Source organism: Scyliorhinus canicula, chromosome 8, assembly GCF_902713615.1.
Source record: "Scyliorhinus canicula chromosome 8, sScyCan1.1, whole genome shotgun sequence".
Lineage (NCBI taxonomy): Eukaryota > Metazoa > Chordata > Chondrichthyes > Carcharhiniformes > Scyliorhinidae > Scyliorhinus > Scyliorhinus canicula.
In genome coordinates, this window is record NC_052153.1 from 84,397,530 (window position 1) to 84,466,572 (window position 69,043).

Below are 69,043 nucleotides of genomic sequence, written 5' to 3' on the forward strand. Positions count from 1 at the left end.
TGTGACACTATCCACTTCAATTTTCACCACCCACTCCACTGCCCTATCCCCATAACCCCACCTAACCTGCACATCTTTGGACTGTAAGGGACAAATTAGCATGGCCAATCCACCTAACCTAAATCTTTGGACTGTGGGAGAAAATTCGGAGCACCCGGAGGAAGGGGAGAAAGTGTAAACTCCACACAGACAGTCAGCCAAGCCCAGAATTGAACTCTGGGACTGTGAGGCAGCAGTGCTAACCACTATCCCACCGCACTGCCCTCAATATTTTAAAGCTTGATTTAACATTTAGGTACATAGTGAACTAAGGACTGCATTCTTCGGCCGCACCCGTTGCAAGATCACCACGGACGGGATGGGGACCACTGAGAGTTTTTTAGAGCAGTATGTAAATAGTCCAACTCGGGAAGGGGCCATACTGGACCTGGTATTGGGGAATGATCCCGGCCAGGTGGTTGATGTTTCAGTCGCTGATTACTTTGGGAATAGCGATCACAATTCCGTAAGTTTTAGAATACTCATGGACAAGGACAAGAGTGGGCCGAAAGGAAGAGTGCTAAATTGGGGAAAGGCAGAGTATAACAAAATTCGGCAGGAGCTAGGGAATGTGGATTGGGAGCAGCTGTTTAAGGGTAAATCCACATTTGAAATGTGGGAGTCTTTTAAGGAAAGGTTGATTAGAGTGCAGGACAGACATGTTCCTGTGAAAATGAGAGATAGAAATGGCAAGATTAGGGAACCATGGATGACGGGTGAAATCGTGAGACTAGCTAAGATGAAAAAGGAAGCATATGTAAGATCGAGGCGACTCAAAACTGATGAAGCTTTGGAGGAATATCGGGAAAGTAGGACGAATCTCAAACGCGCAATAAAAAGGGCTAAAAGGGGTCATGAAATATCTTTGGCTAACAGGGTTAAGGAAAATCCCAAAGCCTTTTATTCGTATGTAAGGAGCAAGAGGGTAACTACGGAAAGGATTGGCCCACTCAAAGACAAGAGAGGGAATTTATGCGTGGACTCAGAGGAAATGGGTGAGATTCTTAATGAGTACTTTGCATCGGTATTCACAAAGGAGAGGGACAAGACGGATGTTGAGGCTAGGGATGGATGTTTAAATACTTTAGGTCAAGTTGTCATACGGAAAGGTGGAAGTTTTGGGTATTCCAAAAGACATTAAGGTGGACAAGTCCCCAGGACCGGATGGGATCTATCCCAGGTTACTGAGGGAAGCGAGGGTCGAAATAGCTGGGGCCTTAACAGATATCTTTGCAGCATCCTTGAGCACGGGTGAGATCCCGGAGAACTGGAGAATTGCTAATGTTGTCCCTTTGTTTAAGAAGGGTAGCAGGGAAAATCCAGGGAATTACAGACCTGTGAGCTTGACGTCAGTGGTAGGCCAACTGTTGGAGAAGATACTGAGGGATAGGATCTATTCACATCTGGAAGAAAATAGACTTATCAGTGATAGGCAGCATGGTTTTGTGCAAGGAAGGTCATGTCTTACAACCCTAATAGAATTCTTTGAGGAAGTGACAAAGTTAATTGATGAGGGAAGGGCTGTAGATGTCATATACATGGACTTTAGTAAGGCGTTTGATAAGGTTTCCCATGGCAGGTTGATGGCAAAAGTGAAGTCGTATGGGGTTCAGGGTGTACTAGCTAGATGGATAAAGAACTGGCTGGGCAACAGGAGACAGAGAGTAGTGGTGGAAGGGAGTGTCTCAAAATGGAGAAGGGTGACTAGTGGTGTACCACAGGGATCCGTGCTCGCACCACTGTTGTTTGTGATCTACATAAATGACCTGGAGGAAGGTATAGGTGGTCTGATTAGCAAGTTTGCAGATGATACTAAGATTGGTGGAGTTGCAGATAGCGAGGAGGACTGTCAGAGAATACAACAAAATATAGATAGATTGGAGAGTTGGGCAGAGAAATGGCAGATGGAGTTCAATCCAGGCAAATGTGAGGTGATGCATTTTGGAAGATCAAATTCAAGAGCGGACTATATGGTCAATGGAAGGGTCCTGGGGAAAATTGATGTACAGAGAGATCTGGGAGTTCAGGTCCATTGTACCCTGAAGGTGGTAATGCAGGTCGATAGAGTGGTCAAGAAGGCATACAGCATGCTTGCCTTCATCGGACGGGGTATTGAGTACAAGAGTAGGCAGGTCATGTTACAGTTGTATAGGACTTTGGTTAGGCCACATTTGGAATACTGCGTGCAGTTCTGGTCGCCACATTACCAGAAGGATGTGGATGCTTTGGAGAGGGTGCAGAGGAGGTTCACCAGGATGTTGCCTGGTTTGGAGGGTGCTAGCTATGAAGAAAGGTTGAGTAGATTAGGATTGTTTTCGTTGGAAAGACGGAGGTTGAGGGGGGACCTGATTGAGGTATACAAAGTTATGAGAGGTATGGACAGGGTGGATAGCAACAAGCTTTTTCCAAGAGTGGGGGTGTCAGTTACAAGGGGTCACGATTTCAAGGTGAGAGGGGGAAAGTTTAAGGGAGATGTGCGTGGAAAGTTTTTTACGCAGAGGGTGGTGGGTGCCTGGAACGCTTTACCAGCGGAGGTGGTAGAGGCGGGCACGATAGCATCATTTAAGAGGCATCTAGACAGGTATATGAATGGGCGGCAACAGAGGGAAGTAGACCTTGGAAAATAGGAGACAGGTTTAGATAAAGGATCTGGATCGGCGCAGGCTGGGAGGGCCGAAGGGCCTGTTCCTGTGCAGTAATTTTCTTTGTTCACTGGGACCTCAGGTGGGAATTTTCGGTTGCCGGGTGGGCATGGCCGAAGAATCCCAATTTTTTGATCCATGCAATACAAAACACCTGGAGAAAGGTGTGCGGTCCTCTTTTTTTCAGTGAAGTTTGGGGCAAAACGTTGGTGCACATTTCCACTTTTCTCATCAACCACACGATGGCCATTCTTTTTTTGAAACATAGAATCATAAAATTTACAGTGCAGAAGGAGGCCATTCGACCCATCGAGTCTGCACCAGCCCTTGGAAAGAGCACCCCACTTACGCCCACACCTCCACCCTATCCCCGTAACCCAGTCATCCCACCTAACCTTTTTGGATACTAAGGGCAATTTAGCATGGCCAATCCAACGAACCTGCACATCTTTGGACTGTGGGATGAAACCAAAACACCCGGAGACACGGGGTAAAATGTGCAGACTCCGCACAGACAGTGACCCATGCCGGGAATTGAACCTGGGACCCTGGAGTGGTGAAGCAACTGTGCTAACCACTGTGCTACCATGCCACCCTTAGGCACTTCAAAAATTCATTATAATAATTAATTTTTGAAGGAAGATTCCCGGGGAAGGTCTAGAACATAGAACATAGAGTGCAAAAGGAGGCCATTCAGCCCATCGGGTCTGCACCGACCCACCCAAGCCCTCACTTCCACCCTATCCCCGCAACCCAATAACGCCTCCTAACCTTTTTGGACACTAAGGGCAATTTAGCATGGCCAATCCACCTAACCTGCACGTCTTAGGACTGTGGGAGAAAACCGGAGCACCCGGAGGAAACCTACACAAACATGGGGAGAACGTGCAGACTCCTCATAGACAGTAACTCAAGCCGGGAATGTAACCTGGGACCACAGTGAAGCCACAGTGCTAGCCACTTGTGCTACCATGCTGCCCTCTGTCTACTTGGGGTTTGGATTAGAAGATTCAATTGAAATGCTGGAGAAGTATTTTTCCGAGGGATATAGTTTTGTTCATTTCCAATGTTGTGAAAGCATTGATATATTCAGTACCACTCATTACTCAAAAGCTATTATTGAGCCAAGAATGAAGATTCATTGGACTTGAATAAAAAGATTTTAGAAGGAACATCAGGTGAATCAAAAGAACATATCAAGGTTGACTGTATAAGTGAAGAAGAATACAGTCCGTATTCTATCATCGACCTGAAATGTTGGGCGTGATTTTCCGTTTCAGAGACTAAGTGTTGACGCCGGAATGGAATTGGTGAACTTCTACGAAAACAAAATTGGTGCCGCTCCCGGAACAATTCATGAACTGTTTATTGAAAAAAATATTGTATTCAGGAATATTCATAAAAACAATTTGAAGCAGAAACAAAATTATACAACATTAGAAATAACCAGCACCCACTCTCCCCCCCCCCCACCCCCCGCACTCCCCACTCTCGTCCCCATCTCCCATCCTACCTTCCCCATTTTAAACCACTTCTCCCTTCCCCCCCTCTCTTTTCCCCTCAACAGTCATCTACCCCCTCAAAAAAATTGCTCATCCGCGCTATCGTCATATGTGCCTGTGAAGCAGTTTAAACTGAATAAAACGGAGCCTCCCACACAATGAGGTCACATTCACCCTCTGCAGGGCCTCAGCCCAGGTTCCAGCCTCCACCTCCGCTCCCAACGCCTCCTCCCACTTATGCTTTCTCATAGAATTTACAGTGCAAAAGAAGGCCATTTGGCCCATTGAGTTTGCACCGGCCCTCGGAAAGAGCACCCACCCAAGCCCATGGCCCCACCCTATCCCCGTAACACAGTAACCCCACCTAACCTTTTTTGACACTAAGGGCAATTTATCACGGCCAATCCACCTAACCTGCATATCTTTGGATGTGGGAGGAAACCGGAGCACCACGCAGTCATGGGGAGAACGTGCAGACTCCGCACAGACAGTGACCCAAGCCGGAATCGAACCTGGGACCCTGGAGCTGTGAAGCAACAGAGCTAACCATTGTGTTACCGGGGCCCCTCCCAATCTACCAGCTCCTTGTAGACCTCAGACACCTTCCCCTCCCCTATCTCCTCCTTCGACAGCACTTTGTCTTGCAACCACATGGTCAATAACCCAGGAAGTGCCATCACCTCTCTCGCCACAAAATCCCGAACCTGCAGGTACCTGAAACCGAACCACCTGTGCAGCTCATAGGGCCTCCAATTTAGCTAAACTGCCCACTACAAATAGTTCATTGAATCGCTCAATCCCATCCTACCGCCATCCCCAAAACCTCGCATCCAGACCACTGGTGCAAACCTATGATTGTCACAGATTGGTGTCCACACCAAGGCATCCTCCAGTCCCAAATGCTGCCTCCACTGTCCCCACACCCTCAAGGCCGACACCACCACTGGGCTCCCGGAGTGCCTGGCCAGCAAGAACGGCAGAGGCGCTATTAACAATGCCCTTAAGCTCGTTCCCCTACAAGAAGCCTCCATCTGCCCCCATGCCGACCCCTCCCCCACTACCCATTTCCTAACCATGGTGATATTTGCTGCTCGGTAGTAGTTAATTATATTCGGCAACACCAACCCCCACCTCCTCACCTCCGCTCCATAAAAGCCCTCTTGAACCACAAACAACCCAGAGATCAGCTCATTAAACTTTGAAAGAACGACTTCGGGACAAACTTCGGGAGGTTCGGATTTACGAACAGGAACCTTGGCAGCACCGGTATCTTCACCGTCTACACCAATCTTGCCAGTGACAGTGGCAGTACATCCCACCTCTTAAAATCCCCCTTCATCTGCTCCACCAGCCGAGTCAAATTTAACTTGTACAGCTGCGCCCAACCCGTGTCACTTGGATGCCCAGGTTTCTAAAACTCTCCCCCACTACCTTGAACGGCAGCTGCTTTAACCTCTCCTCCTGCCCTCTGGTCTCTAAGTCCTCCAAAATCCTCATAATGTCCCCAATGCCACCAAAATATGTAAAAACAGATTGTCCGCATTCAGCGAAACACTGTGCTCAACACCGCCATCCCCCCTGCACTATCCCTTTCCAATCCCTTGATGCTCTAAGCGTCATTGCCAATGGCTCTATAGCCAAGGAAAAGAACAATGGGGAGAGTGGACATCCCTGTCTCCTCCCCCCACTGCAGCCCAAAATATCCCGAACTCACCCGGTTCGTCTGCACACTTGCGGTCGGTGCCTTGTACAGCAACCAGACCCAGCCCACAAACCCCTGTCCGAACGCGAACCACCCCAGAACCTCCCACAGATATTGAAATGAAAATGAAATGAAATGAAAATAAAATGAAAATCGTTTATTGTCACGAATAGGCTTCAATGAAGTTACTGTGAAAAGCCCTTAGTCGCCACATTCCGGCGCCTGTCCGGGGAGGCTGGTACGGGAATCGAACCGTGCTGCTGGCCTGCTTGGTCTGCTTTAAAAGCCAGCGATTTAGCCCAGTGAGCTAAACCAGCCCCTTCTCACTCCACCCGATCGAAAACCTTCTCCGTGTCTATCACCACTGCCACCTCCACCTCCTGGGCCTCTGGAGGCATCATAATTACATTGAGCAGCCTCCTTATATTCGCCGACAACTGTCTCCCTTTCACAAACCCCGTTTGATCCTCGCCTATCACCCCTGGATGCAGCCCTCAATTCACAAAGCCAAAACCTTCGCTAGCAACTTGCCATCTACATTCAATAGCGATATTGGATGGACCCACACTGCTATGGATTCGTATCCTTTTTCAATATCAAAGAGATGGATGCCTGCGATAGTGTAAGGGGAGTTCTCCCCTCTCCCTAGCCTTACTGTGTGCCCTCACCAACAGTGGCCCCCAGTTCACCTCCAAACCTTTTATAAAATTCCACCAGGAACCCATCTGGGCCCGGGGCCTTCCCAGTCTGCATCGCCCCCATACTCTCCATCACCTCCTTCAAACCAATAGGGACCACAAAACCTTGCACCAACTCCTTGTCCACCCTGGGAAACTCCAGTCCATCCAGGAACCGCAGGGTTCGTCCCCCCTCCCCCTCCCAGCGGCTCCAATTCATACAATCTCCTGTAAAAAGCCTCAGACGCACTGTTCACCCCCACTGGGTCTAACACCACCCTTCCTATCTCGTTCTTTACTCTGTCAATCTCCCTTATCGCCTCTTGCTTCCTCAACTTGTGGGCCAGAATCCCACTCGCCTTCTCACCATACTCATATACTGCCCCTCTGGCCCTCTGCAGCTGCCCCTTCACCTTCCCCGGGGACACGAACCCTTAAGTGGCGGATGGTTGGAGGGCAGTCCGACGCCAGGGACTTGGTACCGTCCAGACCAGTTTTCGGCTTCTGGAAGTGGCTGTCCCATGGATAGTGGAGATGCAGTCGCAGAGCCAGGGGCTGCATGAGGGGCTGTCAGCAAACATCCAGCACCTGCAGATGCAGTTGGAGGATTCAACCGCCTGCAGAAGCAGGCCAACTATGTGTAACATCCAGGCCCAGATCACATGGGTGGTATCCACGGTGAAGGCCTTGGGGGTGAAAGTATCGGCCATGGGTCAAGATGTCCAAATCCTGTGGCACTCTATGCGGGCGGTAGACAAAGCCCTGGGCAGAGCTGCCCTCTCACACACAGCCATGTACCAGGGCCTCCTGGACATTTCAGCAGTGCTCCAGAGCGTGTCCCAGTCACAGCGGGTCATGGCTGAGGGCGTTGCTGGTATGGCCCAGGCGCTGGCTGACATGGTACAAACCCAGAGGTACATAGCCTCCAGGACTGGGAGCACCAGGTGATGAGGAGCCTCAGGGGTTAGCTCCACTCGGATCCCTGTGCCATGGAGTTGCTCATGGGCCAACAGGCAGCCCGAAGGAGGAGGAAATGTTGGGGCCCAAGCCAAGGACTGCTGCCAGAACACCACAGCGCATCGAACTCCCCTCCTCCTGTCTCTGGCGCCTCTGATGGGCAGTGGGCAGAACAGGGAAGCATCACGGCAACTGGGAAACCCGAGCAACAACTGGGCCCATCCAGGCCCAGTAGTCCCAGAAGATGGTCGTCAAAGGGGTCACAGTGCGGGAATCGCAGTAGGCTTTCTCCACTCCTGATATACCGCTTGGGGATCCACCTAGACGTAGCATTAGGGCCGGTAACGCCAAAAGGTAGTCACCAGTTAAATTGGCACGGATGTAAGGGCAGCAGCTGCCTCACGGCTCCGAGGTCCCAGGTTCGATCCCGGCTCTGGGTCACTGTCCATGTGGAGTTTGCACATTCTCCCAGTGTTTGCGTGGGTTCCACCCCCACAAACCAAAGATGTGCAGGGCAGATGATTGGCCACACTAAATTGCCCCTTAATTGGAAAAAATGAATGGGGTACTCTGAAAAACATTTTTTTAAAGTTGGCAAGGATGCAGCACACAGTGTGAGGGGCTGGGGCACAAACCTGTATATATGTGTTCACCATTGAACAATAAACATGTTCACAATGTTTCAACTTGCCTCGGGGCTCTGTCAGAAGGGTGTAAGGGATTGGCGGGACTGGGCTGGCTGCAGAAGGGGTGCTGGGGCGGGGAGATGGGCAGACGTTGGGTTCCCATCTCTTCACTCGCCCGGTGAAGGAGCTGCCCTCCAAAAGCTAGTGATTCAAAACAAGCCTGTTGGACTTTAACCTGGCGTTGTGAGACTTCTTACTAGATTCAAATAGATTAAAATGAGAGATAATGTTGCTGTGTCCCAGGCACAAGTGGTGCTACAACTTTGGGTGACTGGGCTGCAGATGACAGCACTGAGCATGAGTGGCAGAAACTGGAAATGTTGCCAATTGTGCCAGCAGTGGTGGTGGGGGAGATCTCACGAGACCTGACCTCAATGGCTGCCATGTTGTAATTTGGTTCCAGAGGGAGAGGTGCAGCAGAGGTAGAGTACACTCAGGTGGATAGGCAGTTGGGGGTGGCAACCTGGGAAGGATTGAGCTCCCCAGGGGATAGGGAGCCGGCGGCCAGCCCCTACCTGCCTGCCCGCTGAGAGAAATGAGAATCTCGGAGGAATTAAATGCAGGAAGTGGATGGGGAGAGTATTTGTCTCATCATCTCAGTTTGTGTTGAGAGAGAGTGGGGGGGGGTCAGTTCAGGAATACCTTCAATGCTTCCTCCCTCACCCCCTCCTCATCCACATTACCCCTCAAACCCCTTACAACATCTAACCTCCCCTTCATCCGTTACAGCATCCAACCTGCTGCTGCACAAGTTTAATAGCTGTGTTGTATGTTTTTAAAAACTGTTGCTACCATAGCAACCGTCAACCATAGCAGGTCTTCGTTGAAGGTTGCAATTCTACTTAAGCAGAAGGTTGCATTTATTCAGAGACATAACAGCAACTGTCACAATTAAAATAATCTGATTTACTTTACCCAACTATTCTTTTTTGTTTATTTTGCGATTAGGATATTAAAATGAGTGCTAAACCAAGTACCAATAAACCTAAAACCTATCACTTTCACAATAGTGTGCAGGAGTGTTCTGGGTGCATTTTTATTCTTTTTAACCACAGGCAGGCAGTATTTGGTCAATGTTTGCAACATGTTTGAATGTCCCTGTGGGGGAAGGGATATACCACGATGGTGGGTCATGTTAGGATAACTGTTGAAGTAGATCGCAAGTCGCTAAAGTCTCTGCAGCCCTTCTGTCGAGTGCCTAATTGAAAGCTGAGATGCTGTTACTCAAATTTATATTGGCCTTCATTTAGAATTATCGGAGGCCAAGGACAGAGAGATCAGCATGAGAACAGGATGGACAGAATTAAAATGGTACTCTCAATTACGACACAAAAGTTAGGTCAGTAATCAAAGGCTTTAATAAGCATTGAACAATGGCAGCATCCAAGAGAAGTGTGCTCGCAAAATGGAGTCTCATCTTAAATACTGTTTCCCAGGGGGCGTGGCCAGAGGCAGAGTCCCCCAGGGTTCCAAGCCTCTTAAAGGGGCAATGCCAAGCCTCTTAAAGGGGCAAGGTATTCCGATCATCACATTCACCCCCTGTTTAAAAAAAACACATAGTCCGTCGGGGATGAAGTGTTTTTAAATTATAAGTTCAGTCTTTGTGGTGGTCTGATAGTCCGTGTTGACTTTCGCCGCTCCGGTGGTGGCGCCGTGGATGCGGTCGGTTCCGATGCTGTTCTATCCGGGAGCACGGTTGACTGAAGCTTTGTCCGCCTTGGAGAGGGGGGGGGTATCAGGAGTGATTAGGGTGGTCGGTGTCGGCTGGGGGGCAGGGGGCGCTATGGAGGGGGCGCTGTCGAAGTCGGAGTTCGGTGTAGGGCCGGGAGCGTCGGTAGAAGGGGGGGGGGGTCGGTGGGAGGATCGGTGGGAGAGCCAGCGGGTGCCAGGTCTCGCAGGGAGACAGTATCCTGCCTGCCATCGGGGTGCTCGACGTAGGCGTATTGAGGGTTTGCGTGCAGCAGGTGGACCCTCTCGACTATTGGTTCCGTTTTATGGCTCCTCACATGCCTCCGGAGTAGGACTGGACCCGGAGTCGTCAGCCAGGGTGGAAGCGAGACTCCAGAGGTGGACTTCCTGGGGAAGACAAACAAACGATTGTGAGGGGTCTCGTTCGTGGCCATACAGAGGAGCGACCGAATGGAGTGCAGGGCATCGGGTAGGACCTTCTGCCAGCGGGCGATAGGGAGACTCCTTGACCGTAGGGCTAGGAGGACAGCCTTACAGACTGTCGCGTTCTCCCTCTCCACTTGCCCGTTTCCCCGCGGGTTATAGCTCGTCGTCCTGCTCGAGGCGATGCCCTTGCTGAGCAGGTACCGACGCAGCTCATCGCTCATGAACGATGTACCCCGGTCGCTGTGAATATAAGCGGGGAAACCAAACAGAGCGAAGATGCTGCGCAGTGCCTTGATCACGGAGGCCGAGGTAGTATCAGGGCAGGGGACAGCAAAAGGGAAGCGGGAGAATTCATCGATGACGGTGAGGAAATAGATGTTGTGGTTGGTGGATGGGAGGGGCCCTTTGAAGTCCACGCTTAGTCGCTCAAAGGGCCCAGAGGCTTTTATCAGGCGGGCCTTGTCTGGTCGATAGAACTGCGGCTTGCATTCCGCACAGATCTGGCATGCCTTAGTCATGGTCTTGACCTCCCCTGTGGAGTAGGGCAGGTTGCAGGACTTGATGAAGTGGGCAAGCCGGGTGACCCCCGGGTGGCACAGGTCATCGTGGATGGCTCTCAGGCGGTCCAATTGCGCGTTGGCGCACGTCCCGCGAGACAGGGCATCTGGGGACTCGTTGAGCTTCCCCGGGCGATATTTAATATCGTACGTATAGGTGGAGAGCTTTATTCTCCACCTCAGAATCTTGTCGTTCTTTATTTTGCCCCATTGTGCGTTATCGAACATAAAGGCAACCGACCGTTGGTCGGTGATGAGGGTGAACCTCCTACCGGCTAGGTAGTGCCTCCAGTGTCACACGGCCTCCACTATGGCTTGTGCCTCCTTCTCGACTGCAGAGTGTCGAATTTCCGAGGCGTTGAGGGTTCGGAAGAAGAACGCTACTGGTCTGCCCGCTTGGTTGAGGGTAGCAGCCAGGGCGACGTCTGATGCATTGCTTTCTATTTGAAAGGGGATGGCTTCGTCCACCGCGTGCATGGCGGCCTTGATGATGCCGGCCTTGATACGGTTGAAAGCCGACTGGGCCTCATCCGTCAGGGGAAAAACCGTGGTCTTAATGAGTGGCCGGGCTTTGTCCGCATATTTGGGGACCCACTGGGCGTAATAGGAGAAAAGCCCCAAGCACCGTTTGAGTGCCTTGAGGCTACGGGGGAGGGGGATTTCCTTAAGGGGATGCATGCGGTCGGGGTCCGGGCCTAGGACCCAGTTTTCCACGACGTAGCCGAGGATGGCTAGCCGGGTTGTGTGGAACACGCATTTCTCTTTGTTGTACGTGAGGTTGAGGGCCCGGGCAGTCTGGAGGAACTTCCTCAGGTTTGCATCGTGGTCCTGCTGGTCATGGCCGCAGATGGTGACGTTGTCCAAGTATGGGAAAGTCGCCCGTAAGCCGTACTGGTCCACCATTTGATCCATCGCCCTCTGGAAAACGGAGACTCCGTTTGTAACACCAAAGGGTACCCTGAGGAAGTGAAACAGCCGACCGGCTGCTTCAAAAGCCGGGTAGGGGCGGTCCTCTGAGCGAATAGGGAGTTGGTAGTAGGCCGATTTGAGGTCAACCGTGGAGAATACCCGATACTGGGCAATTTGGGTCACCATTTCAGCTATGCGGGAAAGTGGGTACGCATCGAGTTGTGTGAAGCGGTTTATTGTCTGGCTATAATCCACAACCATGCGTAGCTTTTCCCCGGAGCGGACTACTAATACTTGGGCCCTCCAAGGGCTGTTGCTGGCCTCTATGACCCCCTCTTTTAGTAGCCGCTGAACCTCCGACTTGATGGAAGTCAAGTCTTGGGTACTGTACCGGCGACTCTTGGTGGCGATGGGCTTACAGTCGGGAGTGAGGTTCGCGAAGAGGCGGGGTGGCGCAACTTTGAGTGTCGCCAGGCTGCAGACTGTGAGTGGGGGCAGGGGTCCGCCGAACTGCAGTGTCAGGCTCCGGTGGCTGCACTGAAAGTCGAGGCCGAGCAGCAGGGGGGCGCAGAGTTGAGGAAATATGTAAAGTTTAAAACGGGAGTATTTCGCGCCTTGAATTGCGAGGTCCGCGACACAATACCCCGTGATTTGAACCAAATGGTACCCTGAGGCGAGGGCGATAGTTTGGGAGGCGGGGTGGATGCGCAGGGAGCAGCGCCTTACCGTGTCTGGGTGGATAAAGCTCTCCGTGCTCCCGGAGTCGAACAGGCAGGGAGTGTCTTGGCCGTTGATTCGCACCCGCATCATCGAGTTTCGCAGGTGTTTCGGCCGTGATTGATCAAGCGTGATCGCTCCTAGGTGCGGGCCGTCAGAGTCGGACTCACAAAATGGCCGCCCGGAGTCACAAGATGGCCGCCGCCGGCGGTCGCACGTGTCGGGTTTCGAAGATGGCCGCCGCCAAGATGGCCGCTCCCATATCTCGCACGAGGTCAATGACGCGTCAGAAGTGGGCGTGTCTGGCCGCAGTGCAGCCGCGTTGCGGGGTCTGTGAGGCCGGGAGCTTGATTTCTGGGCCCGGTGAGACTTTTGTTTGTGGCCTTTGGGCCCAGCCAGGCAGACTTTCGCGAAGTGCCCTTTCTTACCGCAGTCGTTGCAGGTCGCGGATCGGGCCGGACAACGCTGGCGTGGGTGCTGGCCTTGCCCACAGAAATAGCATGGGGAGCCCCCGGAGTGAGTGGATCGCCACGTGGCACAGGCCTGTAGTGTGGCCGAGTCTGGAGGGGATCGAGAGGGGTTCGTAAGGTCCGCGGAGTACGTACGGAGGTTACGGTGGGCCATTTCGAGAGAAAAGCCGAGCGTTACCGTGCCTTGGAGATCCTTCGCCCCGTCTTCTAGGAGCCGCTGCCGGATGTACGATGACCTGATGCCAGACACAAGGGCGTCGCGGATGTGTAAGTCCCTGTGTTTTTCAGCCGTCACTGCTTTGTGGTCGCAGTTCCTCGCGAGCGCAGTGAGTCTTTCCACGAACTCGTCCAGCGTTTCCCCGGACGCTGCAGGTCGAGAGCAAATGCCTGGCATGTACCTCATTGGTAGTCTTTATGAAGCGTTTCTTCAATATTTCGATCGCCGCCTCATAGGTCGTAGCAGTTTCGATCATGGCTGAGATTCAGTGGCTCACCCGGCCATGTAGGAAGCGCAGCTTGCGAGCGCTGTCGACATCAGACGGTGAGGAGTCCAGAAAGTCCTCAAAACACCGGAGCCAATGTTTAAAAATTTCCGAGGCTTCATGTGTCCTGCCATCCAGGTTGAGTTTCTCTGGTTTCAGACCGCTGTCCATCTTGATGTGAAATGTTTATTAAATTGAGGCACTCTCAATTACGACGCGAAAGTTAGGTCAGTAATCAAAGGCTTTAATAAGCATTGAACAATGGCAGCATCCAAGAGAAGTGTGCTCGCAAAATGGAGTCTCATCTTAAATACTGTTTCCCAGGGGGCGTAGCCAGAGGCGGAGTCCCCCAGGGTTCCAAGCCTCTTAAAGGGGCAATGCCAAGCCTCTTAAAGGGGCAAGGTATTCCGATCATCACAGTAGGCAACTGGAAGCTCAGTCTGCATTTGATCTCCCAATGTCAAGAAAACCACATGGTGAGCAAGGAATACAATACACTAAGTTGAAGAAAGGACACAAATTGCAGCTTCACCTGGAAGGATTGTTTTGGGTCTCAGACAGTGAGAGAGGAGCTGAAAGGTTAGCTGTTGTATGTCCTGTGCTTGCTTGCACAAGTGCTGTGGGAAGCTGGGGTGGACCAGGGTGCTGCAGTGGGAATGGTCCCTCCGGAATGCTGGAAGGGGAAGAAGTGGTGATGCCACAGTGGTGGTGGAAATTATCCATTAAATACAAAGATTGATTGGGTGGTAGAATAGGGAAATTCTATCATGGTTCTCAGACAGAGGGGAAGGGATGAAAGCTGGAAATGGGATGGACAGGTCCCATAAAAGGCCCTGTCAACTACGGTGAGGGTGGGGAATCCTCGGTTAAGGAAAATGAAATATCTGCAGCGCTGTGGGAAGGATTGCATGAGACAGAGAAACTGGCAGAATGGAATGTCATCCTTCCAGGAAGCAGGGTGTGAGGAAGCAGGGTGTGAGTAAGTGTCTTCATTGCTTTTGTACTTTTGTTTTCAATTAATACAGCTAAGGATCCTGTATAACAGGCTTGTCAACTTTTCTTGTCAACTTCAAAGATATGTAAGAAGTCTTACAACACCAGGTTAAAGTCCAACAGGTTTGATTCAAACACGAGCTTTCGGAGCGCAGCTCCTTCCTCAGGTGAGGAAAGCCCACAGCCCACATCAAAGATATGTGTCTATGCAGCCCAGGTCTCTCTTCCTACGCCCTATTAAAATCGAAGTTGACGTGGCCTCTCCTAATAATTCATAAATGAAGCGCTTCACACCTCTCCAAGCTAATTTCAACTGTCTGCCTATTTAGCCTGTCTATATTCTCCTGTAGTCTGTTACCAGGAGGGGCTGGTTTAGCTCACTAGGGGCTGGTTTAGCTCACTGAGCTAAATCGCTGGCTTTTAAACCAGACCAAGCAGGCCAGCAGCACGGTTCGATTCCCGTACCAGCCTCCCTGGACAGGCGCCGGAATGTGGCGACTAGGGGCTTTTCACAGTAACTTCATTGAAGCCTACTCGTGACAATAAGCGATTTTCATTTCATTTCATTATTTCAGAATTTCCTAACAACTGCAAACTTTGAAATTATCCCCAAATCTAGGTTGTTTATATCAGTTGAACCAGGAACATTCCTCGTCACAATGGATGTCTCGGCACTCTACACCAGCATCCGCCATGACGATGGCATTGCACAGACTCAGTCCTCAACACCGACAACTGCCAATCTCCAGACGCAATTCTGCAACTCATCCGCTTCATTCTAGATCACAACGTCTTCACCTTTGACAACAAATTCTTCATCCAGACGCATGGAACAACCATGGGGACCAAATTCGCACCTCAATATGCCAACATCTTCATGCACAAGTTTGAACAAGACTTCCTCACTGCACAGGACCTTCAACCGACGTTATACACCAGATACATCGATTACATTTTTTTCCTTTGGACCCACAGCGAAGAATCACTGAAACGACTACACGATGAGATCAATAAATTCCATCCCACCATCAGACTCACCATGGACTATCCTCCAAATTCTGTTCCATTCTTGGACACACTCATCTCCATCAAGGACGGTCACCTCAGCACTTCGCTTTACCGCAAGCCCACAGACAACCTCACGATGCTCCACTTCTCCAGCTTTCACCCAAAACACATTAAAGAAGCCATCCCCTATGGACAAGCCCTCCGTATACACAGGATCTGCTCAGACGAGGAGGAGCGTAACAAACACCTACAGATGCTGAAAGATGCCCTCGTACGAACGGGATATGGCGCTCGACTCATCGATCGACAGTTCCAACGGGCCACAGCAAAAAACCGCACCGACCTCCTCAGAAGACTAACACGGGACACAACTGACAGAGTACCCTTCGTCGTCCAATACTTTCCTGGGGCGGAGAAACTACGACATCTTCTTCGCAGCCTTCAACACATCATCAATGAAGATGAACATCTAGCCAAGGTCATCCCCACACTACTTGCCTTCAAACAACCGCGCAACCTCAAACAAACCATTGTTTGCAGCAAATTACCCAGCCTTCAGAATTGCAACCACGACACCACATAACCCTGCCAGGGCAATCTCTGCAAGACATGCCAGATCATCGACATGGATACCACCATTACACGTGGAAACACCACCCACCAGGTACGCGGCACATACTCGTGTGACTCGACCAATGTAGTCTACCTCATACGCTGCAGGAAAGGATGTCCCGAAGTGTGGTACATTGGCGAGACCATGCAGACACTGCGACAACGAATGAACGGGCATCGTGCGACAATCACCAGGCAGGAATGTTCCCTTCCAGTCAGGGAACACTTCAGCAGTCAAGGGCATTCAGCCTCTGATCTCCGGTTAAGCGTTCTCCAAGGCGGTCTTCAGGACACGCGACAATGCAGATATGCCGAGCAAAAACTTATAGCTAAGTTCCGCACGCATGAGTACGGCCTCAAACGGGATCTTGGATTCATGTCGCATTACATTCACCCCCCCCCCACCATCTGGCCTGGGCTTGCAAAATCCTACCAACTGTCTTGGCTTGAGACAATTCACACCTCTTTAACCTGGGATCACCCCTTATCTCTGGATCTGTAATGATTTGATTACCCGCAAATGCTTGCATTCCAAGCATTGTCTGGCATCTCTGACTTTGTCTATATAAATGTTGCTGGAACATACCTCTTCAGTCACCTGAGGAAGGAGCAGTGCTCCGAAAGCTCGTGTTTGAAACAAACCTGTTGGATTTTAACCTGGTGTTGTAAGACTTCTTACTGTGCTCACCCCAGTCCAACGCCGGCATCTCCACATTATATCAAAATCAGCTGTGTTTCTCTGGGGAATACCCAGTGCTCTGTGTACTTCCCTCCAGTCTGAAACTATGGTTCATCGCTACTACAAAAGCAAAACACCGCAGATGCTGGAAATCTGTAAAACAGAACATGGTGGAAATATTCAGCCAGGCAAGCACCATGTATTTCTTTTTTTTAAAATAAATTTAGATTTGCCAATTAGAGAACCTAGTGGAATGGTGTAACGACAACAATCTCTCCCTCAATGCCAGCAAAACTAAAGAGCTGGTCATCGACTTCAGGAAGCAAAGTACTGTTCACACCCCTGTCAGCATCAACGGGGCCGAGGTGGAGATGGTGAGCAGTTTCAAATTCCTAGGGGTGCACATCACCAAAAATCTATCCTGGTCCACTCACGTCGACGCTATCACCAAGAAAGCACAACAGCGCCTATAATTCCTCAGGAAACTAAGGAAATTCAGCATGTCCACATTAACCCTTACCAACTTTTACGGATGCACTACAGAAAGCATCCTATCGGGCTGCATCACAGCCTGGTATGGCAACTGCTCGGCCCAGGACCGCAAGGAATTTCAGAGAGTCGTGAATACAGCCCAGTCCATCACACGAACCTGCCTCCCATCCATTGATTCCATCTACACCTCCCGCTGCCGGGGGAAAGCGGGCAGCATAATCAAGGATCTCTCCCACCTGGCTTACTCACTTTTCCAACATCTTCCATCGGGCAGGAGATTCAGAAGTCTGAGAACACGCACGAACAGACTCAAAAACAGCTTCTTCCCCACTGTTACCAGACTCCTAAATGATCCTCTTATTGACTGACCTCATTAACACTACACCCTGTATGCTCCAACCGATGCCAATGCTTATGTAGTTATATTGTATATCTTGTGTTGCCCTATTATGTATTCTCATGTATTTTCTTGAATTTTGTTTAATTCCCTTTTCTTCCATGTACTGAATGATCTGTTGAGCTGCTTGCACAAAAATACTTTTCACTGTACCTCGGTACACGTGACAATAAACAAATCCAATCCAACCCAATTCATTTTTTCCAATGAAGGGGCAATTTAGCATGGCCAATCCACCTAGCCTGCCCATCTTTGGGTTGTAGGGGCGAAACCCACACAAACACGGGAAGAATGTGCAAACTCCACACGAACAGTGACCCAGAGCCAGGGTCGAACCTGGGACCTCGGCGCTGTGAGACACGAGTGCTAACCACTGCGCCAACATGCTGCCAAGCCATCATGAATTTCTGGTTGATGATCTTTCATTAGTACTGGGCAAAGGTGGTGGTGAGTCACCTTCTTGAATTGCTTCTGTCCATGTTGTGTAGGTACACCCACAGTACTGTTATGAAGGAAGTGCCAGGATTTTGACCCAGCAACAGTGAAGGAATGGTAATATAGTTCTAATTCAAGGTGCTTGAATGGGAGTTTACAGGTGGGTATTCCCACATATCTATTGCCCTTGTCCGATGTGATAGAGATCACGTGTTTGAAAGGTGCTGTCAAAGGAGCCTTGGAGAGCTGATGAGTGCATCTTGCTGTCACTGTGCATTAATGATGGAGGGAGTGAATGTTGAAGGTGGTGGACAGGATGCCAATCAGGCGGGCTGCTTTGTCCTAGATGCTGTCAAGCTCCTCGGGTGTTGTTGGAGCCACATTCATCCAGGCAACTGGAGAATATTTAATCAGGTCCCGGACTTATTCCTTGCAGATTGTGGACAGGCTTGGGGGGGGTCAAGTGAGTTACCTGTAGCAGAATTCCACGCCTTAGACATGTTCTTGTAGCCAGTGTTTCTATGGCTAGTCCAGTTTAGTTTCTGGTCAATGGTAACCCCCAGGATTTTGATAGTGGGGGATTCAGTGATGTCAATGCCATTGGGGAGATGGTTAGATTCTCTCTTGTTGAAGATGGTCATTGTCTGGCACTTCTGTTGCACATGTTATTTGCCACTTACCAGATCAAGCCTGAATGTTTTGCTGCATATGGAAATGGCCAATCCACCTGACCTGTGCATCTTTGGACTGTGGGAGAGAACTGGAGCACGAGGAAGAAACCCAGACACAAGGCTAAAGTGCAACTCCACAGTCACCCAATGCTGGAGTTGAACTCAGGTCCCTGGCGCTGTGCTAACCACTGCTAAATACATCAATGCTAAATAGAGCAACAATTACTGCCAGTCATGCTCGAGTTTGGAAGAGAGGGCAGCACGGTGGCGCAGTGGTTAACACTGCACCGAGGTCCCAAGTTCGATGGCGGCTCTGGGTCACTGTCCGTGTGGAGTTTGCACATTCTCCCCGTGTTTGCGTGGGTTTCGCCCCCACAACCCAAAGATGTGCAGGGTAGGTGGATTGGCCACGCTAAATTGCGCCTTAATTGGAAATAAGTAATTGGGCACTGTAAATTTATTTTAAAAAGTTTAGGAGAGAATTTTGAATGCAACCTGTCTATTTTGTAATGTGGAACATAGAACATAGTGCAGAAGGAGACCATTCGGCCCATCGAGTCGGCACCGACCCATATAAGCCCTCACTTCCACCCTACCTCCATCCCTGCCCATCAAGCAGATTTGTAACTGCAGCAGTTGGGACCATTGTATCTAATTGTGGATACCGTTCTCTTTGGGAAGACTGGTTATTGAAAGGATACAAAACAAATATGGGAAGAAAATACCAGTGAAAAGAGGCTAGAAAAATCAGATGTTTCCCAGTAGAAAATATGTTAAAAGATTTATTGAGTGGACCAGGTAAACTGAGTAAAACTAATTCTCCTGGTTAGTGAATGGCTGAACTGAAAAGCATGAATTTAGGATCACCAAAAGAATTAAATACAAAAGAACGGGAGAATTTTGTTTTATAAAGGAAATACCCAATCAAAATAAAAGCTTTAAAGAGGTTAATAATAGGTAAGTTATTGATAAAGAAAAAAAAGAGGGCAGCACAGTTGCGTAGCATTGCTGCCTCACGGCACCGAGATCCCAGGTTCAATCTCGGCTCTGGGTCACTGTCCGTGCTGTGTTTGCACATTCTCCCCGTGTTTGCGTGGGTTCTGCCCCCACAACCGAAAGATGTGCATGGTAGGTGGATTGGCCATGCTAAATTGCCCCTTAATTGGAAAAAATGAATTGGGTACTCTAAATTTATAAAAAAAAGAAAATAAAAGATAAAGGAAAAAAGGAGATGTGGTAAGGGCAAGGAAATAAGTCAATAGAGTCTGCAGGTGTACAACAGGCAAAATGGCAAATTAAGTGGTTAAAAAGTGTCCTCATGTTTGCTAAAGCACTAAAGACTCTTAACAAACTACAGCATGAATTCTAGCGTTTGAAATTGAACAATGAAGAAATGAAAGTCATTAAAATATGTTTATTTTTCAGAAGTCAATTTCATAAGTTCAACACAAGAATGTATCTTTAATGTTTAAAATCTTGCAAATCTGTAAAGCCAGAGCACACGGCAAAAAATGCCTCAAATCCACCTGCCTAATTATTTAAACAGTTCTTTCTTCACATGCACGACGTTCTAAATGCTGCAGATCTTCTAGACTTACTTCACGAAGAGCCAGAACTCTAGAAGTAGGTACAGTTGGGTTAAATTCAATAGTCATTAGACAACAAAGGTCTACCAACTCCTGTTGGCATTTCTGCAACCCCGCTGTTACCTTTTGCTGTTGGTTGGGACATTTTATTGAGACTTTCATTTCAGCAACTGAGAAACCAATTAAGCTTCTCAAAATATCATCACCAAGTTCTACATCCATGTAGGCAGTACCATCTGATATTCTAGCTTTAATACTCCACAAACCACCATTACTTGTGAGTTTATTTAGCAAAGTAACAATGAAGCCTTTGATTTGTACCACAGTTATTACATCAGGTTTCTTATCTAAGAGAATATGTAGATATGTAAATGGTTCAGAGTTCAATTCTACAGATCCACTCTTGAACTTTCTTCCATTCATATTGTTTTTTCTCACACAGTCCTGATGAAAATTGCCTCCATTGCTGGACGAACCTGAAACTACTGCAGACATGGTGAACAGATTTCCAGGAATAGTATCATGCTTCGGTCCACTGTCAAAGGACTCACACAACTCTAAAGATTTTCGCTGCTCATATTCCACTTCCATTGTGAGAATATTTGTATTATTTCGTCTTTCCACAGGACTAATGCTTGTTTTTTTCAAAAAATGGTGAGACTCTTGAGCATTTGAGTTATTTAGCATGGAACCTGGCCCTGCATTTTTAGTATATATGCCACTTTCAAGATGTTTAACATGGCTTTGTAATTTATAGCCAGAGGTATTATTGTCAGCTTTTACATTTTGCTCTTGGCATGGACTTGATCTGCTGTTTGATTCTGCAACATGGTTTGCATTACCTCTGTGAGGTTCTTCTACTAAGGATTTGTGATATTTTGGGGACTGGATCATTGCTCCATCAGGCCCAATTTCTGCATTCATTTCATCCTGTAAGAACAAATCATCATCCAGTTCATCCAAGGGAAATTCGTCAAAGTCCTCATCATTATAATCTAAGAAATTTCTATTTTCACTTTGAAATGCTCCGGATATTTCTGGACTCTGGGGTTCCATACTTTGCCATCTGTTATCTGTAGCACTGGTTGGAGGCTGTGTATAATTTGAAATACTCAGAGAAGCACCAGTTTTACTGCAATACCCACTTTCAGAATCCATCCTGGGTTCTAAACCTAGATCATCTTCATCAAAACCAGCAAACAGCTCATCATCTGAAGGTCCCAAAAGCTGAGGCAACCCATCAATCCTGTCAGCTCTATTTTGATCATTACCATTCACTTTAGTTACAGCAATGTCATATGGTTCCCCAATTAACCTTGCAAGTATTCTTTCTTGGGAGTTTTCGTCAACAAGAGACTCCACTTCACCTCCTAGCACCCTCACATTTTCAGGTTTAAGAAGCAGAAGTCCTAATCGGCAGGTGATATTACCCATCAATAAGACTTTTGTGCCTGGTGAAAGGCTGCTATTGAGAGCAGGAATAGGCTGGTACTCCATACCTTGGAGCTCCTGAACTCCATCTGTTAATTGCAGCATCAACATTCGGGTTGGTTTTGCTTCCCAAGATCTCTGGGATATGTATGTTGATGTCACTTGTTCATTAGTGGTATCCTTTCCCCGGATTTTTTGCAGTTGGCTGTATGCAGCTTGGCTGACATCGACTAAGGAATCAATCTGCAAGCAGTAAAATCCACTGATCTCACATTTCTGCATTTCTGAGATTCCAACTGGCAAAATTGGGTTCTCCAGATCTCGGAGATCAGTAAGAAGCCATTGCTCAAAAACCTGTTTGTTGATTTGGGCCTGTGTTAAAGCAGCACCTTGATTCTCCTGTTGAATCCATTCTACGCATGCTCGAAGCCAATGTGAAGGAACTTTGAGGTGCCATGTTGCTTCCAGCCACGTTTCAATTCTTGCAGAAATCATTTTCATTTCCTAAATTTCATTCAATTGTCTTAAACTTTATAACGAAACCTAAAAGAAGTGACAAAACAAGACATTTGCATTGTTTTAACTATTAGTTACTGTATTTTAGTGTCCTATACGGTCTTCAATTTAGCATCTTCCAAACCCCTGACCTCCACCTCCCATAAGATCTGAATTTGATCTTTTCTCTACCCTCTAGCTATGACTGTAAAATTACGTTCTGCAGTCTCTCCTCCCTTCTCCATGTACAGCATGTATAGCATGCAAGACACAATACTTTTCATTGTATACTAATACATGTGACAATAATAAATCAAATCAAAGAAAGCAGACCGGCACGGTAGCACAGTGGTTAGCACTATTGCCTCACAGCACCAGGGTCCCAGGTTCGATTCCCAGCTTGGACACTGTCTTGCGGAGTCTGCACGTTCTCCCTGTGATTGCGAGGGTTTCCTCCGGGTGCTCCAGTTTCCTCCCACAAGTCCCAAAAGACATGCTGTTAGATAATTTGGACATTCTGAATTCTCCCTCCGTGTACCCAAACAGGTCCCAGAATGTGGCGACTAGGTGTTTTTCACTGTAATTCATTGCAGTGTTAATGTAAGCCTACTTGTGACAATAAAGATTATTATTAATGCAAGCCTACTTGTGACAATAAAGATTATTATTACATAATGTAAAGCACCTCTGGCAACTTAGGTGCAGCCTAATCCACAAAAACTGCAATTATTCAAGAGGCAGCTCGCCACCACCGGGATCTCATAGAAACCTATAACATTCTAACAGGACTAGGCAGGATAGATGCAAGAAGGATATTCCTGATGGTTGGAACGTCCAGAGCCAGGTGACAATCTGAGGTTACGGAGTAGACCATTTAGGATACAGATGAGTAGCCGTACAGCATGGTGGCAAGCATTGCTGTCTCACAACGCCTGGGACCTGGGTTCAATTCCGGCCTGGGATGACTGTCTATGTGGAGTTTGCATGTTCTCCCCGTGTCTGTATGGGTTTCCTCCGTGTATTCCAGTTTCCTCCCAGTCCAAACATGTGCAGGTTAGGTGGATTGAGGGCGGCACGGTGGTGTAGTGGTTAGCACTGTTGTCTACTGCGCTGAGGACCCGGGTTCGATTATAGCCCCGGGTCACTGTCTGTGTTGAGTTTGCACATTCTCCCAGTGTCTGCGTCAGTTTCACCCCTTCAACGCAAAGATGTGCAGGTTAGGTGGATTGGCTATGCTAAATTGCCCTTTAATTGGAAAAAATAATTGGGTACTCTAAATTTATAATTAAAAAAGTTAGGTGGATTGGTCATGATAATTGCCCCTTTGCGTCCAGAGATGTGCAGGTTAGGTTCTGGGTATGGGGCAGAGTGTATTGGTGCAGATTTGACGGGCCGACAGGCCTCCTTCTGCATAGTAGGAATTCTGTGAACTTCTTCACCCAGACAGTGGTAAGCCTGTAGAATTCACAGAAAATAGTTGAGGCCGGCCAAAAGATTGTATTTTTTCAAGAAGCAGTTAGGTATAGCACTTGGGGTGAAAAAGATCAAAGGATATGGGGGGGGGGGAGAAGAGGCGGGATTTGGGTATTGAATTGGATGATCAGCCATGATCATAATGAACGGCAGAGCAGGCTCAAAGGGTGAAATGGCCTCCTCCTGCTCCTATTTTCTTTGTTCCTGTGATAACATCTAATCGGCAGCAAGAAACAGAGACACACTCAAAATTTACAGTTCATATCCTGTATCCATGCTAAACATTACACCTCAAAAGTAATTATTTGGCTGTGAAGGCCTTTGGGACATCCAAGGACATTAGAAAGTGCTGTATAAATGCAAGTACTCCCCCCCCCCCCCCCCCCCCGGTTATATTTCATTTGCATCATCCTTGCTTACTATTATGGTTATAGTCCCACCACATTGAGCTTAAATTATTTGGTCTCACTCAAATCATTCCAATTTCACACCACTTCCTTCATAATTTCACAAAGTTTAAAATCTGAACGTTTTAAAATGTTTTCAGACACCGTTCTCTCCAAAGAACAGTGTCCTTTTTCTGTATTTTGTCATTTTATTTTCTGTTTTTCTTGTAAGGCACCGTCAGATATTTTCCATTCATTATGTGTTACATGTGCCAATTACAATAAACTTAAAACCAAATCAACATTTTACGACGCTCTATTCCCAACTTTAATGTGTCTCATGTTGTGATGGACCATTACAGAACAATTCTGCTGTACATATTCTGTCCCATTCTGCCCCAAGTAGCAGTCACCCACTACTGTTCCTCATACCAGCCTACTAGGATACATTTTCCCAACTCTTTAGGCATTAAACATTGTCTGGACGAATGGAAAATATCAAGGGTGATGGCAGGAATACACAACCCTTTCAGAACCTATCCAAATTTTAAATTAAGCAAAGCCAAATATTACTAAATTACAATTCCCCTGGCAAGAATTTCCCTTCAGATTTCTGCATTTACAATATTTGATGTAAGGCAGTAAAGATGAACTGTAACCCATAGCATCTCAAGAGTCTCTTGTCGCACTCAATTCAAAGTTCATACACTCCAGTCTAAGAACTCAAATCCATTAAAGGCCCACTGAGTATAACTTCGAGTTTGTAACCAAGAGCTCCGACATACGCCCTAAAGTGCTTGCTTTGCTAATTCCATCCCCCAACCAGGAACAAAGAGTCCACAAACCTTAAACCCTTAAGAATTCATTTAAGGAAAATCTGTTCGAACTTTTTTTAAAAATGAATGCGACCGTGGACTGCACTCACTGTGCCCATCCCGGAAAAATTCCCTGGCGGCAAACTAGAGGAAGGAATCCTTACCAACTGTTAGATCAAAACCACAAGATGCGCAGTATTACCCTATCCTGCTTTAACGGCATACTAAGGGTGTGCCCATTATTCTTACACCGACTTCTCCTCCCACCCCCAGATACACAGGCTGAGCAATTTGCCCGCCACCCGCGCGCGGGACAAATATCGCGACATCTCGCGCACTTCTTCACCGTTTGGTCTTCGTTTAATGGTTTGTTCGTAAAAAAAAGGTACAAAACAAAAAAGCACCAGGAAACGATATTTCTTAATGTGGCCATGTTAATAAGTAGTTTTAAAGAACAATTACTCAGAGTCCGAGTAGAAACCGTGCAGATTATGTAAATTATATAATTTTACAAAAAGCGAAGGGCGATGGGGCGGCCGGTGACGTGTTTGATTGACTGGCGCGTTGGCCATTTGGAAGGGGAGGTCTTTAAGTTACGTCACCGGATTGTGGGACGTAGCCGGCTGTGCACCAATCAGCGCTGCGGTTGTGGGAGTTGGGCGGGGCCGGCACGCGCTGGCGCTTGTGGGTAAAGCAGTCGCTGCCACACCAGAGCGATCCATTTTGCTTCGCTTCTCTTGAAAGCTGAGCTCGGATCCTCTTCGCAGCCGTTAGCTTCGGTAAGGAATCTGCCTTTGATCGGGTACGGCGCTCGAATTATTTCTGTTTTTTCAATAGAAACTGAATATTTGTGAAAGAGGGGTAAAAGGTTATTTAAAAAAAAGATAAATGTCAAGTTATTGAGATGCACGTTTTGTCGTTGGTGGGGGTGGATGAGGAAGACATTTTACTCGACCGTCCTCTCGTTTTCTCGGGTATTTAGAAGGTCGCCTGATATTTTAAAAAAACCAAATCAAGTTGATTCCTACTCTGGTGTGCTGCCAACATAAGAATCGCTAATCGTCAAACTAGGCCTAGTTGGTGTCGCATGGGTGATTGTGGCCTTGTTCTAAAATTCAGTTGTCGTTTGTCGGCTCTGATTCTTTGTCGAGTCACGGGATTAAATGGCGGCGGGTTTTATCCGCCCTCCCCTCCCCCTCCCTCTGGAAAGGAAGAGGCAATCGATCGCGAGTCTCCTTGCGTGCGAACCGCGTCGCCGCCATTTTAGAGACGGTTTGCTGTGCGAATGGCGGCCGAATTCTTGAAGCGTTTCAGCTCATTCCTCCTCACCATGAGGGAGGGAGAGAGTGGGGGAACCAGGGCGGCAGACGGGGGCCCGCGGCTGGGGCCGCAGCGGGTGTTAATCTTTCTCCTCGGCACACTTCGCTGTCTCATCGCATCGGCCATTTTAAGGTGCTCCAATGCAGTCGACGGCAGTGTGGTTATTTGGCGCATATCTGCAAACGCCATTCGCTCCCCGATGGAGGGCCCGAAATGGCGGAGGCAAAGCCTCTTCCCCCAGACATTTTCTAGTCAGCCTCGTGTTAGTTTAAGTACCTGTTTGGATGGGGCCATTAATTTGCCACTGTTCTGATTAATAATTGTAATTGTATGTTACAGGTTCTGAGGTATTCCCGCTCCATATCCTTCATGGTGGCGCTCGAGTGGCCGGATTTCATCCGACACGCGCTTTTTGTTTCACCCACGTGTTGCTTTGTATTTGGAGGGGTTAAAATTTACCCGATCTCCTATTCATTGCTTATGATCAATAAATCTGTTATGTTTTGGAGATGTTGAAATATCGCACTGTGACCCGTGCATATTATCCAGGGAGCTAATGTCGCACCAGTAACTGAGCTTTAGATTGTTATACCTTTTTTGAACTTTGATGTAAATGTAAGACAGTTTTTGGACTGGTGACAATACAGTCACCATTACACAAGTAATTCTGGAGTTGAGGTCTCGTTTGGTCATTCTCTCAATCGTGACCTTGTTCAAAATAATTCCAGATGTACCACTATTTATAATTAACTAGTTTTATCAAATCGTCACATGCATAAGGGCAAAAATACAAGGGGTGATAAATGAGTAGTAACCTATAATGTTTAAATAAATCCCCTCGATGGAAACAGAAAATGATATGGTAACATGAAGTGCTAGGCCACTCTCCAATTATAACTGCTCACTGGTCTTTAAAAGCAGCATTTTTCAACCCATGGTGGTTATGCTTCCATTGCTGCTTATGGTGGGCATGATATTTTGAGCACGATAAATTAGTTTCTGCCAGACAATTTTACCCATGAAATGATTATGACGTGTATAGTATATACCTCGCCTTTATCATACCGTTGTATGTGACAGTGCTAGAAAAATGCAAAACCGCCACAGTTACGATTGTTAGAACAGCAAAGTCCTTTGGAAGAGCTTTAGTGTATGTGGACAGCTCATTCTCAACATGTTTTTTACAGTTTAATGACTGATTTGAAAAATGCATGCTACACTATTCAGACTTCCATTATGTTATCCACACCATCTCCCATTTAGTCGTCTCTGTGCCCACCACTCAACAGTTCCCATCCCCTCCTTGCCTGAATTTGTGTTCTCATTGAATCATTTGTCAAGTTGTCTCATGTCTTCTGCTTTGGTTAACCACATGGAGTTTGGTTTTTTTGTGTGGAGCGCGTGGAACATTCCTCCTTCCAGTCCTGCACTGCCCCCAATCTTGCAACTCTTTCTGGTAACCAGCAATATTGTTCTGTCCCACAACTGGAAACTTATCTTGCTTTCTGGCCGTCCTATAGACTCCCATTTTCTCCATTGCTTCTGTATGGACCCCTCAACAATAATGCTTTTCCTTTCCCACCCCCTCAAATTATGTCCACCGACAGTGTGCGACTTCTCAATCCTCTACTCAAAGAAGCCATTTTGCCATGACACTCGTACCTCATCAACGCGTGTCCCCTTGCTGCAGCACATTGCAGTGCATTCAAGTGTGCAGCAGCTGCCTTTTCACATCTCCAATTTAGTAGAACATGTTTGCTTGCAAATGATTTCCCCAATACATCGGCTATATGGAACGCAGGCAGGGTGTCTGCTTGTGTGTCATGTCTGCCTAGTCCAGAACATGACCCTGAATAGAACATAGAACAGCACAGAACAGGCCCTTCGGCCCTCAATGTTGTGCCGAGCCATGATCACCCTACTCAAACCCACGTATCCACCCTATACCCGTAACCCAACAACCCCCCCCCCCCCCCCCCCCCCCCCCCCCCACGTACTTTTATTAGGACACTACGGGCAATTTAGCATGGCCAATCCACCTAACCCGCACATCTTTGGACTGTGGGAGGAAACCGGAGCACCCGGAGGAAACCCACGCACACAGGGGGAGGACGTGCAGACTCCACACAGACAGTGACCCAGCTGGGAATCGAACCTGGGACCCTGGAGCTGTGAAGCATTTATGCTAACCACCATGCTACCCCCGCTGCCCTATTGTGGTTCTAGTTTAGTCCTCATTTCTGTCCTTGGCCTGCTGTGTTCCAGTGAAGCTCAACCCTAGCTTGAGGAACATCTCCCACATGGGCATAGAATTCTTCCAGTGCAGATGTTTTACTGTGAATAGCAGAAATTAATTTTCGGGTTGCTGGATAGTTAGTGAAGATAGTTACTGCCGTCTAATTGTGCCCATGCCATTTCTCATTGAGATTAATTGAGACTCAGCTGCTTTTTTCCAAGTATCCTCTGAAATTGATACTAGAGGAGCATACATGTTTTCAACTGACTTGAGCTAATGTTGCCACCTAACATAATGTGGACTATCACTGAATTGGTTTTTAGGATTATTGAATACATATTTATATATTGCTGAAATCTAGAGTATATTAATGTTTTAGAGGATTGACTCACTGGGTTTATGTAGCAAATGAGTGTTTAATAATTTGGAAAATTTTGTCTTCCAGACTAGCTGCATAACAAGTTTTGCATATCGTTTGCCATTCTTGACATCTGCAATGGAGACTGATCAGCAAGACATCAAATATAACAGCCCAGAGACCAACGGTAGTAGTCTTAGCCCTGGTTCTTGTATGTTTTGCTTTTTTTTTGCATTTCTTGTATTGTGATACCTAACTGCCACAAGAATATTAATTTTCCAGCTGCCCATTTGTTTCCATGGATATTATGATGCCATGAACTGATTTCCACATTTCTTTTATAATTGTGTTCTTTTCCCTCCGAATCAGTATCTTGAATGAAAATGCTTAAATTCAACAAAGGCTGGGAATATTGCCTCCATGCTCCTGTGTGTAGGAAATAGATTTACTAGTGCAAACCTTAAAGAAGGGGTCAGAGACCAGAGCATGGGAACAAGGTGTTTTCCATTGCCTCTGTCCCCAAGGTATACAAATGTATATCTCCCAGATCCATAGTCTTCTACCCTACATCCTCCAATGATGTTTCTGCTGCTTTTCACAGTAGCAATTTCTTGACCGCTATTCAACAAGATTGATTTTCTCCTGGACCACTTTCAACCTGCTACTTCATGAATTTTCTTCACTTGATTTGACATTTTCTACACATGCACTAATCACTTTCCGAATTAGTCACCCTGTAAAGGCACGTGTTCTAAGATCTCCATTTGCCAGCGAAGTCTGTACGTGTCTTTAAATTCCAAGTAAACGCAAGTTACTGCGGATGCTGGAAATTCTCAGCAGGTCTGGCAGCACCTGTAAGGAAACAAAAGAGCTAACGTTTGACAAAGCAGCATCTTTCCTTACAGATGTTGCCAGACCTGAGATTTTCTAGCATTTTCTCTTGGTGCTAGCCTTGTATCCCAAGAAATGTCATCACATTCAAGTAGGCATCTCCCTGGCATTATCCCAGGATAGTAAGTTGTTAGCCAGACCTCCTTTGGCTAATGCCTTTTCAAGGTTAAAATGGGTCTAGCCACAGGTATGCAATTTTAAGTAAAGTGCCTATAATGAATCAGTGAGGACCAAAAGCCCATTTGATTGCTTGTAAGAATAAGAACTGTTCTCCACAGCCAGTGTTTTCATAGTTACACTAAAGTTGAATTGCCCAATAATTTGAATTGCATGTAAAATATGTGAAAATGTAGTATCTAGAGTACTTAAAGCAACTTTGCCCAGTTTCAAGGCATAGTTCAGTATCAATTGTAATCAAAATTGTATGTGGTGCTGGATATATTCAGGTTGGGTTTTTGCCTATTAATGATGTGCAGCAGGTAAGTGGGGATGAAAGATTTCCATGATGTATTGTAAATTTTATTTTGCAAGTTTCGACTTACTAGATTGTGCCAACCAAGGACTGAATTGCCAACTGTTGGTCTAGGGAGAATGCTAAAGCTAGATTTAGTGTGCCAACAATATTTATGAAGCTTGATATTTTTTTTAAAAACACGCACAACTTTCAGGCAAACGTCCTGCTGAGGACCATGATGGAGAACAAGCCTTTAAGAGGTCTCGGAATAACGATCAGTGTGTGGAACTACGTCTTCTGTTACAGAGCAAGGTGAGAATCATCTTCAGTTTCAATTAATGGGTAACTAGAATCAGACATGTGCAAGTTTTTTCTTGCTTGGAAGTACATTTTTAAAAATTTAATTTTACTGCAGAAAACGCTTAAACAATTAAAGAAGGTTGCTTAGAGTTTGACTTTGATTTGTTTTTAAGAATGCTGGTGCAGTAATTGGAAAAGGTGGCAAAAACATCAAGTCATTGCGTACAGACGTGAGTATACATCTATAGTGTAGGCTAAAATTCATTTAGAACTAGCACTTTGTTCAATAAGTTTATAATTGTCATGCTAACTAAGTTCAAATTTGAGCTATGTTGTAAATGTATTGCTAGATAGTCAGTGATGTGGACATATTTTAAAATTAGTTAATTATACTATTCTGGGAGGTCAGAGTCATTGTAATATTGTGTAATGTATTATTGGGTGAGATCTGAGGAGATGTCAATCGCTTTTTAAACTAGGATTCAGTTTTTTAAATTATCGTAGTTGAGTGTTTTAAGGTGTCCATAACTGTAACAATCCTTAATTGCAGCGTTTCCTATTTTGTGAACTACAATATTAAATGGAGAAACATTGCAGGTGGCTAGTGTAATCCAGAGTTTCCCAGAGTAGAACTCAAAAAAAATTTTTTTAAGATGTCCATCTGTTCTTACTTCAACAGCTATACAGATGTACGTGAAGGACAAAGACTGCTTTATGTAAAGAAGAATGCTTGATATGAAATTGGGTATAGAACAGTGTTAACTATGTTTCCATAGATGGGAGGCAATGTTTTGAGAAAAATTAAGCTGAGCAGAATTGTAATTTTTATATTAGCCAGCATAAATAGATGGCCTGTAGCAGTTCAGGTTAATGTTAATTTCATTTAGAAGTGATTATTTGTAGTTATTTCCCTTAAGGTGAAATACTGTTTAAATTAACTACTGTTGTTTGTTCTAAAAATGTAGTTATGAAGTGACTCCATTGTTGTATAGAGTCTTCAAAAGTCTTTACAGAGGAATATATAGAGTGATGAGAATAGATTTTATAATATCATTCAATTAAAATTTACTCCTTTTCCCCCCTCTTCCCTCTCCTTGTTTTTTTGGCCATTTATCTCCGTTGCCCTTGTACTGGATCGACATGTTCCCTGCGTTACCCATCATGACGTTGACCCATCTGCCCCTTGAACGCCCATCTGAATACCCTGGTTGGCTATGCCCATAATGTGCTCAAATGCCAATGGGCATCAATACCTGAACTTCACTGAATGCCCTTGCCCAATGCCAACAACCACGAACGCCTTTGTGACCAATGCAGTACAATGCCAGTGTATCAGTCCCAGACAGCAGTGGCCCCGAGCGGTATGTCCCAACAGTTTATGACTCACTGCCTGATTAGAACGAGGAATTGTATCTATATAACCTGAATTTGTTGTTATTAATTAGTAGTCCCTTATAGAAAGTGTACTGTTTTCAAGTATTTTCTGTCTATTTTCCCCATTAAGTCTTTTGTGGCTGGTCTTTATTACGTGAGTTGCCCACCCAGAGCAATCCACTAATTCATTTTAATGGAAGGAGCACAGCTTCAAGTGTTGCATATTTGCTGCATTTTAAATCATTTGTTAAAACCTGTCTTTTCTTGCACTATCCTTTCTCCCTACATTTGCCTATTCACCTATTCATAGTCTTACAAGCTAACCTTTCGTCACCCATCAATTTTCATTTGTTCTGTCTCGTTTTTTCATTTTTTTCTTTTGTATTGGTTTCCTGCAGGGGCATAGTAGTGCTGTTTCCACAACTAGTTTCTTAACCTTTCTCCAAATTTGTCAAACACCTTTTTTAATACTGTTCTCCATGATACTCACACTTCTTCTGCTTTTGCCTATGAGAAGGTGTGCCAAAATTGCTAATTTCCAGGGGTTTCTCAAATTGCTGGTGGTGGGGACAAATGATTTTTCCACTTTCTGCTCTCAGCTATACGTCGTTTTTCTTGCCCACTTAATCTGAGCCCTTCCAGTTACCCATTTTTCCAAAGCTGTCGTAATTTGAAATGTTAACTTGTTAAATTGCATGTTTATTAGTAACTATTTATAATGGGGGGTTTATTAAATATTTGCGTTAATGTGTTTATTTTAAAATATTATGTACTTGATGCTTTGTTTCAAAATGCTATGAATGGCTTACTCACTGATTTTTGTTTTCTTTCTCCTTAAATTGTCAATGGTTTAAAAATTTGGCAGCATATTGAGTATAAATGCGGATATTGAAACGATTGGTGATATATTATCGAAGATCATTCCAACTTTGGAAGAGGTGAGTTGTGCTCTTTTTTTAATTAGTTAAAAGCTGCATGAAATGTGGCCTTGCTAACAGTTGAGCTGTATAATCTGCCTACAACTTGACTTTAAATTAATTATATAGGAAATAAGTCATGCAGTTCAAGAATTTTATGCTTCTGTTGTTCAACTTTTGACCTTACAGTATCAACACTATAAAGGAAAGGATTTTGATTGTGAACTAAGAATGCTGGTCCACCAGAGCCAGGCTGGAAGCATCATTGGTGTCAAGGGAGTAAAGATAAAGGAGCTGCGAGAGGTAAGTTTAATTTGACCATTTTGCCAGATTATTGGATCCACGTTCACCTGAACCCATTGCTGTTTCCAGCATTAAATTCTTGTCTGGGGTGCATCCCCTGGATTCATTTGAAATGTGCATGATTGTAATGCTGACCTGGTTAGGCAGTGAAGATTCTCAGTGCATTTAAGTCTTTTTTTTTTGGAGTCATGAGCTGGCACAACATTCTGTAGGAACAGACAGAATTAATCATCAGGAGGGGGCGGCATGCTGGCAGTGGGCTAGCCCTGCTGCCGTACAGCAACAAGGTCCCAGGTTTGATCCTGGCTCCACAAGTGAAAGATGTGCAAGTTAGGTTGATTGGCCACACCAAATTTCCCCTTAATTTGAAAAAAATGAACTGGGTACTCTAATTCTTTTTTTTAAAGTAAGTTTTAATTAACAGGGCTGTATTTTGTGTTCCCATTTTCTGAAATTCTGCCATCTGTAGAGACTGTCAATATCAATTACTGTTGAAAAGTCATGATTGTTTCATCTTTGATTCCAGAGCACGCAGACAACTATTAAACTGTTCCAGGAATGTTGCCCACATTCAACTGATAGAGTTGTTCTGCTTGGTGGTAAACCTGACAGAGTGGTTGAGTGCATCAAGATTATCCTAGGATTATTGGCAGAGGTTGGTACTATTTATCCTCATAACTGGTCTTTTGTCACCTGAAGCTTGTAATTAGGGACGATTTCTCATTCTAACTGAGCTAATGTTGGTGGTTTTATTAACATTGTATTGGAAACTGCTCAATAAAAAAGGATATCTTTGAGCTATACCGTGTCATGAGAGTAATAACATCTTTTTTGTCTCCAGTCTCCTGTCAAGGGACGTGCACAGCCATATGATCCGAATTTCTATGATGAAACCTATGATTATGGTGGCTTTACGATGATGTTTGATGACAGAGGAAGACGTCCTGGGCCCTTTCAAATGCGAGGCAGAGGTGGGCCACACCCCCCTTCACCTGGATATGAGCGCAGGGGACCCATGGGAATTTCAGCCAGAGGGCGTCCCATGCCCCCACCAAGAAGAGATGCTTATGATGACATGAGCCCACCAACCCGTAGGGGTCCTCCACCTCTGCCTCGCCCTGGAAGAGGTGGCAGAGGCCGTGTCCTCCCTCCCCCACCTCCACCTAGAGGGTGAGTTTGTTCGAAGTGTTGCTTTCAAATGAAAAGCAACCCTTCAGGATTGAATGCCATGTATTGTGGTGTAAGGTATTCTATGGTTATAATAATTGCTTTTGTACTTTGAAACATTTCAATAAATTTAGGATGCTGTTTTTAAATTTACAATTTCAAGACCTATATATAAAAGTCTTCTGCACAAAGTAAAAATTGCAATCAACAATCGTTGTGGTGAATTGATGCACTGCATCAGTTGATATCGGGTTGTAAGCCCAACAAATATTCAGTAAGGATATTTGGCTGGAAATTTAAATGAGTCCATAACCGTTGCTATATTGGACAACAGGCTGTACCATCCTGACTTGCCAAAGTAGTCTGGATTTGGGGCAGTTGCTGTGTTTACAAATAGCTCCTATTTCATTGTAGTGACCGTACTCTCTATGGCAGGAACAGAATGAACGATCGCTACGATGGAATGGTAAGTCTGGCTACAGTTTTTTTCCAATTATTTTTGACTAACCTTGGCATGCACACCAGTTCATAGGGTAGAAACCTGTGGCAGGTTATTCCAATCTGCAGGTGGCTGTAGAATTCAGATCCATCACATTTGGAAAGAGGCAAACATACAATTTGAATGCTTCCACCACTACAAGCTTGTTTCTAGTTAAATGTGCTACCTTAAGTGCCCAATTTCTCCCTGAATAAGGAGCACTTCGCATGGCCAATCCACCTACCCTGCATGGCACCTGTGCAGACACTGGAAGAATGTGCAAACTCCACATGGGACAGCTACCCAGGGCCAGGATTGAACCGCTGTGCTAACCACCCCGCCACTGCTTGCACATGTACACTAACCACACAATGGGCTACTGCATCTTTCTTGTACCTAGTGATTGGGAGGGTTGATGACCCTGTTCAAAATTGTGCTACCTCCGCTAACCAAAAATGGGCTATTGCATGTGTCACATTATACTAACCGTACCGCAATGGGCTACTGCATGTTCATTGTTTCATTGACTTTCTGGGAGGGTTAATAACCCTGTTCATAATTACATGGTTAAATTTGGAGGTAATCATTTTCATGCCAGCATATAATATCTGCTTTCTCTTATTTCCTCATCCTTGTGAACAGGGTGCTTCTGGATATGGTAAGTTTGTCCTGTTAGTTCCTTGAAATAATTCAAAAATTCTGCTATATTTACACAATTCTCGAGTAACTCTTATTTTTGATTTTCAGGTAACCGTGGTGGATATGGAGATTTGGGAGGCCCCATCATTACTACACAAGTCACAATTCCCAAAGATGTACGGTTGCTTTGTTGCTACGCTTACTAAACTTCACCATCTTGGCAATTAAGATTGTCTATCTAGACTTAAAATAAATTCCCAGTATGTTAGAAAAATTTAACCTGTCAAACTATAATTTATTTTATAGGAGTACTAATTATTTGCATTTTTATGGTCTTTCATAAATCAGGATTTTGATTGTTTAATCCTATTTTGCGGAGTAGTTATTTCATCTCCTTGAGCACAGAGTTCTTAAAGGGCATTCTTCTACCATGTGAATGCACTTAGTTGGACACTGGGTTCTTCCCTGTATTTCCTTTTAAACCTGAGGAATTCCTGCTGTCATTTGGCTTAGTCTTTGCACACTAAGGTCAAGATCAGAGTTCCAGGTCCTGACTAGCACACATTTCAGTCATTTTTAGGTCACTGTTGAACCTAGTGCCACGTGTAGAACCTAGCCTAGTGAACCAGTGCTAATTGAGAAATCTTGCACATTGACTGCATCATTTGTGATTTATTCTTTTGGAACAGCTGGCTGGTTCTATAATCGGTAAGGGAGGCCAGAGAATTAAGCAAATTCGTCATGAATCTGGAGCGTCCATTAAGATCGATGAACCCCTTGAAGGCTCTGAGGATCGCATAATCACCATTACAGGCACACAGGACCAGATCCAGAATGCACAGTATCTGCTGCAGAACAGGCAAGTAGTAATAATGGATGTTTTGAACTGTTTAATATCACAGCTAAATTGACTTCCTCTTGTTGTTCTATCTGCTGGGCTATAAGTTTGTTGAGCACCCTTTTTTAAAACTTTCTGAAATTGATTTTTAAAAAAATGTACTTAAACCTAATTTGTTCCACTGGCAACTTAGACAAATGGTATCTGCTGTTTAAATGTTTGTTTTTAAAATTGCATTTTATGAACAGTAACTGATTTTGCTCGTACAAAACTTCATTAATTCTAATGTTAAGAAGTATAGAAGATCAGTCAACTTGGATTGTGGTCTGGTTCTGTGTGGAAGACTAGTGATTTTGTTGTTTTTGACAGTTGGATTGACAACAAATCACAGTCTGCCATATAGCGCAGATCATATCTCTCCTGAAAGTTCTGTTCAATCTTGTAAAATTTTAATATCAAGTTCTGCAACAGCAAACTACCATTTATGTTATCTTAAGTTAAATACAATTCTGTGCTGTCTGTTGTATACACAAGCTTTGGTTAATAGTGCTGGGTCGAATTGATCTGCACTCCTGAACATTCATTGAAAAAAATGTTTAGTCAAATTAGTTTATTTTTTTTTACCTGGTTTCTCCCCAGTGCAGCTACAGCAGCCGCTTTGCGCTCTTAAGCTGACCCGTGCGTTCAGATACCGCAGCTCCACACGAGAAAAGGTCAGTTTGGTAGTGGGAACGTTTTTATTTTGGTGGTGGAAAGGGTCATTTTTGGGGAATTGAATTTCTACACAATTGGGTGTGCAATATTGCTGATGACCTCTGAAGGCAAAGATTACCTTTAGAAGTTCAAAATTTCAAACTTTCGACCCAGCACTAGTGAATTGCTAAAATTGCATGTTTTGAAAGCACAGTTTTTTTAAACAAATGGTGTTGGGGGAAGCTAATTTTTCAAACCTGTTGCAGTAAAATTCTTTAGTCTAAAATGTAAACTTGTGGGTTGGAGGCTTGATCTTTTGGTATCCTTTTTAATAGTTTGCACATTCTCCCTGTGTTTGCGTGGGTTTTATCCCCACAACCTAAAGATGTGCAGTGTAGGTGGATTGGCCACACTAAATTGCCCCTTAATTGGAAAACATGAATTGGGTACACTAAATTTATGGGGGGGAGAAAAGCAAGAAAAAAAGATGAAGTAGTTTGGGTCAAAATAAGTAGAGGGATTTATTGTCTATGCTTTGCTTTTTTAACTTAAACATTTTGTAAATGTTATTTTGTGCTTTCCCTTCACAGTGTGAGGCAGTACTCTGGGCACTTCTTGTAAAACAAAAAAGCGGAGAAGATTGAAGGAATACATCAAATGCTTTTTTGTCACTGCTTTTGTTTGAAGAGCCAACATTCCTCTGCTTACATAGATCACACTGGGAGCATAGATCATATTCCGCTTTTCATCATTTGTCATGTTTTAATTAGTGAATCTTAGCACAGCTTAGACCGTTTAAAATTTTCCAACAGTGACAGTGGATTCTGGGTTTTTTGTTCTAAATGTTTCAGTGGTTTATTGTATTTTCCTGTAATATGGTAACAAGATGTACACTGTTTATGGACAATAGTACTGGTAGTTTAAATGTGCCAGATCCATTCAGTAAATGTGCAGAATGCAATCTTGTTTTGTAAGGAACATTTTATGGTTTTTAAAATAAACTAGGTAAACTAAACTTGTGTATTTGCTTGAGGATGACTTGTTCCTCATACTTTTGTCTTGCTGATAAGAACAGTGAGCAAAAGTTGACTAAGCAACACAACTGGATGGATCCCTACCCCTGTTTAGCCATTTTTATTTGGAATGATAGCTAGAATTGCTTCTGCTCACAAATTGTCTTCCACTGATTGCTCTAATATTAAATGTTATCCCAGTTTGCTCAGAACTATTAAAATGTCTCCACTGAGATCCTTTAAGCATTTCACTAACTTGTGCAAATTGTTACCACTACCTGATGGGAATAATTGCTGAGTCTTCAAGTGAGATTAAGCTTGCTTTGAGATCAGGGTTGCAGTTGTTTTCTTGCCATAGTTGGAATGTCAACTATTGCAAACAGTGGCTCCTGAGTTATTGTTGACTACCCTTAGAACAGCCTGCCAAAGTGTTTCGGGCCTGCTGGCACGACCTCCAGTTGTGCTAAAACATATGGTTGATGGTGAAATTATCTAGTTTACCATGTGCAGGTGTAGTGTGACAGTGAGGCATTTTGTGGTTAAGGGAAGAGGTATATGAATAGTGAAAGAAACTGTATTTGTGATCGATACCATGTCAAAAATTAGTCCAGTGAGCAGAATAAGCATACGGTTGGTGTACTCTTGTCTGCGGTTTACACATTCTGTCTGTGTGGGACTCGGAGCTCTTAAGGGTGTGGATACTCAAATTTATATTTGCGTTTATATTCTGCCAAGTTTCAAATTGAACTAAAAATCTACTCCACCTGAAAAATAAAACCTAGCGAGACACTTGGGTTATAATATGCTCGTACCACCCCATGGAAGGAACTAATCTCTCCATTTTCAACTCATTTATTTTTTAAAACTACGTGGTGATTTGTATACCCCCCCTCAGTTGACGCTCCACCCAAATCCCTACATTTTGGACACCTATCAAATATTCTCTTAACCTGGCAGTTTACCAGAAAATGTTGGTGATCCAGGGGTCAGGATGGGCTATTTAACTAGTTGGGCCGATAAACATTTTGGCATGTGCTTTTTAGGTGATTAGTGTTTTTTAAAAATTTGATGCAGAATACCCATGTCTGTTCTTGGAACATATCCATATGTTGCTGGGGAAATGCAAGGCATTTGAAATAGATCTGAACACATTGTCCACATCCGATTATAATGGATTGATGATTAATACAGCTGGCTCCGAATAACTGGAACCCTCTTTAGGGGCCCCAGTAGTGAAGCTGCTTGAGCTCAATTAAGGCAGGGTGGGAGGGGGTGCTGGGATTGTTGCGTTGTTTGGGGTCATCACTAGTAATGCTGCTGGTCTGGGAGGCAAAACATCTCCAGTCCCACCAGAGTGGCTTCTCCTTGCAGTGATGGGGTTTCTTTGGCCGAAATGCTCAGCCAGTTGGGCGACATCTGATTAGTCTTTCAGTGCGAGTTTCCTCATAAGATCTTCCCTTCGTACCAGGCAACATCCTGGTAAATCTCCAGTGCCCCTTTCCCATGCTTCCACATCCTTCCTATAATGCAGCAACCAGAACTGCATCCACCAGAGTTTTGTACAGCTGCAACATGGTCTCATGGCTCCAAAACTCAATCTCTCGACCAATAAAAGCTAACATGCCATATGCTGCTTTAACAACCCTATCAACCTGGGTGGCAACTTCGAGGGATCTATGTACATGGACACAGGTATCTGATCCTCCACACCACCTCCGAAAGCGTGTGTTTGAAACAAACCTGTTGGACTTTAGCCTGGTGTTGTAAGACTTCTTACAAAAATGGAGGAAATGGTTTTGGGTCCCTTTGGCCCTCGTACATGCTTGTCCAGTGGAACCTGGTGCATAAAGGTGAAGCCTTCTGGTGTCGGAAAGCATGGAGTCTCCATTTGTCCAAAGGTCTGAATTTTTTCCCTGCGAAATCTAATCAAATTACCCCCCAACCCTGAACTTGTAAAATAAATGAAAAAATTAATAAACCCCTCGAAGGTGTTTTTAAAAAATTTGAATAAACCCCCGTACTTGTAAATAAAATAATGAAAAAAAAAAAAATTAAAGGAATAAAAACCACTCCAGAACTTGTAAAACAGAAAGCTGCAATAGCAGCTGCACTGTGCTATGTGTCGGAAAAAATTTTTGTGACATGTTTCCGGCTGCTTGCCGGAAGCGCAGCGGACAATGGCTCCGTGACCCACCTGCGGGTCAGGCCCCCCACTTTGAAGAACGCTGGTCTATAGTTACCGGGGTTGTCTCTACTCCCTTTCTTGAACAAGGGGACAACATTTGCTATCCTCCAGTCTTCTGGCACTATTCCTGTAGACAATAACGACGTGAAGATCCAAGCCAAAGGCTCTGCAATCTCCTCCCCAGCTTCCGAGAGAATTCTAGGACAAATCCCATCCAGCCCAGGGGACTTATCTATTTTCGTACTTTCCAGAATTGCTAACACCGTTTCCTTATGAACCTCAATCCCGTCTAGTAGCCTGTATCTCAATATTCTCCTCGACAACATTGTCTTTTTCCTCTGTGAATACTGACAAAAAATATTCATTTAGCGCCTCCTTGGACTCCCAAGCACAACCTCCCACTACTGTCCTTGACTGGCCCTACTCTTACCCTAATCATTCTTTAATTCCTAATTAATTCATAATTCTATGAAAACTTTAGGGTTTTCCTTGATCCTACCTGCCAAATACTTCTCATGTCCCCTCCTGGCTTTTAGTTCTCTTTAGGTCCACCCTGGCTAACTTGTAACTCTCAAGTACCCTAACTGAACCATCACGTCTCATCTTTACATAAGCTTCCTCTTGACAAAGTGATTCAACTACTTTAGTAAACCATGGTTCCCTTGCTCAACCGCTTCCTCCCTGTCTGACATGGAGATGCCAGCGTTGGACTGGGGTGAGCACAGTAAGAAGTCTTACAACACCAGGTTAAAGTCCAATAGGTTTGTTTCCAACACGAGCTTTCGGAGCACTGCTCCTTCCTCGGGTGACTGCCTGACAGGTTCACACTTCATCAAGGACACGCAGTAGCTGTTCCTTGAACAAGCTCCACATTTCAATTGTGCTCATCCCCTGCAGTTTCCTTCCCCATCCTATGCATCCTAAGTCTTGCCTAATCGCATCATAATTGCCCGTCGCCCAGCTATAACTTGCCCTGCGGTATATACCTATCCCTTTCCATCGCTAAAGTAAACGTAACCGAATTGTGGTCACTCGCCAAAGTGCTCACCTACCTCCAAATCTTAACACCTGGCCTGGTTCATTACCCAGTACCAAATCCAATGTGGCCTCGCCTCTTGTTGGCAAACTGTCAAGAAACCCTACTGCACACATTGGACAAAACCTGGGCCATCTAAAGTACTCGAACTCTAGCGTTTCCAGTCAATATTTGGAAAGTTAAAGTTCCCCCATAACAACTATTACTTTCACTCCTATCCAGAATCATTTTTGCAATCCTTCCCTCTACTCTGGAGATTTTCGGAGGCCTATAGAAAACTCCCAACAGGGCGACCTCTCCTATTTCTAACCTCAACCCATACTACTTCAGTAGACAGGTCCTCATCAAACGTTCTTTCTGCCACTAATACTGTCCTTGACTAACAATGCCACACCTCCACCTCTTTAACCACCTTTCCTGAGCTTAGTGAAGCATCTAAACCCCGGAACCTGCAACAACCATTCTTGTCCCTGCTCTATTCATGTCTCCAAAATGGCCACATCGAAGTCCCAGGTACCAGTGCTCTACTCCTCTACCAACTTCTGGATCTAATCAATCAAATTTCGTTGGATCCCATGGGCTCTTACCTTCGCTATCAGTCTCACATTTGAGATCTTATCAAAAGCCGTGCTGAAGTCCAAGTGAACTACATCAAATGCATTTCCCTGATCTAAACACCAGATCACCTTCAAAGCATTAAATCAAGTTGGTCAGAAAAGACCTGCCCTTAACAAAACCATGCTGACTATTCTCGAATAATCCCTGCCTCTCCAAATGCAGCATAATTCTGGCTCTCCAACCCTGGTGTGTGCAAGGACTTCAGAACCACTTCTGCATATGTTAAATCAGTTAAATTTTATCACAGCCCTTCTCCCTGATTTCTAAACATACACTCCCTTTCACGAGTGAAGGTCTTTCCTTAGTTATCCTTTTACTCAATGTACATAGAATCACTGGTGCAGAAGGAGGCCATTCGGCCCATCAACTCTGCACCGGCCCTTTGAAAGAGCACCCTACCTCGGCCCCCCCGCCCTTGTAAAACAATTGAAGACTTTCCTTTATTTTACCTGCCAGTATCCTTGTCTCCTTTTTATCGAAATTTAGATTACGCAATTCATTTTTTTCAATTCCAATTGAAGAGGCAATTTAGCGTGGCCAATCCACATATCCAGCACATCTTTGGATTGTGCAAACTCCACATGGACAGTGGGTCGGGATCGAACCTGGGACCTCAGTGCCGTGAGGCAGCAGTGCTAGCCACTGTGCTGCTTACCCCTCTTTGCTCTCAATTTCCTTTTTAAATTGTAGTTTGCTCATTCTATACGTGTCTAGGGCTTCTGCTGTTTTGAGGCCTCGATATGTGCTACAGGCCTCCTTTTTTTCCTTATTCAATGCTGCATATCTCTCGATATCCAGGATGTGTTGGATTTGTTGGGCTTGCCCTTTTTTCTGATTGGAACATGTTGGCCATGTATTCTCCATGTTTCCTTCTTGAATGTGTCCCACGGTTCTGTCACTTTTAAGGTACTTTGTAGAATGTTATTTTATGTACTTATCACTCCATTACTTAATCTGAGCCACTCCGCCTCATGGACTTTGACCAAGAAGTGGTGACCTGTCTCCATTTCTGATAATAAAGTTAGTACAGGCTTACATTCACACTGCAATGAAGTTACTGTGAAAATCACCTAGTTGCAACACTACAGCACCTGTTCTGGTACACTGGGAGAATTTAGAATATCCAATTCACCCAATATGAGCACGTCTTTCGCGACTTGTGGGAGGAAACCAGAGCACCCGGAGGAAACTCGTGCAGACATGGGAGAACGTGCAGACTCCGCAGAGTGACCCAAGCCAGGAATTGAACCCGAGTCCCTGATGCCGTTACGCAACAGTGCTAACTACTGTGCTACCGTACCACCCAGTAATAAACTGACCACCAATATTCAATATAAATCCACTGCCTCCACAGCTACCTTGAATCTTGTTCCTCACACCCCGCTTCCTGTAAGTACTCTATCCCAGTTTCTCCGCCTCCATCGCAGCTGTTCTGATTATGCCACCTCCAAAAAACAGTGCTTCTAACACAGTGAGTGGCAACCTTTTTTCCCAATTAAGGAGCAATTTAGCATGGCCAATTTATCTACCCTGCACATGTTTGGGTGGTGGAAGCGCAAACATGGGAAGAATGTGTCAACTCCACATGGACAGTGACCCAAAGCCGGGATCGAACTTGGGACCTCGGTGCCGCATGTGCAGTCAATTCCAGCCCCACTTGACCCGGAGTCGCAACACAAATGAAATTAGATGTAATTTTAAAATCTCTGAGGACCTTGGCTGAGCTCAATAAATTGCATGCAGTCACTGAGTTTGTAAATATTAAACAAGCTTTTATTATTTATCAGTAATATAACTGAACTGGTGCAGTGGGTTAGCCCTGTTGCCTCACGGCGCCGAGGTCTCAGGTTCGATCCCGGCTATGGGTCACTGTCCGTGTGGAGTTTGCACATTCTCCCCGCATTTGCGTGGGTTTCGCCCCCACAACCTAAAGATATGCAGGCTAGGTGGATTGGCCATGCTAAATTGCCCCTTAATTGGAAAAAATGATTGGGTACTCTAAATTTATTTTAAAAAGAATAACATAACTGACAAAAATGTAACTGACTACTTAATATTTCCCCAAGCCCCCAATTTACAACTCACCCCACTCTACATGCACACAGACACTATAGAGGTGGAGAGAATAATAACAAAATAAAAAAAAGTATCTGATGCACTAAGATGACTTCCAGTTAAAGCCTTTCAGGATTCAAGCTTTTGTTTCAATACTTCTTCCTTTTAGGCCTGAGGTGGGTTTCCCCAGCAAGCTTGTCTACTTTCTTTGCAGATTCAAGAACATTTCAAATATATAATGAAGACGTGTCGCGCACTCACTGGTTTTAGAACAATAAAACAGTTCTTCCGTTCATCAATGAAAGAGTTTCTTTTCCTTTCAAGGTCTAATCACTTCTGCCCAGCTCTCAGAAGCATCATGCAGGAACCAATCACTGACTATTGTCTGGCAGAACACTGCCCCATGCCAGCCATCTAATCAAAGCTGGTTCTTAAGATTCCCTTGGCATCAACAAGTCTGTTTTCTCCTGTTCAAAAAAAATCCTTTGGGGTGGGCTTTCAAACGGTTCAGTCAGTAACCCGCTCTCTCTGTGTCTCTCCCCTCACCCTCTCACTCCCGGGATCATGCCATCTTCTGAAGCCTCTAGCCCCGCCGCGGCCCCGGCCAAGCGGCCCCAGGCTGAGGAGAAGCCGCTTCGCCCGGCTGAGCGACAACACGCGAACACTGACCCGGGGCTCGGAGTGGGCGGCCGGCTTCGACCTTTACAGCGCCTACAACTACGTGGTCCCCGCTCAGGATAAAGTTATTGTGAAGACCGACATTCAGATTGCAGTTCCCTCTGGATTCTACGGCAGAGTGGCTCAAAGGTCTGGATTGGTAGCAAAATACTTTATTGATGTCAGAGCTGGTGTTATTGATGAGGATTACAGAGGAAATGGTGTGATTCTCTTCAACTTTGGCAAGGAACCATTTGAAGTTAAAAAGGGTGATCGAAGTTTGCGCACCTGAAGGCGGATGTGGCCATGCTTCAGGAGACGCACCTGAAGGTGGCTGATCAGGTTAGACTGAGGAAGGGATGGGTAGGCCAAGTGTTTCATTCGGGGCTGGATGGCGATCCTGGTGGGGAAGAGGGTGTTGTTTGAGGCGTCGAATGTGGTGGCAGACAGTGGCGGGAGGTATGTGATGGTAAGCGGCAAGCTGCAGGGGGAGCGGGTGGTGCTGGTCAATGTATATGCCCCGAATTGGGACGATGCGGGTTTCATGTGGCGCATGTTGGGCCGGGTTCCAGATTTGGAGGTGGGGGCCTGATAATGGGGGGGGGATTTCAACACGGTGCTGGATCCGCCACTGGATTGATCCAGGTTCAGGACGGGTAGGAGGCCAGCTACACAACGTGTTGAGGGGGTTTATGGACCAGATGGGAGGGGTGGATCCATGGAGGTTTGCGAGGCCGAGGGCCAGGGAATTTCCATACTTCTCCCATGTGCATAAGGCCTATTCCCGGATTGATTTTTTCATTATGAGTTGGGCGCTGATCGCGAGGGTGGAGGATGCTGAGTATTCGGCGATAGCCATTTCTGACCACGCCCCACACTGGGTGGACCTCGAGCTGGGGGAGGAGAAAGACCAGCGCCCAACTGATTTTTTCATTATGAGTAAGGAGCTGATTGCGAGGGTGGAGGATGCTGAGTATTCGGCGATAGCCATTTCTGACCACGCCCCACACTGGGTGGACCTCGAGCTGGGGAGGAGAAAGACCAGCGCCCAACTGTATCTCTTTGGCGCTTGGAGGTGGGGCTGCTGGCGGACGTGGAGGTGGGCGAGTGGGTTCGAGGATGTATCGAGAGGTACCTGGAGGCCAATGACAATGGGGAGGTCCGAGTGGGGACGGTCTTGGATGCGCTGAAGGCGGTGGTTAGTGGGGAGCTGATCTCCATTTGAGCCCACAGGGAGAGGAGAGAGCAGGGAAAGACTGGTGGTGGAGATGGTGAGGGTGGACAGGAGATACGCGGAGGCTCCGGAGAAGGGATTGCTGAGGGAGCGGCGTAGTCTCCAGGCTGAGTTCGACTTGCTAACCACCAGAAAGGCGGAAGCTCAGTGGAGGAAGGCACAGCGAGCGGTGTATGAATATGGGGGGAAGGCGAGCAGGATGCTGGCGCACCAGCTCCGTAAGCGGGATGCGGCCAGGGTGATTGGTGGAGTTAAGGATAGGGGAGGAAATGAGGTGCGCAGGGGGGTAGACATTAATGGGGTCTTCAGGGACTTTTATGAGGAACTGTATCGGTCCGAACCCCCAGCGGAGGAGGGGGGGATGGGGCGCTTTTTGGACCGGCTGAGATTCCCGAGGGTGGAGGAGGGACAGGTGGAGGGACTGGGGGCGCCGGTTGAGCTGGAGGAGCTGGTCAAAGGAATAGGGAGCATGCAGTCGGGGAAGGCGCCGGGGCCGGATGGGTTCCCAGTCGAATTCTTTTTTTTTTTAAAATTTAGATTAGCCAATTATTTTTTCCAATTAAGGGGCAATTTAGCGTGGCCAATCCACCTACTCTGCACATTTTTGGGTTGTGGGGGCGAAACCCACGCAGACACGGGGAGAACGTGCAAACTCCACACGGACAGTGACCCAGAGCCGGGATCGAACCTGGGACCTCAGCGCCGTGAGGCGGTTGTGCTAACCACTATCCCAGTCGAATTCTATAAGATGTATGCAGACCTGTTGGGCCCCCTGTTGGTTAGGACCTTCAACGAGGCAAGGGAACGGGGGGGCTCTGCCTCCGCTGATGTCTCGGGCGCTGATTTCCTTGATCCTTAAACAGGACAAGGATCCCCTGCAGTGTGGGTCATACAGGCCGATCTCACTCTTAAAAGTAGACGGCAAGCTGTTGGCAAAGATTTTAGCCACGAGGATAGAGGACTGTGTGCCGCAGGTTATCCATGAGGATCGAACGGGGTTCGTGAAGGGGAGGCAGCTGAACACTAACATACGGAGTCTCTTGAATGTTATAATGATGCCGGCGGTAGAAGAGGAGGCGGAGATAGTGGTGGCGTTGGACGCGGAGAAGACGTTTGATAGGGTTGAGTGGGGGTACTTATGGGAGGTGCTGGTAAGGTTCGGGTTTGGGGAGGGGTTTGTCAAATGGGTGAGGCTGTTATATGAGGCCCCGATGGCGAGCGTGGCCACGAATAGGAGGAGGTCGGAGTATTTTCGGTTATACCGAGGGACAAGGCAGGGGTGTCCCTTGTCCCCCCTGCTTTTTGCACTGGCAATTGAACCCCTGGCCATGGCATTGAGGGAGTCGAGGAACTGGAGGGAGCTGGTGCGGGGTGGGGAGGAGCACCGAATGTCGCTCTATGCGGACGACCTATTGCTGTATGTGGCGGACCCGGTGGGGGGAATGCCGGAGGTGATGAGGATTCTCCGGGAATTTGGGGATTTCTCGGGGTTCAAGCTCAACTTGGGGAAGAACGAGCTGTTCGTTGTACACCCTGGGGACCAGGAAGGGGGGGATTGGTAGGCTCTCACTAAAATGGGCGGAGAGGAGCTTCAGATATTGGGGATCCAGGTGGCCAGGAGCTGGGCGGCCTTGCATAAGCTTAACCTCACAAGGCTGGTGGAGCAGATGGAGGAGGAGTTCAAGAAATGGGACATGTTGCCGCTGTCTCTGGCGGGTAGGGTGCAATCAGTCAAGATGACGGTGCTCCCGAGATTTCTGTTCCTGTTCCAGTGCCTCCCCATCCTTATCCCGAAGGCCTTTTTCAGGCGGGTTAACAGGAGCAGTACAGGGTTTGTGTGGGCGCACGAGACCCCGAGGGTGAGAAGGGTGTTCTTGGAGCGGGGCAGAGATGGGGGGGACTGGCGCTGCCCAACCTCTGTGGGTATTATTGGGCCTCCAATGCAGCGATGGTGCGTAAGTGGGTAATGGACGGGGAAGAGGCAGCATGGAAGAGGATGGAGATGGCGTCCTGTGTGGTGTTGCTCGTTTTACTGGAGTGTGATTAACACGCCTCCGTTTAAAGGCCGTGTGCTTAACACTACTATGGCTCTGTATGAGTAATTATGCTCGGAGTCGCCAGGTGCCGTATTGAGACACCGTCACAAGTATATCAAGGTCAGGTTCAAAGTAATAAATCTGTATACCGATTAGTAAGTCCAAACAATTGATATTTATTATAACAAATATAATAAATACACATGCATACGCTAAAGAGACTAACTTACTTCTAATACTAAACAACTAAAATACTTATCTAGACAGGAACAGGCAAGGTCAGGGGACAAGGCCTTTGTCCCGTTCTTGGGCTGCAACTCTCAGATTCTTAAAGGTGTCAGGATCTAGCAAGGTCTGGATCACGTAGCGTACGTTGTATTGGCACTTACAGTTCGATGGCTGATGGCTCAACGCCTGGTGATGGAACTGGAGTCAGGATGCGATGTAACAAGTCTGGGCCGGAGTCTGGAAGCAACAGACCTGAGCCGGAGCAAAGCAGACCGAACCATGTGCGGGGTCAATTCTTATAGGTCCTAGAAGTCCGTGCCCCCTTGGGGCGGTTCTTTTACCTGCCATGTATCGATTGGGCCTTTCCCAATCGATATCTTCCAAACCCCCCAATCTGAGGGTCGTTCCTCGATGGGTGGGGCGGTCCCTACAGTTCTTTGTGTTGGTTACTGTGGCGCCATTCTGTCTGGGCGTCTACGCAAAAGTATCCATTGATACTTAAATGTTTCTATTGTGCGGGATCTGGATCACCTCATTACTATGCAGATCTGTTCCCATTTGCACCTTTGGCTGAAACTCTGCACCTGGCCAAAAACTGGTTTCTGTACGTGCAGAATGCAAATTAGTCTTCTGCAAACTGCTTGTCCTCACTAAGACTGTTTTTCTCTGCAGCCTTAGCAGTTCTCCATTTTGTAGCCCAGTGTCCATCTTAGATGGCTACAGTGGGCATGGGCCTGGAGGCGCTGGTAACGGCGCCGCTGCCGCTCCCTCCAACGATGTATACCACGAGCCCGGTGATGGCGGCTACCCTCAAAATTTGGGGGCAATGGAGACGGAACAGGGGGGAGGTGGGGGCCTCGTCGGGGTCCCCGATACGGGGGAACCACCGGTTTGTCCCGGGGAGAATTGATGGTGGGTTCCTGAGTTGGCACAGAGCAGGTGTTAGGAGGCGTGAGGTCCAGGACAGGGTGCTCTCGGGGGTGTGGGTTGGAGAGGGCAGGATCTCGGCAACGTACCAAGTGATGCAGGAGATAGAAGAGGCCTCGGTGGAGGAGCTGAAGGGTAAATGGGAGGAGGAGCTGGGTGAGGAGATTGAGGAGGGGACGTGGGCGGACGCCCTAGGAAGGGTGAACTCCACCTCTTCTTGTGCGAGGCTTAGCCTCATACAGTTTAAGGTGCTGCATAGGGCTCACATGACCGGGACAAGGATGAGCCGGTTCTTTGGGAGCGAGGACATTTGTATTAGGTGCTCAGGGAGCCCAGCAAACCATGCCCATATGTTCTGGGCATGCCCAGCGCTGGGGGAGTTTTGGAAGGGCGTAGCAAGGACGGTGTCGAGGGTGGTAGGATCCGGGGTCAAACCGGGCTGGGGGCTCGCAATATTTGGGGTTGCAGAGGAGCCGGGAGTGCAGGAGGCGAAAGAGGCCGGCATTCTGGCTTTTGCGTCCCTAGTAGCCCGGCGGAGGATTCTTCTTCAGTGGAGCGTGGAGGCCTGGATAAACGATATGGCGGGGTTTATTAAATTGGAGAGGGTGAAATTTGTCCGAAGGGGATCAGTGCTGGGGTTCTTCAGGAGGTGGCAGCCATTCCTGGATTTCCTGGCAGAACGGTAGAAATAAGGCCGGCAGCAGCAGTAACCCGGGGGGGGGGGGGGGGGGGGGGGCGTCCCTTTGTTTTGGGCTGAAGGGACGTGTATATTTGTTTTTTGCTAATGTCGGGCGTTAATTTATTTCTTCTTTTTTTGTATACGGGGGGGGGGGGGGGGGGGGGGGTTGTTCTTTCTGTTCTTAGTATTTTCTGTTATTGATATTTTGTGAAAATTTGAATAACATTTTTTTTAAAAAAGGGTGATCGAATAGCGCAACTGATCTGTGAATGTATCTGCTACCGAGAACTTGAGGAGTTGAAGACCCTGGATGAAACTGAACGAGGTGCAGGTGGTTTTGGCTCCACTGGTACAAACTGAACAGGTTGTTCTGCCAAACCATGTCAAACATTGCTTAATTCTCGTGAGATGTTACAAACTGTGGATTCTTCATGAAACAGCAACTTGCCTCGTCTATGATGCGTTTGTTTATACTTAGTGGAGAAAACACAATCTATCCACATATAAAACTGCTTCCTTGGGTTGCTTATGAAGTAGTGATCTCAATAATGACTTAAGTCGGTTATTCCCTTGTTCCAGTTAAGAATCCTAGCAATAGGTCAACCGCTAGAATCATCAGGTGTATTTCATTGTTTTATTTTCTAATAAAAATAAAGCTTTTTATACCTGAAAAAAAAAATCCTTTGCACACACTGTCCTGACTAGCAGGCTGCTTCAGCTTGAGTCCACTGCTTAAAGGCACATTCCAATTATTGATTCACAGACCAAAATCAATAAAATATAATAACAAAGGGAAATCAAAAGGAAGCAGCCTAACAAAAAGACACAAGCTTGAAGATTAGGTGTAGAAACAGCAGACAAGGTTAAAAAAAACTCCAGAAATTCCCACTGTAAAGGAAACAGGCACCAAAAAGAGACGAAACAAGGTTCACTTGCTTCACAAACTGATTAGCTTTGGGCTGAGCAAGTCTGGGTAAGCAACCAGCTGCCTCAAGATCGCCATACTTAAAGTATAGTCCAGTTGGAATAGGGTTGAGGGTTAACAGAGTTAAATACAAAATGAAAAATAGAAAAAGCGCACCAAGTACAGTGCTGAAGGAATGAGAGGAGTATATAAAGTAAATTATAAAGCAAGAGAAAAAGCAGGAATACTTCTGGAGGCATATAGAATACTTCTGCATATCAACAGTGTTTGAAAACGCTAAAGAAGTGGTGACGGATGGGTACCAAAGCCCTCAACATGAACTGGAAGGCCACCGACGTCCTATCCAAGTTTTTAAACAAAGAATGCAGCTATGTTTTGAGTCGGAAACATTAGGGACCTTCAAGCGGCAATTGGATATGTACATGGATTACGGTAGAATGCTGGGGTGTATATTGATTTTTTTCTTAATCTAGGACAAAAGTTTGGCACAACATCGTGGGCCGAAGGGCCTGTCCTGTGCTGTATTTTCTATGTTCTATGTTTCATCGACTGAGCAGTTGCAAATCCAGATAAGCAAGCCACAAAAATAATAACAATTGGTAATGAGAGGTTACTCAGTCAATATATCTGGTTTATCTGAAGAGAACCAGAAAGATCCCGCAAAGACATGGAAAGTGCGAGAGGATCAACTTTGGCTAAGAGTGAGTTTTAGAATTCATGCCTAGAATTGATGTCCTAGGAATCAATAGACCAATTCATTAGCAGATGCTGTAGCAAGGACGATGAATGCAACTTTTCAGAGACCAAATTGTCAGAGCAAATAAAAGAAGTTGGTGATTGCTTCACTACCTATTGAAGCATACCAAAAAGACCTTGTGGGAAAAAGAAAGATCACAGCATTGATGCACTGCTAGAAGATGTCAGTACCTATGAAGCTGTTGTAGCTAGGCAACAACATCTGCAAGTGCGAAGTACAGCTAACAGTATTGGCACAATAAACAGGCCACAAAACGCAACAACCCCTGTGGTAGGTGTGGTTTGTCGCACCCACAGCAAAGTTGCCTGCAATCCAAGATCTGTGCAAAACGTGAGGTACAAAAAGACACTGAGGTACAAAGAAATCTGGCTCAAGAGATGCAGCCACAGGGCACAATAGGATACAAACCAACAGCAACAGGGGCAGTAGCAAGGCAACAGCAGCAAGGAGAGCACCAGAGACCTCCGCAAATACAAGCCAATACACAAAGTTCACAAGATAGACATGAGTTGAGACCCAGAGTGGAAAAGCTTTCGACTAGAGGATGAACAGATTTTCCAAATTGTGAATGTAACTCATCGGGTGGAATTTTCCAATTTTTTAAGCTAAGTGTCAACTTGGGCAGGAAAATGAAGTGTAGATGGTTGGCGACGGTGTATTTTAGCCACTCTGAAAAAAAAGGTTTCATGCCGCCTCCGTTGGAGAGAGAACGACAACCTGGCCGGTGCTCCTGTGCCCAGGGGGAGTTGGGCGCAAGAAAAAAGTGAGGGCCCAGAACACAATCATCCAACTTGCCAACCTCACATGAGTTAGAACTCGTCTATCTTTATACCCCTGACATGCACTAATGCCATCTCCCTTCAGGAATCTCAGGGGATCAACCCATGCCTCCACCAGTCAGGCACTAGAGACCAACACAGAGAGCAGCTCTGATGAATTCTCCAACGTCGAGATACAAGAGATGTTACAGCTTTCACCTGAACCCGAATATTTTTATTTGGTTTTTAATATTATATACATAAAACAAAACAATGCGAAAACAACCAGAACAACAAACCCGTTTCACCAACCAACACCCCAATAACGCTAAGAACCGTCCCCCTCACCTTAGCAAATGATGGTAATCAACTCTTTAAAATGTAGAATAAACAGATCCCATCTCGTGGAAACTCCATCAGGTCCCAAAGCCATACATAGGCACAGAGCGGAGAAGCTGACCGCCACCTCAAAAGGGCCTGCCTGCTAGCAATCAGAAAGGCAAAGGTTAAAACATCTGCCGCTGCTCCCGTCTGCAACTCCCCCAGGTCAGACACCCCGACTGTAGTCCCTCAGGGGACTGGGCTCCAAGTCTACATGCAGGATTGCCGACATGGTGCTGAAAAACGTCCTGCAAAATTTCTCCAACTTCAGGCAGGAGCAGAACATATATAAGTGACTGGCTAGACTTTTTCCACATCACTCGCAAATGTCCTCCACCCCCTCAAACAACCGACTTATCCTCGGCATCGTCCTATAACCCTATGACCTTCAACTGTATCAACCCAGCCTTGCACGCAAGGTTGAGGCATTCACCCCCCCCCCCCCCCCCCCCACAATGCCTCACACTACAATCCCTCCTCCAATGCCACCCCTAGCTCCTCTTCCCACTTGGCATTAACCCCCTCCAGCGGCACCATATCCCCCTCCAAAATGTTCCCATAAATCACCAGAGATGATCCCTCTCTCCAACCCCATCACCGACAACAGCCTCTCCAACAACGAATAGGGTGGTGTCACCGGAAACGTTGGGGTTGGGAGAACCTTCCTGGCAAAGTCCTGCACCTGCATATATCTAAAGGCCTCTTCCCGTGGAATCCCAAACCTCTCCAACAACTCCGCCAAACTCACAAACCGCTCTTACAAAAATAAGTCTCACATTTCCGTCACCAACTCCCCCCCCCCACCTCCCCCGCGTTACTCCCAATGCCAAAACCTGGCATCCAGCCTTGCTGGCTCAAACACATGATTCTCTCAGATCAGCATGAGCTTTGACCCCACTCCACCTTATAATGCTGCCAAAATGCTCCCGTACCAGCCTCCCCGGACAGGCGCCGGAATGTGGCGACTAGGGGCTTTTCACAGTAACTTCATTGAAGCCTACTCGTGACAATAAGCGATTTTCATTCATTTCAAATTGCCTCTATATCTTCACCACCACTGGACTATCCGAGTATTTCCCTGGGGCAAATGGGAGTGGCACCGTTGCCAGCACCCGCAAACCCTTTTTAAAAGTTATTTATTTATATAAATTTAGAGTACCCAATTCTATTTTTCCAATTTAGCATGGCCAATTCACCTATAAGACCATGAGACATAGGAGCAGAATTAGGCCATTCCGCCATTCAATCATGGCTGATATTTTCTCATCCCCATTCTCCTGCCGTCTTGCAATAACCCCTGATCCTGTTATTAATCAAGAACCTACCTATCTCTGTCTTAAAGGCATTCAGTGAATTGACCTCCACAGCCTTCTGCGGCAAAGATTTCCACAGATTCCCCGAACCATAACAAATCTGCTGCCCCCGTCCGCAACTGTACCCTCCGCCTCAAATTGAACCCTTTTATTAATCAGGATCGCAACCCCCCTAGTCTTAGTGTTGAACCCCGAATGAAAGACCTGACTACCCCAGCCCTTTCTTAACCTAACCTGGTCTGCCACTTTCAGGTGCATCTCCTGCAGCATGACTACGTCCGCCTTCAGAACCTGCAAATGAGCAAACACACGCATTTCACTGGCCCGTTTAGTCCTCTAACATTCCAGATGATCAGCCTGGTTGGGGGGCACTTCGCCTCACACACCCCCCGCAACTTTGCCGATCAGCCTTTCCTTAGCCAGCCCTTCAGGCATGTGTCGCACTTCCTCTGGCCCGCCTCCTGGCCGGCTCCACCCATGACCTCCCCACTGTTGCCATGTCCAATTTCCATCCTCGTCAGCAGATCAACTTTCCCCCCCTCCCCCCCCTAATAACACCATCTGACCACCTAACCCCTGCTGTAGTCTAACTATATGAACCCCCCCCCCCCACCTGCTTCCGTTGACTAGTCCACCCAGCTAGCCTGGTGGCTTCCAGTTTCGGCGCCAACGCGTCTCTCACCCATTGTTCCCTGGCACCCCCCCCCCCCCCCCCCCGGCCCATCCATACCACTTCCCCAAACCAGCCCTGCTTAAACGCATACTCTACAAGTCAAAGACATCCCCAACAATAGTGCAATTTAAATCAAACAGATAAGAGATCTGGGGCGGGATTCTCCGACCACCCCTGTGCCGTGAGGGCACTCTTTTTCTTCCACCTTCGCCATGGTCTTCACCATGGCGTAGGCGGAAGAGACCCCCTCCCCTGCGCATGCGCCGGGATGGCGTTAGCAGCCGTTGATGCTCCGGCGCATGCACGGACTTACGCCAGCCGGCGAAGTCCTTTCGGCCCTGGCTGGCGTGGCGACAAAGGCCGTTCACGCCAGCCGGCGGAGCGGCAACCACTCCGGCGCGGGCCTAGCCCCTCAATGTGAGGGCTTGGCCCCTAAAGGTGCGGAGACCACTCCAACACGCCGGGATCCCCCGCCGGGTCGGGGAGAATCCCGGCCAAGAAATACCAGGCACTCTCAGCCCTTCCCCTCCACACACAGAAAAAGATTGCAAAATAATTCCCCCAAAACCCCCATCATAACCGCACCTTTTAAACTATTTTCTGTTTTATTCTCCCCCTACCAAACCTCCAACCAAACAAGAGACCCCAAAAAGGAAACATTCAGGGAAACCACGATAAAGAACAAGAAAAACACATCGCAACCAAAATACATCAACCTAAAAAGGTCGAAAAAACAAAAAGAACAGATCCAAGCATGCAGGCATCTCTCAAAGCGAGAGAAAGGCAAAATAGTCTACCATGAGTCCAAGAGTCTTCAGCTCAGAGCCAGCCTTTGCTTCTTAACAAAGTCCATCGCCTCCTCGGGTTCCTCGCAATAGTGGTGCTGGCTCTCATATGTAAGCCACAGTCGCGCCGGAAAAAGCAGCCCAAATTTCACCTTGTTCTTGTACAAAATCTCCTTCACCTGCCTGTAGCCTCCCCTCCTCCTGGCCACCTCAGTACTCAGGTCTTCGTAAACACACAGGGTGCTATTGTACCAGGTACAGCTTCATGTGCTCTTGGCCCATTGCAGAACCCGCTCCTTATCCAGGTACCTGTGGAACCAAACCACCATCGCTTGTGCAGGACCCGCTCGTCGCGGCTGCCTCACCTGCACTGTGTGTGCCCTGTCCACCTCCGGCGGGCGAGGGAACATCTCGTTCCCCAGCAGCTTCTGGAACATATCTGCCACATACGCGGCAGCATCCAGCCCCTCAGCCCCCTCCGGGAGGCCAACAATTCTTACATTCTGTCATCGAGATCTGTTTCTCCAGATCCTCCAGCCTTTCCAGGAGCATTTTTTGCTGATCCCTCAACCTCCGAATCTCCACGTCCGCCACTGTTTGAAATTCTGCCTGCTCCTCCACAGTCTTCTCCAGCTTCTCAGCCTGATCATCCAGCCTTTTTGCCAATCGCTGGGCAGGTCCTAGGTGACCGTTGGCCTGCCTTTGTTTTAGTCTCCACTGGCGCCACTGTCTTGGCGCCGGGGAGTCTGCTCTGGTACCGATTGCTTAAATGTTTCTTTTTTGGCCCCAGAGATAGCTCATTATTATGCTAATGACTTGTAGTATCGGTTTTGTCTGGGAGCTGCAAACTCCAATCCACAGACAAACCTTGCACCTGCTTGTTTTCTTAGCATTGTCCAATTTTCCCTTTACTCTCTGCAAGTGTCCATTTTGAAATCGGGACGTGGCCACTCCAGGTGGCTACAATGGTCCTGTCGAATAGCTGGGAACGGAGTGATGGGGGCAGTCGGGGGAGGGGTTCAAATATTAGCCAATGATCACTGAACCCTAAATGTCCCCCACAGACATCTGTTTTCTTTTGTAAATTTAGAGTATCCAAATATTTTTCTCCATTTAAGGGGCAATTTAGTGTGACCAATCCACTCAACCCCCCCCCCCCCCCCCCACCCCCATGTCCTTAACACAATTACTATCCCACACTATCTTCGGATCATTAAAGTCCCCCATTTTCACTTTGCGCCTTTCAGTAATATCCCGAGAAATTTGCTTTTTTATATGTTGATTGAAAAAGATGCACAAGGTTGGGGCGGGTTGGGGGGGAACTTTTGTTGCAGTGTTGTTTATGTCAGCCATGTTGGCTGGTTTTGGGGTTTTGGGGTGTGTGGTTGTCCATTGTGTGAAAATTGTGTTAAAATTTTTATATAAATGCCTCAATAAAATATTTTTTAAAAACTCCTTTATTTCTTCCTCTACATTTCCTGAAAACCTTGTATCCAGGAATTATTTAGTACAGAGTCCTGCCCTTTTTGATCCAGGTACCTGTTATTGCTACAATATCATGTGGTTGTCTGTGTCTGCGACTCTTCAACCTTATTTACCATGTTTCTTATGTTTGCACATTCTCCCCGTGTCTGCGTGGTTTTCACCCCCACAACCCAAAGATGTGCAGGGTAGGTGAATTGGCCACACTAAAATGGCCCCTTAATTGGAAAAAATAATTGGGTACTCTAAATTTTTTAAAAAATGTTTCTTATGTTTACATACATGCACTGTAAACCTAATATAACCTTTATACATTCCCTTCCAACTTACTAATTTTTAAACTAGTGCTATCTGTCTCTCCCAATCCTTTGTGCACCATGTTTTTCCTCTCCAATTTATTATGATCCTTGGCCAGATCCTGAAAGAGATCTGGTTAGGGGCCAATAACGGTTTGATTAAAATAGATAAAATGTGAGAATTAAGATGCTTGCGAAGGAAATAAAGTCACAAGACTCCACTGGTTTGGACAAACAAGGGGCGGCACGGTAACACGGTGGTTAGCTCTGTTGCTTCACCGCGCCAGGGTCCCAGGTACGATTCCTGGCTTAGGTCACTGTCTGTGTGGAGTCTGCACGTTCTCCCCGTGTCTGCGTGGGTTTCCTCCGGGTTCCTGCTTTCCTCCCACAGTCCAAAGATGTGCAGGTTAGGTGGTTTGGCCATGCGAACTTGCCCTTAATGTCCAAAATGGTTAGATGGGGTTACTGGGTCACAGTGATAGAGTGGAGGTGTGGGCTTAAGTAGGGTGCCTTTTCCAAGGACCGGTGCAGACTCGATGGGCCAAATGGCCTCCTTCTGCACTGTAAATTCTATGTAATTCTATGCAGACAAGTACAGAAAGATAAAACAACTTACCTATGTTATACTCCAACATTCAGGGTAAGAATAGGGTGCGTGTAAAATAACTCAAATTGTGGCCGAACATACCCCACTACAGAATAAATGGCAAATGCGATCAAACTTGATTTTTCAGTGACCAACAAGTTTTCTCACTTGTGAGGCAACTAATCTCGCTTTATCTTTCTTGTAAAGGTTTCCAATCTCCACATTTGAAGACATCACTTGGAATTCTCTCAAAAATCATTTCCACACGGACGGCTTGAACTATGGCCCATCTCACAGGGTTTCAATTTCACCTTCTGAAATTCTGTTCCCCTGGATTTCTGAGTACTCTCACACATCAACTTACAAGCACAAACTCAACTCCTCGGCCATGCCAAGCACCACTATTCCAAAAGGGTACCCTTGCCATAACAGCCTCTTCACTTAAAGTCTGCTCCCCACAGTTTTCTATAACTTGGAGTATGTTTTGCTGCTCATGTCGTTTTACTTAACTGGGACCTCTCCCCATCCCTGTTCTTTGGCCCTTACCTAGGAAACTTTCTGACTGACTGCTGACTGACTGACTAATGAAAGTTGACTGTTCAAGACATGCTTTTCACTCACCCTTGAACTGATCTGGTGACCTGTCACAACACTCCAAGAGCCCTTGTTTCTAGGTAGGAACAAGTGTATCAAGCAATGGAGCATCCTGTACCTCAAATGTTACGATCGTCACAGATCACAAGGTTACATAGCACACAGAGTCACAAAAATCAATTGATTTTATAACACATTCTACATCCTTATTCTTTTTCTAAATTACCAATTAAGGGGCAATTTAGCCTGGCCAATCCACCTTATCTGCACATTAGACTCAGACAAGCACGGGGAGAACGTGCAAACTCCATACGCACAGTGACCCTCGGCCGGGATCGAACCTGGGTCCTCGGCGGCGTGAGGCAGTCTTGATAACCACTGCGCCACCGTGCCGTCCTACATCCTTATTCTTATCCCCTGCAAGTTAGTCTAAATCATTTGCAACAGCACTAGCAAAGCACCCAGTGAGGGGATTGGTCTGAGTTCCGTTAAGGTGCAACCCTCTCCAAGCCCTATCTCCAGCAGAATCAGCCCATGTCCTAGAAATGTTCAAACATGTCCTGGAAATCTAAAACTAATTCTCTCCTGCACCATCTCTCCAGTCATATTTTCATCTGTTTTAGCCTATATGCTCATGTGGTAGTCACCACTAGCTGTATTATATGTATTACGGTAAGACACATATACTGGAGGTACATAGGTAAATCCCTGTCTGCTGGCTCCGCCCAGTAGGCGACGTATAAATGTTTGCGTTCGCCGATGCTGCAGCCATTCTGGTAGCAGTTACAGGAGGCACAACATCTTTGCTCAATAAAGCCTCGATTATTCCACTACTCTCGTCTTTGTGGTAATTGATAGTGCATCAGCTCACCAGTGCATGTTGCGCCGGGTGTAATCTGCAGATTGCTTTTGAGGTCTTGCTTGCTAATCTCATTCCTAACTCCATAACATTAGCCCTGCAAGCTTCATCCCTGTTTCCACTCATGTTGTTGGTACCAACATGGACCATGACCTCTGGTTGTTCACCTTCTCCCCTCACAAAACTTGGTACCTGCTCATTGGTGCATCAAAGCCTCTCTGTTCCCCTAACTGTAGAAACTTCTATCACCATTGCTCTCCTAATCTTCCTCTTACGTCCCAGTACAGCTGAGCCACATGTGATGATGTGGTTTTGACTCTTGATGCACTCTACAGAAGAATAATCACCCTCACCACTATTCAGAATGGAATATCTGTTGGAGAGTCAGATGCACTGGCCTGGTCCTCCTTCACCGTCTGACTATAACTCATTCCCTCTCTGCCTGCTTATCCTTAAGCTACGGGAAACTTGTTATCTATGTAGCTATCAAGGGCAGCACGGTGGCACAGTGATCAGCATTGCTGTCTCACGGCACCAAGGTCCCAGGTTCGCTCCCGGCTCTGGGTCACTGTTCGTGTGAAGTTTGCACATTCTCTCCGTGTTTGCGTGGGTTTCGCTCCCACAACCCAAAGATGTGCAGTGTAGGTGCCACGCTAAATTGCCCCTTAATTGGAAAAAATGAATTGGGTACACTAAATTTATTTTTAAAAAATCAATGTAGCTCTCAGAATGCACCACAGTGACACCAACTGCTGCTCAATGTTTGAAATCTGGAGCTTGAGTTCTTCCAGCTAACAAGACCTTCTGTACATGTACTTGTCCAGGACATAACAAAGGTTCTGGAGTCCCTACATGGAACAGGTCTGAGGCACTCTCAATTACGACGCGAGAGCGAGGTCGGTAATCAAAGGCTTTAATATACAGATGTGGAGATGCCGGCGTTGGACTGGGGTGAGCACAGTAAGAAGTCTTACAACACCAGGTTAAAGTCCAACAGGTTTGTTTCCAACACGAGCTTTCGGAGCGCAGCTCCTTCCTCAGGTGAATGGCGAGGTATGTTCCAGAAATATTTATATAGACAAAGTCAGAGATGCTGGACAATGCTTGGAATGCAGGCATTTGCAGGTAATCAAATCATTATAGATCCAGGGAGAGGGATAATCACAGGTTAAAGAGGTGTGAATTGTCTCAAGCCAGAACAGTTGGTAGGATTTTGCAAGTCCAGGCCAGATGGTGGGGGGTGGATGTAATGCGACATAAATCCAAGATCCCGGTTGAAGCCGCACTCATGCGTGCGGAACTTAGCTACAGTATAAGTTTTTGCTCGGCGATTCTGCGTTGTCGCGTGTCCTGAAGACCGCCTTGGAGAACGCTTACCCGGAGATCAGAGGCTGATTGCCCTTGACAATCACCAGGCAGGAATGTTCCCTTCCAGTCGGGGAACACTTCAGCAGTCAAGGGCATTCAGCCTCTGATCTCCGGGTAAGCGTTCTCCAAGACGGTCTTCAGGAGACCCGACAACGCAGAATTGCCGAGCAAAAACTTATAGCTAAGTTCCGCACGCATGAGTGCGGCTTCAACCGGGATCTTAGATTCATGTCGCATTACATCCACCCCCCACCATCTGGCCTGGACTTGCAAAATCCTACCAACTGTTCTGGCTTGAGACAATTCACACCTCTTTAACCTGTGATTATCCCTCTCCCTGGATCTGTAATGATTTGATTACCTGCAAATGCCTGCATTCCAAGCATTGTCCAGCATCTCTGACTTTGTCGATATAAATGTTTCTGGAACATACCTCGCCATTCACCAGAGGAAGGAGCTGCGCTCCGAAAGCTCGTGTTGGAAACAAATTTGTTGGACTTTAACCTGGTGCTGTAAGACTTCTTAATATACAGAGAACAGGACAGCATTCGAAAGAAGTGTGCTCGCCGCATGGAGCCTTATCGTATATACTGTTTCCTGGGGGCGTAGCTAGAGGCGGAGTCTCCCATGGTCCCAAGCCTCTTAAAGGGGCAAGGTATTAAAGGTCAGGTACCGTTTACGGCAGTTATTAATACCATTCATCACATTCACCCCGTTTAAAAAAAACACATAGTCCGTCGGGGGTGAAGTGTTTTAAATTATAAGTTCAGTCTTTGTGGTGGTCTGATCGTCCGTGCTGACTTTAGCTGCTCCGGTGGTGGCGCCGTGGATGCGGTCGGTTCCGATGGTGGTCTATCCGGGAGCACGGTTGACTGAGCCTTAGCCCGCCTTGGAGGGGGGGGTATCAAGGGTGATTAGGGTGGTCGGTGCCGGCGCCGGCTGGGGGGCAGGGGGCGCTACGGGGGGGGGGGGGGGGGGGGGGCGTTGTCGGAGTCGGCGGTCGGTGCGGGGCAGGGAGCATCGGTAGAAGGGGGGGATCTGTGGGAAAAACGTCGGGGTCGGTGGGAGAGTCGATGGGGTCGGTGGGAGAGCCAGCGGGTGCCAGGTCTCGCAGGGATACTGAATCCTGCCTGCCGTCGGGGTGCTCGACGTAGGCATATTGAGGGTTTGCGTGCAGCAGGTGGACCCTCTCGACTACTGGATCCGTTTTATGGCTCCTCACGTGCCTCCGGTGTAAGACTGGACCCGGAGTCATCAGCCAGAGTGGAAGCGAGACCCCAGAGGTGGACTTCCTGGGGAAGACAAACAAATGATTGTGAGGGGTCTCGTTCGTGGGCGTACAGAGGAGCGACCTAATGGAGTGCAGGGCATTGGGTAGGACCTCCTACCAGCGGGCGATAGGGAGACTCCTTGACCGTAGGGCGAGGAGGACAGCCTTCCAAACTGTCGCGTTCTCCCTCTCCAGTTGCCCGTTTCCCCGCGGGTTATAGCTCGTCGTCCTGCTCGAGGCGATGCCCTTGCTGAGCAGGTACCGACGCAGCTCATCGCTCATGAACGATGTACCCCGGTCGCTGTGGATATAAGCGGGGAAACCAAACAGTGTGAAGATGCTGCACAGTGCCTTGATCATGGAGGCCGAGGTCGTATCGGGGCAGGGGACAGCAAAAGGGAAGCGGGAGAATTCGTCGATGACGGTGAGGAAATAGATGCTGCGGTTGGTGGATGGGAGGGGCCCTTTGAAGTCCACGCTTAGTCGCTCAAAATCCCAGAGGCCTTTATCAGGCAGGCCTTGTCTGGTCGATAGAATTGCGGTTTGCATTCCGCACAGATCTGGCATGCCTTAGTCATGGCCTTGACCTCCCCTGTGGAGTAGGGTAGGTTGCGGGACTTGATGAAGTGGGCAAGCCGGGTGACCCCCGGGTGGCAGAGGTCATCGTGGATGGATCTCAGGCGGTCCAATTGCGCGTTGGCGCACGTGCCGCGAGACAGGGCATCTGGGGACTCGTTGAGCTTCCCCGGGCGATCGTTAATATCGTACGCATAGGTGGAGAGCTCTATTCTCCACCTCAGAATTTTGTTGTTCTTTATTTTGCCCCGTTGTGCGTTATTGAACATAAAGGCGACCGACCTTTGGTCGGTGATGAGGGTGAACCTCCTACCAGCTAGGTTGTGCCTCCAGTGTCGCACGGCCTCCACAATGGCTTGTGCCTCCTTCTCGACTGCAGAGTGTCGAATTTCCGAGGCGTTGAGGGTTCGGGAGAAGAACGCTACTGGTCTGCCCGCCTGGTTGAGGGTAGCAGCCAGGGCGACGTCTGATGCGTTGCTTTCTACTTGGAAGGGAATAGCTTCGTCCACCGCGTGCATGATGATGCCGGTCTTGATACGGTCGAAAGCCGACTGGGCCTCATCCGTCAGGGGAAAAACCGTAGTCTTAATGAGTGGCCGGGCTTTGTCCGCATATCTGGGGACCCACTGGGCGTAATAGGAGAAAAGCCCCAAGCGCCGTTTGGCTTGAGGCTATGGGGAAGGGGGAGTTCCTTAAGGGGACGCATGCGGTTGGGGTCTGGGCCTAGGACCCCGTTTTCCACGACGTAGCCGAGGATGGCTAGCCGGGTTGTGTGGAACACGCATTTCTCTTTGTTGTACGTGAGGTTGAGGGCCCGGGCAGTCTGGAGGAACTTCCTCAGGTTTGCGTCGTGGTCCTGCTGGTCATGGCCGCAGATGGTGACGTTGTCCAAGTATGGGAAGGTAGCCCGTAAGCCATACTGGTCCACCATTTGATCCATCGCCCTCTGGAAAATGGAGACTCCGTTTGTAACACCAAAGGGGACCCTGAGGAAGTGAAACAGCCAACCGGCTGCTTCAAAAGCCGTGTAGTGGCGGTCCTCTGAGCGGATAGGGAGTTGATGATAGACCGATTTTAGGTCAACCGTGGAGAATACCCGATACTGGGCAATTTGGGTCACCATTTCTGCTATGCGGGGAAGTGGGTAAGCATCGAGTTGTGTAAAGCGGTTTATGGTCTGGCTATAATCAACTACCATTCGTTGCTTTTCCCCGGAGCGGACTACCAATACTTGAGCCCTCCAAGGGCTGTTGCTGGCCTCTATGACCCCCTCTTTTAGTAGCCGCTGAACCTCTGACTTGATAAAAGTCATGTCTTGGGTACTGTACCGGCGACTCGTGCTGGCGACGGGCTTACAGTCGGGAGTGAGGTTCGGGAAGAGGCGGGGTGGCGCAACTTTGAGTGTTGCCAGGCTGCATACCGTGTCTGGATGTATAAAGCTCTCCGTGCTCCCGGAGTCGAATAGGCAGAGAGTGTTGTGGCCATTGATTCGCACCCGCATCATTGTGTTTCGCAGGTGTTTCGGCCGCGATTGATCGGGTGTGATCGCTCCTAGTTGCGGGCCGTCAGAGTTGAACTCACAAAATGGCCGCCCGGAGTCACAAGATGGCCGCCGCCGGCGGTCAAACGGGTCAGGTTTTGAAGATGGCCACCGTCAAGATGGCCGCTCCCATGACTCGCACGAGGTCGATGACGCGTCGGAAGTGGGCGTGCCCGGCCGCAGCACAGTGCGGCCGCGTGCGGGGTCTGTGAGATTGGGAGCTTGATTTCTGGGCCTGGTGAGGGTTTTGTTTGTGGCCTTTGGGCCCAGCCAAGCAGACTTTCGTGAAGTGCCCTTTCTTCCCGCAGTCGTTGCAGATCATGGATCGGGCCGGGCAACGCTGACGTGGGTGCTAGCCTTGCCCACAGAAATAGCATGGGGAACTCCCGGAGTGAGTGGATCGCCGCGTGGCACAGGCCTGTAGCGTGGCCGAGTCTGGAGGGGATCGAGAGGGGTTCGTAAGGTCCGCGGAGTACGTACGGAGGTTACGGTGGGCCGTTTCGAGAGAAGAGGCGAGCGTTACCGATCTCTGGAGATCCTTTGCCCCGTCTTCTAGGAGCCGCTGCCGGATGTGCGAGGACCTGATACCAGACACAAGGGCGTCGCGAATATGTAAGTTCCTGTGGTCTTCTGCCGTCACTGCTTTGTGGTCGCAGTTCCTCGCGAGCGCATTGAGTCTTTCCACGAACTCGTCCAGCGTTTCCCCGGACCGCTGGCTGCAGGTTGAGAGCAAATGTCTGGCGTGTACCTCGTTAGTAGGTTTTATGAAGCGTTTCTTCAATATTTCGACCGCCGCCTCATAGGTCGTAGCGGTTTCGATCACGGCGGAGAGTCGGTGGCTCACCCAGCCATGTAGTAAGCGCAGCTTGCGAGTGCTGTCGACATCAGTCGTTGAGGAGTCCAGATAGTCCTCGAAACACCGGAGCCAATATTTAAACATTTCCGGGGTTTCCGGCGACCTGGCGTCCAGGTTGAGCTTCTCCGGTTTTAGAGCGCTGTCCATCTTGATGTGTCTGTAGATTAAATTGAGGCACCCTCAATTACGACGCGAGAGCGAGGTCAGTAATCAAAGGCTTTAATATACAGAGAACAGGACAGCATTCAAGAGAAGTGTGCTCGCCACATGGAGCCTTATCCTATATACTGTTTCCTGGGGGCGTAGCCAGAGGCGGAGTCCCCCAGGGTTCCAAGCCTCTTAAAGGGGCAAGGTATTAAAGGTCAGGTACCATTTACGGCAGTTATTAATACCGTTCATCACAAGGTCCCTGTTAGGTAATTTGGACATCCTGAATTCTCCCTCGGTGTACCAGGACAGGCGCCGGAATGTGGCAACTAGGGGCTTTTCACAGTAACTTCATTGCAGTGTTAATGTAAGCCTACTTGTGACAATAAAGATTATTATTACAAAAAAAAGATGACATTTCACAGGACTAAAGTGCCTTCGCATATCTCTATTCATTTCACTATTCATCTCCTGGTGGAGTTGCAGATAGCGAGGGGGACTGTCAGAGAATACAGCAAAATATAGATAGATTGGAGAGTTGGGCAGAGAAATGGCAGATGGAGTTCAATCCAGGCAAATGCGAGGTGATGCATTTTGGAAGATCTAATTCAAGAGCGGACTATACGTTCAATGGAAGAGTCCTGGGGAAAATTGATGTACAGAGAGATCTGGGAGTTCAGGTCCATTGTACCCTGAAGGTGGCAATGCAGGTCGATAGAGTGGTCAAGAAGGCATACAGCATGCTTGCCTTCATTGGGCGGGGTATTGAGTACAAGAGTTGGCAGGTCATGTTACAGTTGTATATGACTTTGGTTAGGCGACATTTGGAATACTATGAGTAGTTCTGGTCGCCACATTACCAGAAGGATGTGGATGCCTTGGAGACGGTGCAGTGGAGGTTCGCCAGGATGTTGCCTGGTATGGAGGGTGCTATCTATGAAGAAAGGTTGAGTAGATTAGGATTGTTTTCATTGGAAAGACGGAGGCTGAGGGGGGACCTGATTGAGGTCTACAAAATTATGAGAGGTCACTTCCGGTTGCGGCTATGCGGAGCTAAGCCGCACGTTCGGCAGCTCCCCCTAGAAACGGACTTTTGGGCTCTTTTGGGGCCCCCAGCGGTGCTTGATCGACGATTCCCGACGTGGGAAGGGGTCTGCAGTAGATCCCCAGGGTTCTATGGTCCGGACCAGGAGTGGGGCGAGCAGAAAAGCGGTGGCAGCGCCCCTGGAAAAGTGGGGGAAGGAAAACAAGATGGTGGCCGGCGGAGCCCTCGAGGAGTGGAGGCAGTGGGCGCAGGAGCAGCAGGAGACTCTTCAGCGCTCCTTTCAGGAGCTTAAGGTGGAGCTTAAGGGGGGGGGGGGGAGTTGCCGCCGTGGGGAACAGGCCGAGCGGGGGGCACTGGCTAGTGGCGGGCAGGGGATGGGTTATGGCTAGTCGGCAGGGGAGGGGGGCAGGGAGCCCTCTGATCCGGCTGATAACTTGGAATGTGAGGGGGCTGAACGGGCCGGTTAAGCGGGCCTGGGTGTTTACGCATTTGAAGGGGCTGAAGGCGGACGTGACCACGCTCCAAGAGACGCACCTGAAGGTGGCGGACCAGGTTCGACTGAGGAAGGGATGGGTGGGCCAAGTATTTCATTCAGGGCTGGATGCGAAGAATCGGGGGGTGGCGATCCTGGTGGGAAAGAGGGTGTCATTTGAGGCGTCAAATGTGGTGGCTGACCGTGGTGGGAGGTATGTGATGAGTGATAAGCTGCAGGGGGAGCGAGAGGTGCTGGTGAATGTCTACGCCCCGAACTGGGACGATGCGGGGTTTATGCGGCGTATGTTGGGCCGCATTCCGAATCTGGAGGCGGCTGGGCCTGATCATGGGGGGGGGACTTTAACACTGTGCTGGATCCCCCATTGGATCGATCCAGGTCCTGGACGGGTAGGAGGCCGGCGGCGGCTAAGGTGTTGAGGGGGTTTATGGATCAGATGGGAGGGGTGGATCCCTGGAGGTTTGCGAGGCCAAGGGCCAGGGAGTACTCGCTTTTCTCCCACGTGCATAAAGCCTATTCCAGGATCGATTTTTTTTGTCCTGAGCAAGGGGCTGGTTTCGAGGGTGGAGGATGCTGAATACTCTGCCATAGCCATTTAGGATCATGACCCGCACTGGGTGGACCTCGGGCTGGGGGAGAAGAGAGACCAGCGCCCGCTCTGGCGCTTGGAGATGGGGCTGCTGGCAGACGAGGAGGTGGGCGGGAGGGTTCGGGGGTGTATCGAGAGGTACCTTGAGGCCAACGATAATGGGGAGGTCCAAGTGGGGACGGTCTGGGAGGCATTGAAGGCGGTGATTAGAGGGGAGCTGATTTCCATCTGATTGGTGGGGGGAGATGGTGAGGGTGGACAGGAGATATGTGGAGGCTCCGGAGGAGGGATTGCTGGGGGAGCGGCGTAGCCTTCAGGCCAGGATCGATCTATTGACCACCAGAAAGGCGGAAGCTCAGTGGAGGAAAGCACAGGGAGCGGTGTATGAATACGGGGAGAAGGCGAGTAGGATGCTGGCACACCAACTCCGAAAGCGGGATGCGGCCAGGGAGATTGCGGGAGTGAAGGATAGAGATGGGAAGGTGGTGCAGAGGGGGGTAGACGTTAATGGGGTCTTTAGGGACTTTTATGGGGAATTGTACCGGTCTGAACCCCCGGTGGAGGGGGGGGGGGGGGAATGGGGCGCTTCTTGGACAAGCTGAGATTTCCGAAGGTGGAGGCGGGACAGGTGGAGGGACTGGGGGCGCCGATTGAGCTGGAGGAGCTGGTCACTGGGTTTGGCAGCATGCAATCGGGGAAGGCGCCGGGGCCGGATGGGTTTCCGGCCGAATTTTATAAAATGTATGCGGACCTGTTGGGCCCCCTGTTGGTTCTGTTGCTCATTCTGGGTGAGTGTGCTTAACACTCAATTTAGCTCTGTTTCGTTACTTAGCTCTGGAGTCACCAGGTATCGTTAAGATACCGCCACAAGTTTCAAGGTCAAGTTCAAAGCAATAAAACCATACACCAATTAGTAAGTTCAAACAACTGAGTTTATTATAATACAATTATAATACTACCCATGCACATGCTAAGATGATTAAACTATTCCTACCACTAAATAAACCAATACTTATCTTAAAGGGAACTGCCGGATCAGGGGACAAGGCCGCTTGCTCTACTCTGGTCTGCAGACTTCAGGTTGGTACGGGTTAAAAAGAGGTCAGGAGTGTCTATCTCTGGTAGCGATCGTTGTGAGACACTTACTTGCTGGCGGCTGCTGTTCCAAACCTCTCCTCTCTCTCGGTCAAGGTCTTCTTTGGTAAAAGCTGGTCGAGGGGCTGGTCCAGAGAGGACGGCTGGTCAAGAAGAACAAACTAAGTGTGGGACCTGTCTTTTATAGGTCCTAGGGCTTCACGCCCTTATGGGCGGACCCTTTACCTGCTGGGAATCGATTGGGTCTCTTCCCAATCGATTTGTTTGAATCCCCCCAATACTGAGGCTGTCTCTCGGCTACTGGGCGGGCCTTCAGGTGCTTTATTTTTTAATCCCCCTGGTGCCGGGGTGTCTGGTTTCCCATACACTGTTGCAATCACTTCTCTATTTGTGTCCATTGTCCCTGGGATTGTTCCATTGCTATGTTAACTATCCCGGAGATTGCCTCATTAGTATGCGGAATGTTCGTTTCGGTGCTGTCTGCTCTCTTAGCAGACGGAATACATATTGGCTTGGTGCAGCCTGCTTGTGCTGCAAACATTGTCCATTTTAACCTACAAGCTTTGCGTTCCTCCATTTTGTATTGAGGGAATGGCCAACTTCGGTGGCTACAGTTCGGACCTTTAATGAGGCAAGGTGGGGGGGCTTTGCCCCCAACTGTGTCACGGGCGCTGATTTCCTTGATCCTTAAGCGGGACAAGGACCCCCTGCAGTGTGGGTCATATAGGCTGATCTCGCTGCTAAACGTAGACGCCAAGCTGTTAGCGAAGATCTTAGCTACAAGGATAGAGGATTGTGTGCCGGGGGTCATTCACGAGGACCAGATGGGGTTTGTAAAGGGAAGGCAGTTGAATAGCAACATACGAAGGCTTCTGAATGTCATTATGATACCGGCTGTGGAAGGGGAGGCGGAGATAGTGGTGGCATTAGACGCAGAGAAGGCCTTTGATAGGGTTGAGTGGGGGTATCTGTGGGAGGTGTTGGAAATTTTTGGGTTTGGGGAGGGGTTTGTCCGTTGGGTGAGGCTGCTCTATGAGGCCCCAATGGCGAGTGTAGCCACGAATAGGAGGAGGTCGGAGTACTTTCGGCTG

At 47.6% G+C, this 69,043-nt stretch overlaps 2 protein-coding genes across 15 annotated transcripts; one reads left to right on the forward strand and one right to left on the reverse strand.

The window, feature by feature from the left end:
• Positions 1-20,138: 20,138 nt before the first annotated feature.
• rmi1 (RMI1, RecQ mediated genome instability 1, homolog (S. cerevisiae)) lies at positions 20,139-25,229 on the reverse strand. Of its 2 annotated transcripts, none has more exons than XM_038804855.1 (2): positions 25,093-25,229; positions 20,139-22,302 (listed from the first exon to the last, which is right to left on the reverse strand). In XM_038804855.1, exon 2 carries the CDS (start codon positions 22,258-22,260, stop codon positions 20,281-20,283), a length of 1,980 nt encoding a protein of 659 aa, XP_038660783.1. In that variant the 5' UTR covers positions 22,261-22,302; positions 25,093-25,229; the 3' UTR covers positions 20,139-20,280. The 2 variants fall into 2 exon arrangements, with proteins under 2 accessions (XP_038660783.1, XP_038660782.1); XM_038804854.1 differs by having other exon boundaries at positions 24,959-25,211.
• Positions 25,230-25,294: 65 nt separating this feature from the next.
• Positions 25,295-38,142, forward strand: hnrnpk (heterogeneous nuclear ribonucleoprotein K). 13 transcript variants are annotated; one of them, XM_038804858.1, is made up of 15 exons: positions 25,295-25,313; positions 28,930-29,053; positions 30,402-30,499; positions 30,661-30,717; positions 31,805-31,848; positions 32,727-32,799; positions 32,959-33,081; positions 33,608-33,736; positions 33,923-34,251; positions 34,663-34,714; positions 35,369-35,384; positions 35,474-35,541; positions 36,055-36,224; positions 36,843-36,916; positions 37,487-38,142. In XM_038804858.1, the coding sequence occupies exons 2-14, from the start codon at positions 28,981-28,983 to the stop codon at positions 36,871-36,873; spliced, it is 1,263 nt and encodes a 420-aa protein (XP_038660786.1). In that variant the 5' UTR covers positions 25,295-25,313; positions 28,930-28,980; the 3' UTR covers positions 36,874-36,916; positions 37,487-38,142. The 13 variants fall into 13 exon arrangements, with proteins under 13 accessions (XP_038660786.1, XP_038660787.1, XP_038660788.1 ...); XM_038804859.1 differs by lacking the exon at positions 25,295-25,313 and adding an exon at positions 25,561-25,707 and having other exon boundaries at positions 36,848-36,916; XM_038804856.1 differs by lacking the exon at positions 25,295-25,313 and adding an exon at positions 25,562-25,707.
• The last annotated feature ends 30,901 nt before the right edge of the window (positions 38,143-69,043 follow it).

Coding starts and splice junctions, on each gene's coding strand:
- hnrnpk (XM_038804858.1), top strand. CDS start 28,981: ATGGAGACTGATCAGCAAGACATCAAATATAACAGCCCAGAGACCAAC. Junction 34,252..34,662: donor CCCCCACCTCCACCTAGAGG/GTGAGTTTGTTC, acceptor ATTTCATTGTAG/TGACCGTACTCTCTATGGCA. Junction 36,225..36,842: donor CAGTATCTGCTGCAGAACAG/GCAAGTAGTAAT, acceptor GTTTCTCCCCAG/TGCAGCTACAGCAGCCGCTT.
- rmi1 (XM_038804855.1), bottom strand. CDS start 22,260: ATGAAAATGATTTCTGCAAGAATTGAAACGTGGCTGGAAGCAACATGG.